The sequence below is a fragment of the Tachypleus tridentatus genome, chromosome 8 (assembly GCF_004210375.1).
Source record: "Tachypleus tridentatus isolate NWPU-2018 chromosome 8, ASM421037v1, whole genome shotgun sequence".
NCBI lineage: Eukaryota > Metazoa > Arthropoda > Merostomata > Xiphosura > Limulidae > Tachypleus > Tachypleus tridentatus.
The window spans coordinates 5,087,257-5,153,306 of NC_134832.1; the positions used below are offsets into that span (position 1 = coordinate 5,087,257).

Consider the following 66,050-nt stretch of genomic DNA (forward strand, 5'->3'; position numbering starts at 1 on the left):
TCAGTTGTAATAAATATACTTTCCGCACAGCTTTTATTAGCTAATTAACTGTACTGGTTCTACTCAATAATAAGAACAAAACGTTATAGACCTCGTACTCATCACATGACATATACCAAACGTTGGTATCTGTTATCTGGTAACTACACATGGTTCACAACATCAACATTCGATATTTTTTTTTCACACTGTATATTTTACTTATATTATTTTCAAATAACTTTTGGAGTACTATGCACACCAAAACATTACAATTTGAAATAGACATATTTTTTGTTGTAACAGGTTTTTAATTTCACATTATAAATAACATCTATTTCTTTCAAATAAGCGGCCTTCGTCTATAGATGCTGAATAATTCTGTATCCAAATGAAATTTAATCCAAGCCATGCACTTAAGTATCTATTTACATCCAGCAATATAACTTTTGAAGCCATATAATAAGGTATTTCTCTATACTCGATTTGAAAAACTGGTTTGAATTCTTTGTGTATTTTTGGCTATCTAACGCTCAGTCAAGTGATAAGCTTAGATATGTATGTATGTGTCAAAGTTTAAGTAATAATCCATTTATATCTCAAACATTGTTTTCCGGTTTATGGATTGATAACCGATTACATAGTGAAAGGTATAATAAAAGAAATTATCCTAAGGGGAGGGACTCACATGACACTGTAGGTATATAGAGAATCATAAGATTTGATATGGTGTTTGAAACCCGTTTTACATACTTAAATCACTTTATCGTAGGCTACTACTGCTTCTGTTTCTCTGTTCTATATTCTTCTCAGCAGTACCATATCTGTAGCTTACATAAAACACGTGCCAGAATGCAGATTATCACGAGAATGTATGAAGAACAGAAGATTTTGTTTGAAGTAGTTTTATTTTTGGATATTGATTGTTATCCTAATTAATCAAGCTCAAAAACTTGTGGAATACCATCTGTAGTAGTACACATGCACTATTTCTATATCTTCCTGTATAAAAGTTATGATTTTCGATACGATCCTGGTGAAATCGAGTTCCCCCTCTGGGAAGTCATTTTTCGAGATAAAATTATTTTAGACATTAAATATTTTAATATTTAATTTGTGTCTATCATTTACTTATTTTTCTGTTGTATTGCTGTTGTAATTAACTTTTTCTGATGTTTTTCGACTAAGTGTTTCCCTTAGCTGAAATGCTAATGCAATTTAGCGATGTTTAAAAATTAAAAGAGTATTGATTTCTAAAAAGTTCTTAATTTAATAATTCTCTAAAATTACGAAGCAGAAAAGAATTCGAGAATAAGTTAATACTTTTATCTGGTTAATACCTTGCAGACACCCTGGTCAAAGATGAAGAAACTTCAAGTAATATCAGCCATTCTGCTTAATGTTTACTTTCTATCATGTAAAAGGTATGCACCATTATCTAATATATTATGCCACGTACAAGAGTTTCGTTTTTTGTAACAGTACAAAGTGTTACTACAATAAATTTATTTCGATGTTTAGTAAACTTTATCAGAAAACTGTGTTAACGTTTAAAGTTTTGTTGTTTCAACCTAATCCAAAGTAATTATTACATGATAAAATGTATTATACAGGGTGTTCGAAAATGAATATACCAAAAATAAAATTTAATAACTTTATTGTCATTTGAGATGACAACAAAAATTGAATATAACTACAAGTGGTAGGATTCTAAATTTTACTTTTAGTAATTATTAGACCTCTAAATTTCTTATATAATTTGCTATAATTAATCTAATTCTGCGTAAACATTTTTTTCCAACAAAGCAATAGGGATGGATAACATATCATCACGAATCAGATGTTTCAGTTCTTTAAAGTCTTTTGGTTTTTTTATGGTAGACTTTTGTTTTCAAAATGCCCCACAGATTAACAGGCTGGTTAAAGCACTCGATTCGTAATCCGAGAGTGGCAGGTTCGAATCCCTGTTACACCATACGTGCTTGCCCTTTCAGCCATGGGGGTATTATAATGTGAAGTAAACAAACAGATTAACATCTAATGGAACATCTGGCAAACAAGAGAACCATTTGATACATCTTCTCCTATAACTTCAACTCTCTGGAAAAGTTTAGTTTAAAAACACTTTAACAATTGGAGTAAAGTGGAGTGGTGCTCTATCCTGTTGGGAGATAGCTCTTTGTAACAAGCCAGTAGTTTCTCGGAGTTGTGGAATAAAGAAATCTTATAGCATAAGATTTATCACAAAGAAACAAAAACAAACAAAATACAACAAAAGAGAATTCACAAGCTTACTACTTGTATTTATACATAGATCAGAATGTGTGCTGGTTGACCCAGTATTACAAACAACCAACATAGATCAGGATGTGTGCTGATTGGCCTTCGTAGCTTAGTTCTACATATAAATACAAAAGTTATCACAGTAATGTTTTTAATTATTAAAATGCAATAATTCGTCTGTTGGGTGTCATGCTATTAGCACTATTTTTTGCCGTAAACGAATTTACCTATTTAGTCCTGAATCATGCCCTATTCTGTCATTGTATTGGATAATTTTGCACGGATCGTGACGTGAAATATTTTGTTTTATGTTTATGAGTGAATGGTATGTTTTATTTTGACATGTTTGTTTTCACTTGATAAGAAAATAAAATCGGTATGAAATTTAAAGATGTGTAGTGAATCACATAAACACGTCTGACTAACATTTATCGTAACACATATTATGTTAAATAAGTTTCTTTTAGGAAGATTATTGTATAATATTATACAATAGTAAAGTCGATTTGAAACAAAAACGTTCAAATATATACAGTAAAACATGCACTGGGTATCCGAAAATGAATATACCAAAAAGAATTATGAATAACCAACCAGCACACATTCTGATCTATGTTAGCGCTTGTAATACAACACAGCAAGCCAGTACATATTCTGATATATGTTGGTAGCTTGTAATACAGAGCAAACTACTACGTATTCTGATTTATGTTGGTATCTTGTAATACAGAGCGAGCCAGTACATATTTTGACTTATGCTTGTAGCTTATAATACAAAGCGTGTGTTTTTCTTATAGGAGAGCTACATCGAGCTATCTGCTGAGCCCACCGAGGGTAATAGAACCTCTGATCTTAGCATTGTAAATTCGTAGACTTACCGCTGTACTACCGGGGGCCAATACAAAGCGAGCCAGTACATATTCTTACCTATGTTGGTAGCTTGTAATACAGAGCAAGCCAGTACATATTTTGACCTATGTTTTTAGCTTCCTCTAATCAAATGTTAATGATAGTGCAACAGATTAGCATGTGGTTTTTGACATGTTTGTGATAAACTACTTTATGTTTTTGTGCTCCTATTGACAACTAAGCTATCAATCCATGTCTTTTACTTGACACCAAACACAATTATAACTGCGTGACGATTCATACAAAAATAAGAAACACTAATAGAATTATGTTAAAGTTGTTGTATTTGTCATTTACACATCATACTGGTTTATGTTTAAGCTACATTCCAAAGAACTGACTTACAAAGAAATATTAAATGCCATAGGTGTGTACGTATTTTATGTACATCGATTTAGAACCATACCTATAACTAAAGCTTAGATACAGAACATTTCCACAGTACGAGAATATATTATTAACAATTCCAGTAGATCTATATTGTAAATATTTACGATACGTAACAAAGTGAAATCCGAGAGTAAATGTTATCTAACTGGTCCACCTGGTTTAGGGCTTTACTGATTACTGCCGTTTAGGGTGTATTGATATTTGGAGTTGCTACCATGAGAGGTAATATAATCCCATGATTTGAAATTTTAGAAATTTAAATAACGTAACAAACAAACCTTATTTCTTCAAAGCTTGGGATTGTTTTCAACATTTTGTGAAGGCTTATTTTACAGGAAAAGCTTTACCCTTTATGTTCAATTTATCTAGAAAAATTATATTCTCAGTTTTAAATAACTATTACCTTAAATTGTTATTTAGTTGCTTATATTTTAACCTCTAGTGTTATTTCATTAAGTTTTAAATTACAAAATTATCCACAAGGTATTAGAGATGAAATGCAAAAAAAGGTCATTTCAAGATTGTAATTTCTTATAATTATAGGAATTAAAAAATTATATCTATTCACATCTGTTTGACTACTTCTTTTCTACACACATGTTTATTATTATTAGTTTTGTCTATTTTATGCTTTCAGTGAAGAAAATTTAGATTTTGACGGTATCCTTCCCGAAAACCCTAAAGATTATGACCGGCTTCAACCGCCAAAAGAAAATGGTATGCTTTTAAAAATTTTGTGGATTGAGTAAGTTTACATGTTTGTTTTGTGTCATATAAAATCCTGAAATTGTGACGTGTGCGACATCATTATCCAATCATTAATTCTAACATTATAAGCACCTTTATCTTACTTCTGTGGTACCAGGTGGGTTGATGGAGAACGGTTTGTTGTGTGAAAATTCTAATAATTCTAAGTTTACAAATGTGCAAGACTGATTTGCTATAGGAAGTTTAGCTACGATATGATTGTATTAACTGTTTTCTGAATGTATCTGATACTTCTTCTTTCTTTCATAGCTTCTCGTATTTACTTACAACATTCTCCTTTTATGTCACACTTTACTGGATTTTAACTGTCACTGACCTTGACTAAAGAAAGTTTGTCATGTGAACGATCTTTTCTGTGGCCAAATTTATAAAAGACAAAAAAAGAAAATAACGTCAGATTTCTTTTCCCGTTTTCCTCAATAATTGAACTTCTTTAGCGTTGCGTTCAGTAAGGTAAATTGTGTCAGCTCAGAATATTTAATTTCACTTAATTTTACAAGTTATGATCATTCCAATTTTTAATTTTTTAGACATAAGCGTTTCCCTTTTAAACTGAAGCTGATCTTCTTATGTTATCGTCAACTGTTTATGATTGTATTTTTACTAGCATAGGCCTAAAAAATTATTTTCTCAACAGAAAAGAACATTGAAAACATTTTTGTAGCAATCCAGCAAATTAGTTTTGTATGAAAAAAATGTTTTTAGTTAAACGCAAAGCTACTCAACGTGATACCTGTGCTCTGTCTACTACCGCGGGTACCAGTTCTAGTGGTATAAGTCCGCACACATACCACTGTGCCAGTCGTGGGTTTATATGAAGAAAAAACAACAACAATTTATTAAAACCTATCAGCAAACGAAAGTTTTTATTAGCGAAATAACTGTTTGCTAGTGAAACCGTTACAGTTTCTTCTAATATATAAAAGCCAGTACACTGATTAGTTTAAAGTGGCTTATCTGAAGTGGTCTCCAAAATAAATAAATACTACATTTTATTTTATATTTGTGTTATATAATTATCCTTATTGATTTAACTGTAATCTAATATTTTCGTATTGGATGCATATAAGCACACTTTAAAGACTGTTCCCTGATTTTCAATCAATACACAAGCACCACTGCTCTTACACATTGGCCGCACGTGGGATCCGTCAAAGAATTAAGATTAAAACATTTTTATTTTGTTAACAGACTAACGCATTCAAGTGTACTCATTCTTATAATTTTAAATCAATCGTGTATTTCTACTAATAATATTGAGTTTCGTACAAATACACAACTGGCAAGCAAAATTGCTTGAGCTAAAAATCTGAAATTTAACAAATGAGATAACACAGCTTACTATCAAGTTATCAAAAAAATTCTTTAGAATCCATAATTCAGTAACACCTTTCAAAACGTAACTTGGATGTAAAATTAGGACTTAGAATGTCATATTTGGCATTTTCTAAAGGTAAACGATTTATTTCACCAAAACATTTCATGCCATAAACACTTGCAGAACTTTTACTTTGTAGAATCGATCAAAGTTACATATGTACAAAACTATGCAACCAAAAGAAAGTTATATTTTGCGGCTAATGTTTTGATGACACAATTTAAGATTGTTAAATTATCTAGCCGTAACTGCTTCTTCATACTTGAAACTTAACAATATTTTACAAACAAAATTCAAAGTCCTTTCAATAGAATGATTCAAGAGTTGGTTTCAGAATTTTGCGTAAAGCTACTCGAGGGTTAACAGCGCCGTCTTCTAATTATGAGCTAGTAGATTCTATGAAAGGCAGCAAATAAACAACATCCACCTCAAATTTTTGGACGACTCTTATCTCATCGAACAGTAAGTGTTTCGTCACACACGATATCGATGGGTGGAGCGTGCCCACAAACGTTAACATACATATTTTATTTTTAGACTTTTCCCTTGTTCTTACTTAAAAGGTATGATCGATTTCTGATCTTTAAAAACAAATGAGATTGTTATCAAATATATATATATATATATATATTAATAATGAAGTGGTGGAACAGATAGGAACATATCTAATACTTTATCTTCTGTGAATTAATATATTTCAACAAATGCTTAGAGAACTTAATAAAGTGTGTTAAACATGGGATACATAAACGATGTTCTACTTATAATAGTAGATAATAAATGTAAAATTCTTCAAAATATAAAATGCAGTTGTTAGTGACAAAGGTTTTATTGTCAGTGCGATTTTGCTTTAGTATATTTATAAAATCCAAAAGAAATGCTGCAGAAAACTGAAACTGAATTGTTAATAATGCTAGCAAAACAATATGCATTGTTTTAAAGATTAAATTGAAAATAATTTAATTTGGTATTTTGAAAATTAAATCACAAAATAAGTAAACTTGGCGTTGGCAATCAATACATGGTTTAATAAACAAAACAATGAGAAAAAACTCTCTGTGGGAGAAGAATAGCCAATATTAAACAAAACAATGAGAAGAAACTCTCTGTGGGAGAAGAATAGCCAACATTAAACAAAACAATGAGAAGAAACTCTCTGTGGGAGAAGAATAGCCAACATTAAACAAAACAATGAGAAGAAACTCTCTGTGGGAGAAGTATAGCCGACATTTCTATTTATTATGTAATTTTTACAAACCTTATTTTTTATTCAAATGATATTTTTATTTTTAAACAGCATTGTTTTTGGGTACTTTGAAGATGCTAATCTGTGAGGTTTAATCTTGTAAAAAAGATTATGTGTAAAGCTAAAGGATTAATAGCTAGGTTTAAAGTTTGTAATAATTCCCTACAATCTCTTACGATAACTATTAATTTTTTCCCAGGTACTCACCAGAATAAGAACTTTCTTTTTCTATATATTAAGAAATACGAAACGTTTCATAACTATATGCTGTTTTTTCTCATCTGCAGGAAAACCAACAGTGGTTCGGTTTCATGTGACTGTTCTGAGTCTGGATACGGTAGATGAAGGATCAATGGTATAACTTTAACTGTTTTCGATAATTCTAATCACACTAAAAAGAAGACAGTTTTAATTTCTCTTAATAATTATTATATATATTTTGAATTAATAATCGTTAAAGTACTTACAATATCTTGGAATGTTTAGGTTATTTATAGCTAATAATGTGGGTTAATGCTATGATACATAAAAAGTATGTGATAATAATGGTCAGTTGGGACAATACTGAAAGGCGCTCATCTATTATTATGTTCACAATATTCCTAAAAAGTGAGCAATAAGAAGATAAGTGAAAATCGTGTACGTTCACACCCGCACGCATAATTTCATTCTGTTAGTTTATCGACGTCTTCTATATATATATATGTGGTCGAGATATATTTATCTAATGCCAAACAAATAAATTGATTGGATTTTTCAAAGTACATTTTAAAAGCCTAAAATAATTTTATCTGCATTTCAGACATACGTAGCAGACATCTTTATGTCTCAGAGTTGGAAGGATTACCGACTTCGACTTCCAGAAAACATGACTAGCTATTACCGACTTCTCCCTGTGAGTTGGTTAAAACGGATGTGGCGACCGGACTGTTTCTTTAAGAATGCTAAGAAAGTCACCTTTCAAGAAATGACGATTCCAAATCATTACATCTGGTTATATTATGATAAAACTATTCTTTATATGGTCAAGTAAGATCTGTTTTCGTTGATATTGCTCTTAATAAATATCAGTGAATATTGTATACAAATTGTATCTTACACATATACATATATATATAGGTATATTATCGGGATTCCAGGTTAAGTAGATTTCATCAGCACGAATATAGCTAATTAAATGATAACAAAATATTTCCATTCTTTTAGGTTTTCAATGCATTTTACGTTGATAAGGCTCAAAAGAACATGATGCATTTGTAGAAAACTTGCAAGAAGAGGAAGCGATTGGTTTAAACTAACTGGCACCACTCTCGTAAATATAATGATATTGAGTGAAAACGTCCTGCATTTCGTATAAAATACCTAGTTACTAGTACCTATAAACTTATCTCCCTATTTAGAATCGAGGAAAGAAATGAAAATTACAAGTTGTTTGCTCTCATGCTCACCTTTAATATCTTTCTGTGTTTAATCTTTTAGAACATTTCTGTTGCATTAATCGCAAAATATCTTTTTGCTTTTGAAAGGAATACAGGAGAGCATTATTAGTTCGCTCTTTAGTAACGAAAAGGAACAAAAATTATGCTCAAGTCATTTTAGGCTATAAATTGTTCAGCCGATGTCTTAAAAACGTATATGTAATGATTGGTGGATTTTTATTTTAACTATAACCACTCCGTGTAAGTTGAGGTAGTGGCTGTAATTGTTTCTAGTAACATGGTGGGGTCCATATAATTAAGATACAGCAAATCAACAGTTCATTAGCAAGTGAGATACTTGATTAAAGCAGGTGTTCCATAAAGACGATCAGAAACATCTCATTAGCTCCAGTTATTTGGATAGGAAACAAAGATAAGATAATGATAATTAATTACAACACTAATGAGTATGTTTGATGAATTACAATCTTGATACTAGTAGCTTTAGTTATACATAGTTCCACGCCAAGAGTAATTTGTGTGACACGAATTTTTATTTTTCGTTATTGACACTTTAATACGGGAAAGACTTTATTGAAAAACAATGTTGAGAAATAAAGACTAATTTTTGTGTTTCAAAAGTAGTCTTAATCAAAATGTTTACATAATGTTCTATATTTATGTTATTCTCTAGATGCATGAAGTAGTTATTGAGTAAATACCTAAATAGTAACAGATAAGGTAGCATATGAACAAACATGTTCGAGTTGTTATTCTTATCTATATAAGTTGGTTTTGAGCATTTGTTTGTCAAAATCACACGTGCCCACCTGTTTTGTATAAAACATGTACCTTTGGTATCATCTTTTTTTCGAAACATATCAGGGTATTCAGAAAAATAATGAATAGGAGACTGATCAAACAAGGCTATTTTGCAACAATAGCGTGTGTGTTTTCATATAGCAAAGCCACATCAGGCTATCTGCTAAGTCCATCGAGGTTAATCGAACTCTGATTTTAGTGGGGGACACAACAATAGTTATCTGTAAACAACATTAACTAGAATTCGCCTTTGTCACCGTGTTACTTGGACAAGACTGTATGCTAATTACAGAATCTCATCTTTTCAAATGTCTCCCGCTTTCGTCTTTTTAAAATTGATAGTAAGATTCGTGTTTGCCGTTTATCTGGAGAACGGATGAGTGAAAATTGTTTTACTAACAGGAAACACATGGAATGCGGTGTAGTACATGTTTTGGCAGTTATTTACCATGGTAGAAAGGCTGCTATTTATATCCTCTAGGAAAACATCAATGGCGCCTACTACAGGCATCACATGGAAATGATATGCTAGGAAAAAAGTTCTGCAGTAAATTAGTGTTATAGGAGAAGAATGCTCACAGTGCACATATTGTATAAGATTATCTCGATCAGGAAGACACTACAAGATTGTCATGGTCAGCAATGTCTCCAGATTATAATCCCATTCAGAACTGTGGTGTAGAACTGAGCCGGATAATTACTAACCAACGACTCTAAACTAGCTAATATATTTGAGTTACAGCGTCTTCTAGTGATAAGCTGTGATGAAATTATGGTGGATTACATCAAAATTTACATTGCCTTGCGGAGGTTATTAGAGTACGAGAAGAATGAACCAGCCAAGTACTGAATTTCGAATGTGAACTAATATAATACAATGTTTTATATGTACTCACTATATACATTTTGAAAAGGATTTGTTGTGATAAGTGAAATACAGAATTACACATCTTTCTTCAGGTGTCTGATAAAATTGGTTGCTGTTCTAACAAATCGTTCATGATGTCCATAGAGCCTGTCTCATTTTACAAGTTACATACGTAAATGTTTAATATAACAGACATTTCTCAGTTTGACAGTGCTAAATGTGTTTGTCTTCCATCTTAAAAATAATGATCTTATTTGTTACAAATATATAACATTCTGGTCAAAACTGGGAAATAATAATAGTGTTCGATAGTAAGATTTCCTGTAAATATTTAAATGAGATAACTCTTTGACCATTCTCAAATTTTTATGTTTTTAACAGTATATTATAACACGATAATGTTTTAAATTCGAAATTAATAACATCTTTCAGTATTCTTGGCTCCTTAGTTCTTACTGTGTTATATTCCATTCCCTAAATATAACACTAATAGACGGTATGATTATGCCTGATTTTATTTCTACTAAATCCAAACTTTCAATTACCGATGATGTTTCAGAAGCAAATTATATTTTATAGAAACTGAAGTGACATTGAGCAGATGTGATATTGTCTTTCGTGTTGTCTTTAATTTAGCAAATGATATTCCATGTGACGAAAAACTTTGACCAAATATTAGTTCAGTGCCCTTTTGACTACAACGCACAAGCAGAATTATCTTATATGACACAATATATCACTTTTCACCTAATTTCTTCACAAGCGAGCAATGAATTATTACTATATACTTTTTAAAGCACAAAACAATTCTTTGCCCAGTTGTTACTTCTTACTGAGTACAAGAAAAACTGTTAAAACGCAATCTCAGCTTTAAAAATTTCATATATCTTTTCGAAATGTGTCTGTTCAGTTTTAACAGATATCTGAAAACTAAAACAATAATACGAGTGGTTTAGAATGTTACATATTTGCGATCTATAATTATATCTTGTGATTTAGAAATAATTATTAAAAATAACGATAGAATGAACAGATATCACTAAAGATGTATATTAGTTCGAATAATCTATACAAGTCCGATTAAGTTTTACTGTCAATTGTTAGAAAACATATATTCTTAGTGAAAGTTTAAGATTTAGATATGATATTAGTTAACTTTTTATGCCACTAACAAACATCGTCCACCCGGCATGACCAGGTGGTTAAGGCCCTCGACTCGTACTCTGAGGGTCAAAGGTTCGACACCAAACATTCTTGCCCTATTCGTTGGTAAAGGAGTAGCCCAAACGTTGGCGGTGGGTAGTTATGACTAGCTAGCAATCGTCCCTCTAATCTTACACTGCTAAATTAGGGATGGCTAACGTAGATAGCCCTTGTGTAGCTTTGCGCGAAATTAAGAAAAAAACAAACAAACAAATATCGTATCTTTGTGTTTGGGAATTTCGCACAAAGCTACTCGAGGGCTATCTGTGCTAGCTGTCCCTAATTTAGCAGTGTAAGACTAGAGAGAAGGCAGCTAGTCATCACCACCCACCGCCAACTCTTGGGCTACTCTTTTACCAACGAAAAGTGGGATTGACCGTCACATTATACACCCCCACGGCTGGGAGGGCGAGCATGTTTAGCGCGACGCGGGCGCGAACCCGCGACCCTCGGATTACGAGTCGCACGCCTTACGCGCTCGGCCATGCCAGGCCTTCGTATCTTTGTGACGCACCCGTTTCATCGGAGATTCAATAATCTATAACTCTTAGTATAAAACTACATGGATAGAGTCTTTGTTACGATAGCTACCTCTGACACTTTGATATTTTTAATCTATATGTAACACGACGATTAATGTTGTAGTTAAAACTGCGAGTCATTGTTATCGTCACAAGATGTCGAAAATTTCTATATTTTGGACACCAAGCTATTAGGATATTTGAGTATAAGTTGTTACATAAATCATACTTAAAGCAGTTGGGCTATAAGTTCTCTAAATTTTTGTGTGTTTTTACGAGTAAATCTGTGTCAAAAATCGATAACATAAAAGTCTTCTGCACAGAAATCTCTGAAAAAACGATAATTATTAAGAAAGGAAAAAAGTGTGATTTCAGACAATTTTTTCTGATAAATAAAGTATTTGAAATTGTCTATTGTCGATGTTTTGAGGTTATTTTGTTAAAGAAATACATTTTACTTCATTAAGTTTTATGCTATTAATATATGACTGCTGCAAAACTGAATAAACACGCAGTTTATTTGAATTTCAGCTGACTTACAAGTTGACTTGTATCTTTCCCAGAATATATTTCTTGAAAAACAAAGCTTTTTTCAGATGCTCGTAATATAAACATGTCTCTTAAAACAACAAATGAATATTTCCTTCCATTTTTTGTTCATCGCGGTTCCTAATACTGTTGCTTCTCTCGATTTATAGGTTGACTCTGTTGCTTTCTTGTGCTATGAAATTCGAATCTTATCCTCACGACACTCAAACTTGTTCATTAAAAATCGAAAGTTGTAAGTTTGCTTTATATTAACTTATATTTATAAAGAACTGAGCTTGTGACTTTATTTATGCAATTGTAGAAATGTATATTTTATTTTCCTTTTAAAAACGTCTTCAAAAATATATTTAGATTCATCTCTAATATATCTTCTAAGGATGTAAAATAAATTATTCACTAAAGCATTTACAGCAACATCATATCAGACAATAATTTAAGATTTTATAGCACATATGAAATACCGCTCTTTTTTAATTTTCAATGTTATAACATATACTCACAAGAGGACATAAATTTAATTTTATCTACGAAAGTTGTATACAAAAATCACTGAAGTAAAAAACTAGTCAACATTAAGGTTATAAATCAATGATTTATATTCAATATTCAAGAATTTGCCTACATTTACAAAAGCAACATAAACTTCCCATTTCAGTTAATATATTTTATGGTCAGTTACATTTTCTGGGTCCCTTAGCCTACCTTTTTATGAGGAAATGCAATATCTGACAGATTATGTACTGTGCCATTTTAAATAGTTCCTATATAATCTGAGAAAGAGCTGTGCGACTGTGATAAAAAAAACACTAAAAACGTGGAAAGTCGTAGCAGCTGTTTCATTTTTTGTCCCTCATTTTCCACTACTTCTATTTTTATATTAACAGTATTTTTGCAGGTGAAAATTTAAATAATTTGTTATTAACACATAACATTTTGAATCATATGATATCAAATTCAGCTATAGCAAGTTAATTTAATCAGCATTATATAAGTGTTACTAGAATATATTTGAAAAGAGCATTAGATTATAGATAAACAATATAAAAGTACGTGTATTTCTAATCCTACGAAAAGTTTTATATTCTACAACATATAATGAAGCTGAAAGCATAGTAAATAGACTAAAATATAACAAATGTACTGATATCGATAATAAGAGAATTGCAGTTTTGAAGAATATACAGATTATATTAATAGGTGATGCTAATCGATTGCATCTGTCTAGGATTTTCTTTACTAGTTGCTGTTGCGTCTCTTCTTCAAATTAAAATGAAAATCTAAGCAATCAGCTCGAAACACTTTGTAGTTAGATGTAATCCATTAATATCACCTTTTCAGTTTAATTTTCTCCATTAGGCTATTATAATACGCATATTTAAAATTTATCTCTGGAATCATAATTTCTTCTAGTGAGCTCAAGATAGCTAAAGTAATTCATATATATGAAAGTTGAGATGAAAATGATTTTGGAACTTAACGCCCAATGTCAGTATTACCTGTTTTTTAAAAAGAAAATGTTGAAAAAACTAGAATGCAAAGATCAAACTCATTTCTGGCGTAATTATAGCTTGATTATAAGAAACCTTTTGTGATGGACATGTTTTGTTAGATTTTATTCATAAATTTATTTATCATTAGATGAAAGTAAAGCAAAAATTATCATGATTCGTAATATTGACATAATGATATATTATGTGTTATTTAGAAAGTAAGAAAATAAAGAAATTAAAGGCTTGGCTTTAATGTGATTTATTTATAAAAAGAATAGAAGATGTATATGTAAAGATATATTAATTCACTACAAGTAAGTATTGTATCCCACAAGGATCTGTTCTAGGACCTACAGTATTTATATATGATTTTTTAAGGAAAAAACTACATGAAAACATCATATCTCTTGTTAGGGATATTGCTGTAACTCATAGTACAGATACATAAAAAGATATGATGATTTCAACTCAAAACTGGAAATAAAATTGTAAACTACTAAAAATACTAAACTATATATTTAAATACTTCGAAAGCAAAATATCAGGTCATCCATTAAGTAATGTCCAATTTTAGTTTCAGAAAACGAGAAAGAATTTCAAACATTTTTAATGTTAATTAATCAATAATATATGTTTCATTATTATTAATTACTTTCTTTCAACAATTCACAAGCTTCTAAATGCTACTTCTATAAAATTCTTGGGTTTGGAGGAAAAGTTTAACATCTTCGTGTGTTCCAAGCTCTTTTCCACCAAGATAGTTCTACAAACTTCGAATAGACGATAATCATATGGGGCAAAGTCTGGAGAATAAGGAGAATGTGGAAGTTTTCTCATTCTAGGTCTTCAAACTTTGCAGATGTGATCCTTGCTGTATAGGGCCGTACATTATCGTGGTGTAACACGACACCTTACGACTGATCAAAGCAGGCATCTTTTTCTTTCGGAGCAACATTCAACTGCTTTAACTGTTGACAATAGAAGTCTCATGTAATCATTACACTGAGTGGTAGCAACTAAGAGTGGATCACATCAACAATATCCCACCAAATGCTTAACAAGACTTTCCTAGAGTAAAGGTCCACTTTGAGCTGTGCTTTAGCCAGTTTTTCCTGCACTGAATCATTGTCGGTGGCGCTTAACATTTTTATAAAATATTCACTTTTCATCTGTAGTTACTAATCTGTGCGATAAAAGGTGAGTTACCTTCACGAGAATGCGGAGAAGTGTGAATGTCCACTCTTTCTCTAAGATTTGCTTCTATCAAATCATGGTAGACCCCATTTTGCAAGTTTTGACACCTTTCCAAGCTGTTACAGATGCTGATGGGCTGTTGACGGGTTGAATTAAGTTTCTGTGCTAGTTCTTCAACTGTTACAGCACATTCTTTATCAAATGCAGCCAGCAGCAAGTCATCACCAAATTCAACAGAACGACCTGAACGTGGTGCATCTCTAAAGCTGTAGTCACTTGATATGAACTTCTGAAACCACCTTCGACATTTTCTTTCATTGAGAGACTCCGCATTATAAACACCTTGAGTGTTTCGTGTAGTTTCTGTTGCACTATTGCCTTTCTAAAACTCATAAAGCATTATATGCTTAATGTGCTCCTCAGACACATCCATCTTCATAAGGATTTATTTGATTAATGATCTGAAAAAGTGGAATCGGGTTAGTTAATTTTTCTTGTCTGAATATTTTTATACTCGTCCTAATATCTATTTTAGTCATTACAGCCTTCTACAATGGCAGAAATGATGATGCACTTTCTGTATTAAATTTTCGGACATTACTTACGGGATGACTTGATACATACATTTCAAGATAATGTGTGAGAGACTGAAAATATCTAATTATTAAATGCCATGATAAAAAAATCTTATGATATGAATCCAAATTAACCGAAGAAATAAACAGTTATATTAAATATATTTGAGATAAAATATAAATACAAAATAAGACATATATATATACTATGTACATTTTATTACACTAGAATGTATTGATATGAAAATGTTAAAGACTATACAATATTATAGTGCTACGGAACAGTAATGTTTTGCAAAACAAGTATCCCCAGTAGCAAGCACAGTAGTATGTCTACCGATTTAGAAAGTTAGAAAATAGGTTTCGATATTCGTGTTGGGTTAGCTCAATATTTAGCTTTGTGGTTAACTGTAAAAAAGATAAACAAGTTTATAAATATAATTATACAACATAGAAATTACTTTAAAAGTGATATTTATAAATGTAGATTACTGAATACCATTCTAACATGGTTAAATCATATAATGAAGTAGAATACATTTATTAAAATAAAATAAACATAGTATAAAAATCACGGATTTAAATATTATTTTGTTGCGTAGAAAAATAAATTATTCATAACCATCATAATTATGTGTCTCCGAAATTTTTAATGATTTATCAAAACAAATAAGAAGTGGAGAAAATTTAAATAATTAACAAATACATAATTATTTAACATAGAACATTTTAAAAAGCTACAATTCTTAAGCAATATTATTTATAACTTTATATATAAGGATTACTGTACTACAGCGTTAGTTTAATATCCCGTATAAGGGCGCTTTCAATACATCAAAAATATGTATTTTATTTTTAATTTCTGTATAACAAGAATGAAGTATATTGCTACCTTAACATAAATATTATTTGCTATTTCGTTTGTTTTTCTTATCTAATTATTAAGTAACCAAGGCAAGATTTGCGAAAAATAATGCATAAGCAAATTTGGTGTTTGCCTCGTATATGAGAATATATATTCTCAATAGTATCGAGATAAGAAAAGAATCATTCATATCACAGATGAAATAAAAAAACAACAACAGGAGCTCTTGAGCAGACATCTGAGAAAATATGATTCATCAAGCGTGGTACTCTTTATCATTTCGAGGGTTTACTTAACTGCAGAACCAAAAATAAACTTAATAAATGGAATTAGTAGCAAATTAACCTATGAACTTCAAAGTATAAAAGCTGTAAGAGCTGAATTTTTTCACTGTCTGTTTTAATGTAAAATACTTTTTTCTTTCATATTACAAACATAAAGATGAACATTTCCCGCGTGTGGAAAAAAAAATCCATCTTGGTTGTTGATGCCTATACATTTGGTATCTTTATTTTATGTATTAATGTTATCATCTATTTATCATTTATTATAATTTATTTATTTATTTTATGGAAATAAATATATTATATATTGTACGTATTACATACTATATTGCTCTATGTTTGGTCTTCCTGGCTTAGTATCATACACTACGGATGATCTCGTATTCGACTGGGAAGAGCATATTCCTTTAGTGGTAGATGATTCAATCGAATTACCTCAGCATAATCTGGTTGAAACCAAGCTAGGAGACTGTACTCAGATTTATTCAACAGGTAGCGTATTATCAGTAGCATTTTGTGTCTAAGTAAAATATATAAGCTATTTGATATTGGTATAAAGTGTATCTGTATTGTCAGATATTTCAAATTTTATATAATAACTGGGATTGAAAATAGAAAAATAACGTACTGCAACAAACAGTTAGGTTAAAAATTTGCTTTTCATTGTTAGAAGTTGTCAAACTTTACTAATAAATTTAAACAAGTATAATACTAAATAGCGCTACATGCTGGGATGATTTTTTAGAACGAAAGAAACAATCTTTCTTACATTTAATTAATTATAAGAGAATATAATATTTTATAGAATTCAATTAAGTAATTGGATAATTATGTATCTAAGGGAAAGTTTGCTTTTTTAACAGTTAGGTTAAAAATTTGCTTTTCATTGTTAGAAGTTGTCAAACTTTACTAATAAATTTAAACAAGTATAATACTAAATAGCGCTACATGCTGAGATGATTTTTTAGAACGAAAGAAACAATCTTTCTTACATTTAATTAATTATAAGAGAATATAATATTTTATAGAATTCAATTAAGTAATTGGATAATTATGTATCTAAGGAAAAGTTTGCTTTTTTGAATTTCGCGCAAAGCTACTCGAGGGCTATCTGCGCTAGCCGTCCCTAATTTAGCAATGTAAGACTAGAGAGAAGGCAGCTAGTCATCACCACCCACCGCCAACTCTTGGACTACTCTTTTACCAACGAATAGTGGGGATTAAACATCATATTATAACGCTCCCACGGCTGAAAGGGCGAGCATGTTTGGTGCGACCGGGATTTTAGCCCGCGACCCTCGGACTACGAGTCGAACGCCTTAACGCGCTTGGCCATGCCGGACCCATCTTAGGAAAAACCTCTTTCTTTGTTAACGTGCAGATGACCTAAGAGGTCAAAACGTTGTTCTATGCTTTAAAATTAAAAGCATACCCATGTCAGGCGTTCTGAGAAACATTTTTACTTCAAGTGAATTTCTCGTCATCACGAATTGGATAATTAACCTTTTTAGATATGAAGGTGCAACAACATGATTTAGTGCAAAAACGTTTTTGTTTGGTTTCCAGCAATTTGCATTTTTTCTGGCATAGATTTAAAGCTTACTTTTTTATTTGTTGTCTATTCATATAAGCTACGTAATATTATATATTTAAAAACAGCTGGTATGTGTAGAGAAGGCGCTAATAGAGGAGCGAACAGCGTTTCGACCTTCTACGTCATCGTCAGGTTCTCTACCCATACCAGCCGTTTTTAAATATATAATTTTCTCTACAAGTGGGTTTTCTCGTCATCACGGATTACAAGCTACATAATATGTTCTAATCTTACAGCTATGTACATCTCTGGTCCATTCTCCTCCTTCTTTTTCCTTCATTTCGTTCTACGTAAAATGTGATCTTGCCGCTCTTTGTTTCAAATGTTCCTCCTTTAAGATATCATAGCATTTTCAAATAATTTTCATCAGTGTTAAGAAGTCTCCTTCTCATTCAAAAGGTATATTCAATTATTTACCTAAATAATAATACGGGATTAAGTCATCAGCTCCGTATATAACAGTTGATAAAATAAAACATATCTGTAACTTAATGTTACTTTACAGTTTGGGATAAAATATTGTTACCTTCAGAGACAGTTCCTTTAATTAAATTCTTAATATACTTTTTCAGGGAATTTCACTTGTATTAAGGTGATATTTACGTTAAAACGTCGTCTGGGTTACTACATGTTTCACACTTACATTCCTACCTGCTTGATCGTCATCATGTCCTGGATCTCTTTCTGGATCAGACCGGAAGCTGTCCCTGCTCGTGTCACACTCTGTGTTACAAGCCTGTTGACGTTGTCAACCCAGCATGCGCAGTCACAGAAATCACTTCCACCGGTGTCCTATATTAAAGCAATTGACATTTTCATGATTTCTTGCACAGTATTTGTGTTTGGCTCTCTAATGGAATACGCCTTAGTGAATATTTTAATAGGAGAGGCCGAAGAAGAAACAGTAGTGAAAATGGCATTAACTAACGTCGTACCACTCAACAGGGTTTCGGTACGTATAATTTTATGTACGTGTTTAAGAGAAGGTATTCGGTACTAAATGGTTAAATCGAACAACAATTCAATTTTTGCTTGTAAAGTTATCAGTAAAGTAAAATAATAAATACCTCTCGAACTGAACTAAAACTGTTTCCCAATATCATAAGCAAGGTTAATAAGGATCCTAAAGGTATAGGTGCCCCAAACAAAATACAAAAAATGTGTTATTATTATCAGTGAAAAGTATTCTGTATTTGGTCAGAGTGTGAATACTATTATTAACAGTAGTATTGTAGTAATAATTATTGATAGTAATATCAATGATAATAATTATTAATAGTAATATCAATGATAATAATTATTAATAGTAATATCAATGATAATAATTATTAATAGTGACGACCCACACGTCGACAAAATCCCCCTGGTGCGGGCAAATCAACGTCTGACTGTCAGGGAGCTTGCTGAAGAGTGTGGGATATCAGTTGGATCTTATTACGAGATTTTGACCGAAAAATTGAAGATGCACCGCGTTGCTGCGAAATTCAGCCCTCAGAACTCGTGAGTTTTTGGCCAAACACTCGATCACTGTTCTTCCCCACCTCACCTGACCTTGCTCCTTGCGATTTTTTCTTGTTCCCCAAACTCAAAAGACCCTTGAAAGGAAGATGATTTGAGACGATTCCCGAGATTAAGGCAAATGCGACGAAGGAGCTGGAGGACATTACAAAAGAAGCGTACCAGGACTGTTTCGACAAGTGGAAACACCGTTGGGATAAATGTGTGCGTTGGGGAGGAGAGTACTTTGAAGGGGTCCCAAACCTGTAACTTCTAAATAAAGTACATTTTGTTTTATGACGTCAGTCCGCGTATTTTTTGAACAGACCTCGTATCTTGATTAAGTACATTAATTTTAAAATCCATTATTTATTCGCGCTCTTACTTTAAAAATAAAATAAGAGGAATAAATGTGAAATTATCAGAAAAAACAGAAAGGAAAGAATGTTAACGTCATTATGTATTTTAAGTGTTGCACATAATTATAAAATACTGACACGATTAGTTACTACTGCTCAGTTTTGATGCCCTGACTACTATATTTTCTGTGTTATACGTGCTGAATACGACCGATCTTTCTTGAAGTTGTTTTTTAGTCTAACACTAAGATATACAAATTTCATACAGTGGCTGTGTAAACACTGCAAACATGCTATGTAAAGTTAAATAATTAAAACCACTGGGAATAACATCAGCGGGATGTAAGTTTAAGATGGTCTTCGTACGTTAGTGTAATACATTAGTAACAGTAGTGAAAATGGCATTAACTAACGTCGTACCAATCAACAGGGTTTCGGTACGTATAATTTTATGTACGTGTTTAAGAGAAGGTATTCGGTACTAAATGGTTAAATCGAACAACAATTCAATTTTTGCTTGTAAAGTTATCAGTAAAGTAAAATAATAAATACCTCTCGAACTGAACTAAAACTGTTTTCCAATATCATAAGCAAGGTTAATAAGGATCCTAAAGGTATAGGTGCCCCAAACAAAATACAAAAAATGTGTTATTATTATCAGTGAAAAGTATTCTGTATTTGGTCAGAGTGTGAATACTATTATTAACAGTAGTATTGTAGTAATAATTATTGATAGTAATATCAATGATAATAATTATTAATAGTAATATCAATAATAATAATTATTGATAGTAATATTAATTATAATAATTATTAATAGTGATATCAATGATAATAATTATTAATAGTGATATCAATGATAATAATTATTAATAGTGATATCAATGATAATAATTATTATCATTATTGATAGTAATATTAATGATAATAATTATTAATAGTGATATCAATGATAATAATTATTAATAGTGATATCAATGATAATAATTATTGATAGTAATATCAATAATAATAATTATTAATTGTAAACAACATGTTATTTATGTATAAAAATAACAAGAGAAAAAGTATTGTGAAGGAAACTGAGCACGAGTAGATGTCCTATATGTCTTTAAAGACGTTGTAGCTGTACTAAAAGTATTTCACTGAGTGCTGTTAAATTTGACGTTACCCAGTTAGAAGGGTGAAGTAACTCAGCCATGACACTGTCAACAGAACACAACTTATGGTCAAATCTGGAGTACTTTCACTGTTGTTTCAAATGTCGGATGTTATAATTATTATGTTTTCGAATAGATTTAAAGACATCATATGAAAAACAGTAGCGTCTTCTCTGTCTTCTCTGTCTTCTCTGTAGCGTCTATTTATTAAAATAAATAAGCTATTAATAGCTAGTAACGATAATTCCGAGCTACAATTTAATAACGTAGAAAATATATTAATATTTTTATAACTATGGTTTTGATAATTTTAATATTTAATTGCTTTTTAAAGCCACTAGGTTAAAAATAATGACCTGTGGATAGGTAAAAACCTGAAATAAGTGAAGGGCATAGTAGCCTCAAGTGCTGTATTTGTTTCAGAGATCATTTTTGACAGGTCGGGTTTGAAATACACACTTCTTAAGATTTAATTTTTAATTAAGTGAATATTATATACCGTATTAGAATATATTATATGCATTATATAATAAAATAAGAGGGAATCCTTAATAGCCGCGTTTTAGAACTTATGCCGAGCTTTATTCATTTAGATATATCAAAATAACCCTAATTCGCCTATCTCCGCTCCCTGTTAACCATTACAGACTCAGTAATAAAAGATGCTGGTATGGCTACTGTGGCAGTTATTTAAAATGACAGTCTATCCTGTTATTCGGTTCAAGGTAGGTGTTAAAGTAGGTATTGCTGACTAATTACTCTTTGGTTACTGGTTAGGTCTGAGCCCTAGGGGGTTCTACATTTTTGGGTATTTTATGTACCTAAAGAAGTCGTTCATTTCAATTCCTGTTGCACTTAAGATATTTTGGTTCTTTCTAAGGCTTGTCAAGGTGATTTCATTATCTACTGAATTATCTAGTGTTAGTCTTAAATGTAACCAATAATAAAAAGGTTTAATGCTTTTTTACTAAATAGTTTATTCGTTAACAGCTATTTTAGCTAATTTCTAAATTAACGTCATTTATATATGCACATTTTTGTCAATACAGGAAGATGAACCGCTTCCAAATGGGACTGAAAGAAGAGTGAACTCTTCCACCGTACGACGTACGAGAGAACAGGCACTAATGATTGATAAAGTATCTCGAGTTGCTTTTCCTCTGCTCTTTCTAATATTGAACGCCATCTTTTGGTCAGTTTTTCTCATTCCTTCGCTAGAGTAGGTGCTTCTTATAATCAATAATTGTTACCAAGCCAAAAACAATTTTCTTTCACCGAAAAAAATGCTTTGACAACAGTTCTTCGGGAGATAAAGTTGGTTGGATAAAGGATAAAAATGAAGTTTCCCTAATTTTAGCTCTAGCAGTAAAGATTCTTTCTAGAAGTTGTATCTTCAGATGTTCCATGTATCTTTGTAAGAAGAAGTGAGACATGAAATCTTTATCTTTATATCTTACAAATTCTATATATTAATGTACTATTTTGAAAGCTCAATGTTTATTAGTAACACCTAACATGTTTCCACATTTCAATGGTTTTTAATAATAAACATTTTATACGTCAAAAGGATGAATTTTAATGCTTTGCTTATTACTTAAAATCAATGCAGATATTCAAGTTGAACACTATATCTTTTGGGAAAAAAAAACAGAACTTCGAGACGAATAATCTTGTAACCACATCTTCTATTTGGATTATGTTGGTTTACGTAACACGCTATGAATATTTTATTTTCAAACATTTGTAATAATACGGAGGCACTGCGATAGTCACTATCATAATTTAAATAAAGGCAAACAAAGCGTTTGTAAAAGTTGGTGAAAAAATAAATGGAAAGTGATGCACAAGTATTGAGAAAATGTAGCGTCATTTTCACACTTCTGTTGAAGGTGATGCACTGGTCTTGAGAAAATGTAGCGTCATTTTTACACTTCTATTGAAGGTGATGCACTAGTCTTGAGAAAATGTGGCGTCATTTTTAAACTTCTATTGAAGGTGATGCACTAGTATTGAGAAAATGTAGCGTCATTTTTACACTTCTATTGAAGGTGATGCACTAGTCTTAAGAAATTGTAGGAACATTTTAACACTTCTAATTCAGATAATATTGGAACACTCAACTAAATCTTAACTTGTTGGACGATAGATTTAAAGGTCTTTTGGTATTATCAGGTATTGCTGATTCCTTTATGTGCGTCATTAGAATTGTATACATCGTGATAATGTGCTTCCTACTATGAAAGATGTTCGTTGAAACATACAGGAAGGTTTCTGTATGGATATTATCTTGCTAAAAACGAACCTAGTTATTAAGTAAGAAGTATTGGTTCTGCGACCTATATCTGAAATTTAATTTTGTAGAACATTGTTGTAAATCTTTTAGTCTCCATATGATACGGGTGTGTTGTGGTGTTCACAGCACAAGTGACCATATGCGTATCTTTAATGCTTATACACAAGTAAAGAAGTCATACGTTATGGTTAATAAAATAAAATAAATTACTTACTTCAATGAGACCAAACATTGTTGGATGCTAATGATATACACAGTGCTGTTTGAATTAACAATATCTTTCTATGTTTGTTTTTTGAATTTCGCGGAAAGCTACTCGAGGGCTATCTGCGCATTTTTCTATATTTTACTCTTCTGGATTAGTGAAACACCTATAAATTTAGCCCCAGATATCATCAAGCAATTAACAGATCTTATACGAAATTGTACATTTTTTAAAGATGTCGGTGAATTTATGACTTTATAAAAAAGAGACTTAATTAACACTTTGTTTCTTATCAAGCTCAATGTTGCACAATGAAATATTCATGCATAGCCTACTACGAGTATTGAAACCCGATTATTAGGATTATAAGCTCCAAGACTTGCAGCTGAACCACCGGGAGAACTTAGTTTACCATTGCTACGAAATGTTTGGTCTGGTTTTGTTTGCTTTGAATTTCGTGCAAAGCTACACGAGGGTTATCTGCGCCACTGCGAAATGTAATCTAATCTATGAATTATTTTGTAGATCTTGTTAGATAAGACTCTATAATCACCAAACGTTATTACTACACTGCTTTTTTCTAATTATCATTTGTTACACATTCCTTTTTTCGCTTATTTACCTAAACAATAAAATAATAAAACCTAAGAGCATCTATCAGTTTCGTACAACAATTTAATTTGAATAGCGAGATACGATTTAATCGCTGTCAGATTAAGATTAATAATTTCGTTTAAAATTTTCTGTCACCACCTGAGGCAATAGGGCGCCCGTTTAGGACATAGCACATTAATGGAATCAGAGTGTGAACTGTGATATTTGTTTCATAGGTTCTATGATCCGAAAGCTTATGGTGCTATAAAGAGCGGTTTTATGCCATTATGGAAACCGAAACTTCAGAAGAAATTATACTTGTAATAACACTAGTTTGTCTTCATATTAATTTATTGTTTTTTTATGAACATTAATTTCCTGTCTAATTAAATATATACGGCAGAATATTTGTGCCGTTATCATGTAGTATAAACAGATTTGCCAGCAATGACTGCAATAATTTAGTGTTACTAGTGACTTAGATGATCATATAGGTTACTAACCCTAAAAACAACGAAGATTTCTTCTAGATTTTCAGAAAAATATTATAACACATGTTAAGTAGCTTTAAAAACTGTGCATAACTTATTTAATTAGTAACTTACATTTACAAAACAAGAGATAGTGCTGAATTCTGTTGATTTATTTTAGGCTTCTATTTAAGAGTTATCAAACTCTCCCGATCTAGGCATTATTCCCATCATCAGATAACACACTACACTAGAGTTCTCACTTGTAAGATGTCTGTTAATTTTTATGATATTATAAGGAACTAGTTGAGCATTATTTGCTATTTTAGATGCTTACATTTGTTACCAAACAATCATTCATACTTCTTAACAATATTGTACACGGTGCCTTACAACACACTACATGAATATTAATAACCTCTTATAGTATGGTACACTGCTCATATGACACACTACATGAACTTTAATAACACTTTATATTATCATACACTGCCTTATGACATCCTACATGAGTGTTAATAACCTATTTTTGTATTGTATCCAGGTCTTATGATACACTAAATGAATGTTAATAATCTTTTGCAGTATTGTACTCCTGTCTTATGATACACTACATAAGTGTTAATAACATCTTACATTTTAAGCAATAATCTCTTCATATTCCTAAGTCACTACTTCCAATCAAACAATGATGTCATAACTAAACAGTTAGTTATGAGCGATAACAGATGTTAAACTTAATCATGTAGCATGTCTTTCATGTTGATTTGTTGTTTTCAGACAAATAGTCAGGGTATTGTAAACACGTTGCATTCACGAATCTCAATGTATAAATACTTAACTAGAGGAATATAAAGGAGTAATGAGAGTAGGGTGGCTAGGTGTCCATGTAACATCATACAGACTATACCATGTACTTTACAAGTTATTAATAAGTTGTCTGTATGAATGTATAATGTAGAATTATAAAATACTGGTCTCACTGCTCAATACATTTATGTTATTTGTACAGTTTACCTGCATTGTGCCTTGTATCATGTATCATGTAAATAAGCAGTTCCTAGAAGCCCAGAGTTTTTTACTCGGTTACCCCAGTGTACTGTGTCCATAGAAATCGTCACGGTATGTCAAACAGTACTTCACTGGTCCTAAATCTTGTTCTTTTTTATTTCGTTCTAGTCACAAGAAAGTAACCAACAGGACATCAAATAGTTATGTCGTTTTGTTTCGGTCTGTAGAACTAATAATTTTGGATTATTTTAAGTGACTTAAAAATAGTCAGGTGAAATAATGAAATTAATGATTAGTCAGGAAATGATAGATGAAACTGAAGAAATAAGTAGTGAAATTAAAAGTGGAAGTGTGAAATAATAGGAAGAAAGGTAATAATGGTAATGTTCTTTGGTGCGACTGGAAAGACGACTTCGCAAAGTTAATCTGAGAGCAGGACGTTCAAGAATCATTAAAAGTATCACAATGTGTAGAAGATACTGATGAGCAAAGGATCTATAAGTATAGATTAGAAAGTGTAGGAAGTTTTGGCAACAAGTTGAAAATGGCTTAAAGGTTACTTCTGCCAATAGACAGAATAACTTCAATCATGAGCTGAGATACAATATAAGGATAGTCAACGATACTATCTCAGTGGCTTTTAGGACGTGTATGAAATGAATGTTGCAGAGGAGGACAATGAACATACTCTGACATTAAACTGTCGTAATTCTGAAGACGTGCGGCTGTGAATGTTGACATCAGTTATAATATGGTGGTAGTTTTTAAATGTTTTATCAGTAAAAGTGAAGAAGGCAAAAGTCACTTTTTCTGTTGGACTAACAAATATGGTAGACGTGTAAAAGGAAAATAAAGGTTGTCAATGACGTATTATGTAAAACTGTGGTATAAACTGTGGATTCGAACTGGTAACAAGGTTTTATAACCACTCGTTACTCCTCCCTTTCCTATTTCTCAGGTAGATTTTTATTCTAGCGACAGATCTAAACGTTCCTCGGGGGAACAGCGGTAAGTCTTTGGATTGACAATGCTAAAATCTGGGTTTAAATTCTCATCGGTGGGCCCAGCAGATATCCCGATATGGCTTTACTATAACAAACTGATAGACATAAAAATACATTTATTTCAACTTGTGGATAAACTTTGTTTGATATTAAAACTAGCCTATTTTTTCTATGTGCATAAAATGCTGTCCTAAATATGGTAACACTATTAATAACATACTCACACACACACATATATAATTGGAAATTATAAATTGAAATTCATGTTTGACATCTATAGATACTGCTTCAGGTTTCGATGTTAATTATAAGTGTTTATATTTGAAACTATTGGTTTTAGAGCAGTGTTCTGTTTTTAAATTTCGTAAACCACACATTATTCTTACATTGGAGATGACTGGTCTTATTTATTTATAATTACTCTCAGTAATAATTTTGGCCGTTACTAAATACATTTAGAGTTTTGTTTATCTTGCAGACATTGTGTGTTTATTCAACCTCATGAAACATTTAATGTATTTTTAATATACTGTTGTATTTTTTAAATAATCTACCTACAATACGATCTGGCTTCATCAGTTATATTTACAAGTTTAACCAGAGTTTGATATTCTTCTTGAGAAATAATGTAAGGCTCCTTTCCATAGATGATGTTAGTAAAAGACGAAACAACACTGCTAACGTAAGTTCTCATTGTAGAAGACACCTCTTGCAGTGTTTTAGACATTCTAACGAAAGATGTCAAGTAATTAGCCAACTGATATGCTTTTATGAACAGGTGTAAAGGGCACTTCATGTATTAGTGCTCTTTTTCCACCTCATTAAGTTCATTATTAGAGGAAAAAAATCAAAATTTGCGATGTTAGCATCCGGTTTATTAATAAATAATTTCTAAATGTTATCTCATGACTTAATTGCAATAACTGGGTAATTCTAGTTTAAATTAACAAAGTATTACATTTATTTTCCAATTAAATTTCTTAAACAGAAATGCTTTATTTTATAAACAGACTTAACCAATGTTTCTTTCTATTCATATCTCTCAAATCCTAAAAATGTGCTTTAGAAACAAATTTAGGTCCCAAATGGCCAGGTGGTTAGGGCGCTTGATTGCAGTCTGAGGGTTGCGGCTTCGAATCCCCGTCACACCACACATGCTCACCCTTTCGGCCTTCGGGGTGTTACAGCATGACTGTCAATCTCACTATTCATTAATAAGAGTAGCCCAAGAGTTGATTGTGGGTGGTGATGACTAGTTGCTTAGTTCTAAATTTGGGTTAGCGCAGATAGCCCTCGTTTAGCTTCGCACAAAATTCTAAACAATACAAACAAACTTAACATGTATTTATCACTATTTTAATGTTTCAAAACCTGAAACTGGTCTTTTCCATACGATCTTGGTTTAAGAACCTTATGTGATGAGAAATTAAAGTTTCAAAACAAATAATAATTTGGAAAACTCAAAATTGTTTCTAACATTCTAAATGAATAATTAATGCTGTTTATGAGAACGCAGGAAAACTAAATGAATGTCGATAAAACATTCCACTAACCCTCAAAATATAAATAGTATGATGTTACTAAATATCTCTCCAAACATTAAAAATAGCCTAACTTATGTAAGTAGGCAGGCCACGAAAAATTAGATCAGTGTTTCGTTTAAAAGTATTTTTAGCACTTTGTCATAAATTTGAATATGTAAGCTTAATTAGTTTAGCCATTACTAACACAAGGTTTGAAAATGTTAATTAAGGTTTGGTTGTTTTTTAATTGTCGTTTTACTTAATCAGGTTTCATGCTATTGTTTAAGTGAATGTATTATTTTCTTTTACTATTAATATTATGAATCTTATTTCAGCTACAAAAGTTATGATGGTTAACCAGAGTAAATATCATAAATAATATATATATCATATTTTAAGAATATCTCTTGCAGTAAATTCTCGACTAAAATATGTACCTATATTCTACTTACTAATATCACTAACCCGCTGGTACAGCGGTAAATCTATGGAATTTATATCCTTAAAATCTGGAGTTTGATTCCCCTCGGTGGACTCAACACATAGCCTGATGTGGCTTTGATGTAAGAAAACACACACACTTACTAATTTAAACCTTTTCTTTTCTGCTACATTCGCCATCTAGTGAATACGTAATGTAGAATTTCTCCATAGTATCGATTAAACACATTAATCGAAAATGAAAAAAATGTATTGAGTTAACCCTAGAAAGATTGTTATTTTTACTTTGTTAAAAAACAAGGGGATTTTCATGGCAAGTGAAATATTTTGATTGTGTTATCTCGTCACACCAACTACTCTAATCATACATGCTAAAGTATAACGTAAGAGATAAATTTCCATTTGCTGCAAGAAAATAATATTTATCTTTTCAGATTCTTTGAATGCTCTTTTACTTATTATCAAACCAAAGAATTTAAGGTAAAATAATATAATTTTGAATATAAAATTAAGAAATAAAATTGAAAAATACTTTAATAGTTAATTTGAATTAGTTAATTTCAACGATTAATCTATGATTTCCGAACATAAAATGATTTGAATCTACATTCGAGTTGGTTACTAAAAACAAATAGGTTATTATGAGTTAATTACTACCTAGAAAGCACTCTTACAACAGCATTAAAAGCCTTGCCATCAAATTTCTTTAGAGCTGTATGCACGATTTGTCCTCGAGTCTCTTGAGTGATATTTTTTATTCTATCCAAACTTCTTATATCTTAAGATATAGATTTAAGACTGAATTTTAAATGGTTCATGCTTAACAGGTGATGAATAAAAGTGCACTTGATTTTTTTTTGCATGATTTATAAAAATTAAAATGTTGAAGTTCAGAGATTGCATAGATTATTTGGTCAACTTTATTGGCTAAATGTTCTAAAGTATTCTCTTACAGGTCTTATACAACTTGCGTAGTGATTATGAAACTGTAGAAAAAATAATTATCAAACAAAATAAGAATGCCACTTTTTCAGTGAACTTGTATTAAAGAGATATTAAGCTAGTAAAGTTAAATTCTGGAGGCATAGGTCATGAGTTTATTTACGTTCTTATAAGTGTGTGTTTGTGTTTTCTTATAGCAAAACCACATCGGGCTATCTGCTGAGCTCACCAAGGGGAATCGAAACCCTAATTTTAGCATTGTAAATCCGTAGACATACCGCTGTACTAGCGGTGAGTTTGTTCTTAGAAATGTTTCATAATAAACTCCAGCTTGCATTAAACAAATTTAAAAGTAATGAAAATAAGAAAGCTTATAAGAAAGCAGAAATATTTCTATTGAACTGAAATATTAATTTAAGACGATGTTTTTCTTAATAATTAAATAGCTTATATGGAAGCTTTCTAAAGTACTCCGTGATTAAGAGATAATAATAAGTAAAGAAGACACCTGTTTTCTTGTTTTTGTGATTTTTTACATCGATATCTAACATTTCAAACTTAAAAAAAAACTGCTAGATTATAACTAGGTGGCGCTTAAACACAAAACTATGAAACTGGAAAAGGTATTTTCATATAACCTATATCAAATTATTGGATCACTTATTTTTTAACTTGTTGACGTATGCTTTACATAATATTTACAATATATTTATCTTAAAACTCATTTGATGTTCGATCAAATGTTTAATTTCAGATAATTTTATTAATAAAGAGCGGAATGTGCAATTAAAACAGAATATATATACAAATAACACATAACAAACTATTATCTGCAAAATATACAATGGTTTGTTAGGGTTTTTTTCACTTGAAAACAATGCAACATACACTAAAAGTGGAAAGGATGATTAAGACCCTAGTAATACCGACTAAAGTATATAAACAGGAATACGGTTTAGATTTTAAAATAGTGAAACAAACAAAAGTGAGAGTTTAAGTTATCTCTTTTTGTGTTTAATTATCTCAAACACGATGATTTAAGCAGAGTTTGTAGTAATACATTACTAATAAGAAATATGTTATAAAATGGCAACAAGTTAAAATGGAGTTTCTTCTTCTACTGGCATTAATAAGAAGATATTCAGCATTTGATAGTTGGTTGTGAATATATTTACGTTCTTCTGTATACAATATAAAGCTAATATTAAAATAGTGCATTCGGATTTCAAAAGTTAAAAATTATAAGTGTTATTAGAAAGACTCAAGGTATGATTGTACACAATGCTAACTTATAATATAGTAATATAATATACAGATATAATACAATAATATAATATGTATATATATTAGTAAGTAGAATATATTATATAATAATAATATAACATAATGCTGCCCATAACATTAAATTGGCTTACGATATTAAAACATAAAATTACATAAATAACTATGCTTTAAATATTTTAAACAAAAGTTACGAATTTGCAAACTTTGATTTTTTAAAAAGTAGAGTAACTTATTACAGACTTCAATTTTATTTTTGAATGCTTTAAAGGTGGCGATAGTATTTTGTGCTTAAAATTTAAGTTATCACAAACACTAAAACTTTATATTTACAATACTAAAAATATTTTTTGAGAAGCAACAAGAAAAAGCTGTATAAATAGGAAACAGCATTAGCCGGCTTCTATTTTTCTTTTAAATTCTGTATTTTTAAAGATTCTTTATTACATCAGTAAGAAAAAATGCTGTTAAGTTTTAGTTAATGCCACAGCAACATAATTTATTACAATATTCAGACATTTAGTTATAAAGTTATGCAATGAACTAGCCCCACAGGGGCACAGCAGCATGTCTGGGGACTTACAACACTAGAAACCGGGTTTCGATACCCGTGGTTGGCAAAGGACAAATAGCCCTTTGTGTTTAATTCGATAACAATAAACAATTGGTGGTGAAAACAGCCCATTGATTGGCTTTGTACTAAAAACAACAAATTTAGATTAAAAGAACTATGTAAGGTGAATTAATACCATTAGGCCTATACACAGATAAAGTCATTATTTAATAGTAAACAATAAATGTTTAAAATGATTTTACTTGATATTTTGCACAGTAATATTATTAAATAAAACAATTTTTATTGTATTTTGGGACTAGGGACAATCTCATTTTAATATTTATTCTGTATTATTAAATGTTGGCTTTATTTATTTAATAAATTTGTATGAAAAGTTGCACAAGTGTCATCCTAATTTTAATATCGCTTAGACCATATTATAACATTAACAATGTATCTCAAAGATCTGAAATAACTGACGCCATTATTTACTATGTCAAAAAATCGAAAGAACTGATGCAGTGTCATTCATAAAATTAATACAGTATGTTAAACTGGTTTTTGCCTTAAAAGTGAAAAGAATAAAGAAGTTATCTGCTAAGCCTACATGAATGAATCAATATATATTATGTCTGTCTTAACTTAACCAGCTTATTCAGTCTTGTATTGGGTGAAAGGTCTTGTCAACACTGGATATAACATGTGTAGCGTGGTTGACATATTACATTCTTTACTTCCACTCATAGGTTCTTATAATACTCGTTTTAGTAAAAATTTGTTTCATTAAACAAAAAGCATTTTTTTTAAATACGTATATTTAGTTTTGCTGATAGCTTTAGTTTTGTTGTTTTTACGACACAGTTTTTAGTTGAGAAGATTAACATATTCGATAACTTTGTAGCCGAGAACATACATATAACATCTTAGACTAAACAAAATCAATTGAAATTAGATGAAATGGTAAATAATAATTCTAATTCAAGTTGTAAAAATGTCGCTGTAGAAAGAGACGTCAATTTAACGCTTCATACGTCAACGAGTTACGAGAGATTTGTTTTTCAATGGAACTCGATAAGATCTAGCATAAAATTAGAGCTACCCTGCAATAGATGTGTTTACGTACCGATAACGGTGAATGTTCATCATACCAAAGTGTTTATTTTAGGACTAAGTTTATTTTTTTAGAAGTTTCATTTTCGATAAGAATATGAAGCAAACAGAATCAAGTAAAGTCCGCCGGAGAACACCGTTGTTATCCAGCTCTAAAATTTTTGTATTTCATCTTTACACCGTAAAATTGATACAAAATATCACTAATAACATGATATACGTTATTTTGTAGTTTTCTGGGATTACATTGTGGTGTTGAAGAATTATACTACCTGTTATGAATTATAATTTGAAAGGTCCTGAAACCTTAATTTAGAAGTTGAATGCCTATATGTATCAAATTTATTGCATTTACGAATAGTAGTGACAAATACAATTTTTTTCCTTAACACAAATATATTTTAATGTACAAACAACAATACAATTTATAATAGCAATTATTACAAATAATAATTTGTATACAGAAAAATTTACAAAATTAAAAACAATAATGAGTCTTCTATCTGGTCTGGAAGTGAATATTTTATCGACGGTTCACGACGAGCGAAATAATCTATGCTGATGCACAGGCACAACACCCTGGACGGCTAGCTAGTTAGCTTCTTCGCACGCGAGTTTTTCTTGGCGAAATTATCTAATGTCCTCGTAGAAATACGAAATAGTTAATTAACTGAAGTTGAACTATTTGTAATGCTCGAAATGTATAAGCGTTTCTGGTCAAATATCTGTAATTTTCCGATTAATAAGTATTTATCACAGTTTAAGTTTCCGAGATTTATAGTATACTAACTGTAACAAACCAAAAATATTATTCTGTCTTTTGACCTGCCAATTTATAAACGTTTAGCAAGAGGTTTTCGAAAGTTCAGTTTGCAACAATATTCTAAGATACACTAGTGCTTTTGTAAAACATATATTGTTGATTCTTACACTCGAGAGTATTCTACAAATTTAGAGTATAGGCAGAACTTTTACAACACACTTTTAACATTACAAGTTACATGTGTTTCTAAACATATATCAAACTGAAACAAACACAGGTTTTAAAATAAATATATAATAGTAAATCCGTTACATACCAGATAATTCTTGTTTCATAATTTATTTCACGAAACAGTGATACAAATGTGTATCTGTTTAAATTTTTAAAACTTGAAACATACATCTTAAGACTACATATTCGACTAATATGGTTCTAATTGTTTTAAAACTTAAGTATTTCGCTGGCAAGTTCTGAACATTTTGGAAAACCTCTTACACAAGTTGGTTTCAAATATGAATACGAGGGCTGTTCAAAAAATACGCGGACTGTTTGAATTGCGCGGCTCCAGTTGATTCCAGGGAAATCCGCTTGGTGTCGCTAGGTTCGCACAGATCAGCTGATTACGACGCCATTTTCCGATTGCAGATATCTTCATTTGTGTATTAGCTACGCGGTTTTAAGTGAAGTGCAATTTTTTCGTTTGGCGGATTTCAGAATGAATGACTTGAAGGAGCAACGACTTGCTGTAAAATTTTGTGTTAAACTTGGAAAATCTGCGACTGAAACTTTTGGTTTATTACAAATTTACGGCTTACGGTGATGTTGCTATGAAGCGTACGGCATGTTTCAAGTGGCATGAACGTTTTAAGGATGATGGACAGTCCATTGAAGATGATGAGCGTCCTGGACGTCTTTCCACGTCAACTGACGACCCACACGTCGACAAAATCCCCCTGGTGCAGGCAAATCAACGTTTGACTGTCAGGGAGCTTGCTGAAGAGTGTGGGATATCAGTTGGATTTTATTACGAGATTTTGACCGCAAAATTGAAGATGCACCGCGTTGCTGCGAAATTCAGCCCTCAAAACTCGTGAGTTTTTGGCCAAACACTCGATCACTGTTCTTCCCCACCTCACCTGACCTTGCTCCTTGCGATATTTTCTTGTTCCCCAAACTCAAAAGACCCTTGAAAGGAAGATGATTTGAGACGATTCCCGAGATTAAGGCAAATGCGACGAAGGAGCTGGAGGACATTACAAAAGAAGCGTACCAGGACTGTTTCGACAAGTGGAAACACGGTTGGGATAAATGTGTGCGTTGGGGAGGAGAGTACTTTGAAGGGGTCCCAAACCTGTAAATTCTAAATAAAGTACATTTTGTTTTATGACGTCAGTCCGCGTATTTTTTGAACAGACCTCGTATCTTAATTAAGTACATTAATTTTAAAATCCATTATTTATTCGCGCTCTTACTTTAAAAATAAAATAAGAGGAATAAATGTGAAATTATCAGGAAAAACAGAAAGGAAAGAATGTTAACGTCATTATGTATTTTAAGTGTTGCACATAATTATAAAATACTGACACGATTAGTTACTACTGCTCAGTTTTGATGCCCTGACTACTATATTTTCTGTGTTATACGTGCTGAATACGACCGATCTTTCTTGAAGTTGTTTTCTAGTCTAACACTAAGATATACAAATTTCATACAGTGACTGTGTAAACACTGCAAACATGCTATGTAAAGTTAAATAATTAAAACCACTGGGAATAACATCAGCGGGATGTAAGTTTAAGATGGTCTTCGTACGTTAGTGTAATACATTAGTAACGTTCTGTGTATTTGCAAAGCGAATGTAGCTCCTTTAGTCAAATGTTTATTTATTGAACTCTGAACACCTGTTTGTTACATTGCTATTATGCTATAGTGAAACATTAATAAAATTATCGTGATAGCATCTACTAACATCTAAAGCGTATGATATTGTAGCTGCTATTTTTCATACATCATTTACATACTTATATAGGAAATCTTGTAAAAAATCAGAGTTTACTTTGCTCATGTGGCCTAATATTAACTTTCCCGACCACTAACTTGAAGCTCTTTCTTTTCTTCTTGTTACTACTTCATGTTTAACATTTTAGGGCCATGAACGTGACTTATAAGAGTGATGTTCAAATTCAGTTAGAGTAATTCAGGGTTAAAGGTGGGCGCTGTTGACAAGCTACCTTCCTTGTAGTCTATCAGTTAAAAATTAGGAACAAATAACACAGGTATCAGTTGTAATGCTGCGTCACTACGCTTACGTATCAGCTATTGTTATGTAGAATCACAGTCACAAGGGACGGATTTTTAAATTAAAATACATAAAATAACATTTAAAACAAAACAGATGAGTCGTAACAAATACTTTATATGCCTTGTAGTAGCTGTTGTATACTAAAACCTGGACTAAAATATGTTTCTGAAATGTTCTTTCGTGTTAAAGAAAAACTCTAATGGTATTACATGATTTAATTATACAATGATAAAAACAGAGTTTTTCTCATGATCTGAGCAGAATGGAATGTTGCAAGTTTTTCGATACACGAAAAGAAACCAGAGCAACTTTCTTTCATGACTTTACAGTCCAAAACCTTTTCACGAAAGCATATTTAATACAACTTTTAAGAAACAAGCTGCTCTTAATAGTTTTTAAAGATCATTTTCGAATATCAACTTTTTCACCTGCTGTATCAAGGGTTTGTAGACTCATAAAATACGATAGAAACTTGATAGAAATAATGGAGAGTTGAGCGTCTAAATGGTTCTTATTTCAATGTGACATAAATTTCACTTTCGCCTATTTACGTACTTCAAATAGATCCTTCCCCTAACAAAAGTGAGAAAATTTATTGTGAATAACAACGTTTCCTTTCTGTGTACATAATACTACATTATATTGAATTTACTTTATAAGTCGTTTGGGACCATGACTGGTGAACTAAATTCTTTATTTGTTAAATTTCAGTTAAATATATCATCAACAAGTGTTGTAAATGATCAATAATAAAACACTATCGAAAGAAAATCTTGATGAGGATTCAATTTCTGAACGAAGATTTAACAGTTTTATCATTTGCTGTAATATTAGTCAGTTTAATTACAAACTTTTATACATTCATATTGACGAGAAACCCACTTGAAGTAAATATATACATATAATAAAGACGGCTGATATAGTTATTAAAAAAATTATTTTAAAGAAAAGCAAGTAACACCGTTACGTCCTTTATAGGTCATCATCAGGTTGAAATCATAATTTTAACCCGATGAAGATATACGGAGGCCGAAACGGTGTCATTTGTTTGTAGAAGTCGTTTCTATTACATACAAGGTTATTAGAATTTTAATCTAAAACGTGGAATAGGAATCGTAAATAAAGCAACAACAATACAGAAACATGACAACTAATTTAATGTAAAAATGTAGTTGCAAAAAAAGTATACAAACAAACTTAAGATAGAGTCCAAGCGGGGCTTTCTAGTTTTGTAGTTTGGTGAATAACATCTACGGTATTTCCAACCTTGCATGGTTATCTTGTAGGGTTTTTAATTCCCATTCTTCAACTTATATTGTGTCTCAAACCTAAGTTTGTTTGTTTACTTTTTTTGCAATTGCATTTTCACTTTAAGATAGCTGTCTTGTTTCTGTATTTTTTATTATCCATACTCCCCTTTTTAAATTAATAATTTTCGATACTATTGTTTCATTATTTTTATGTCCACCATGAACACAAGGGTTTATAATAGCGATACAGTCTTATATAAAAGAGTTTATTTTAAAGAAATACGTAGCTGGTGTATGATAACACAATGTAACACATATTTTGTTCCTGGATAGCATGTGTTATTTCTTAATTGCTTATTTTGTAAAAGTACAGAAAATAGCAATTATTCCCTTCAAACTTTGCTTTTGTGACCTGGATAATGAAATTTAGAAATTAACCTATTTTCTATTTGCACATTTTCATTTAAATAAGGTCTTAATAAAACAACACATGAATCAATATTTACCTGTATTTATACTAAAGTTATACAAAAATGAGCAAAAATATTTAGAAGTGAGCAATACTTCGAGATTTGGGACTCTAATGTATATCACTTTCACGTATCAGCCCCCAAATACAGTCTCCCATCACGTTTTCGTTATAGTTTCTCAGGTCACAAAAGCAAAGTTTGAAGAGAAAAATAGGACTTTTCCATTTACTTTAGGTATAAACAACTGGGAAAAACACTTTCTGCGCAAGAACAAGAAAATGTAAAAATTTTGTTACATAGTGTAATTGGCCTGGAAACCATGACAAACCTATAGATTGGTTTCATATAAATTTGGTAGCTATTGCTCCTCATATCATTGATAACGGTACTGCATGTATGATTAACGCGATGCATGGGGATCAACATATCGCATGTTATTTATATACTTGTAAAATCAAGACACACGGCAATGTGTTGTGCGGCCAAAACAACCTGCAAAACACACTGTGTGTTATTAACAGGTGTAATAGTTTAGTTACATTCTACCTTCTCTATTTCGGACTGTGGTAACCCAAACTATCACATATTCAGTGGGTATGCTCTACTGGATTCTTACTTCACATACCAGATTTCAACACAATCCATTAGGAAATACCTGAGTTATAACACTGAGTGAGTTTCTTCCCATTTTCTCTTTACACCAAAAATATGGAAATTTTATTTGATAGAAAAACGCATGTAACGTTTATACAAATTGTTCATCTTTAATGCGCAGAGTACAAGGCTATTCAACAAAACAACTCACATCTGAAGAAAAGTTTTGCGCACGCCAAAATAAAGGTCACACGAGCTATGGGTCTAACATTTTGTTATAGCTTTCAAGTCAGAGCAAAAGCAAACCGTTTGCAGTTTTGTTGTCGTTCAGATGCATATTCTAACTGAGGAAAAAGTTAGGACACTCCCACATTTATTCCCACTTAAAATGGTACAACTCACACATACGTGTACCACACCAGGTGCACATGATTAGAAGATTGTTACTTAGCATTTTGAATGAGGCTTGCCCTATTTAAACCTCAGGCATTTAGTTTGGTGTGCCCCTGACTGTTTAAGTGAGAGTGAGAACCATGATGAGAGCAAAAGAGCTGTCTGGGGCCTTCAGAAACAAAATTGTAGCAGCTTATGAGCTTATGAGTCTGGTAAGGGATTTAAAACGATTCCAAAAGATTTTGAAGCCTGTCCGGAAAATAGTCAACAAGTGGAGGGCTTTCAAAACAACTGCCAACATGCCCAGGTCTGGTCGTCCAAGCAAGTTCACCCCGAGAGCAGACCGCAAGATGCTACAAGAGGTCTCCAAACACCCTAACATGTCATCACGGGACCTACAGCAGGCTCTGGCTACTGTTGACGTGAAAGTGCATACCTCTACAATCAGAAAGAGACTGCACAAGTTTCACTTGCATGGGAGGTGTGCAAGGAGAAAACCTTTGCTTTCTGAGAGAAACATCAAGGCCGGACTGAAGTTTGCCAGAGATAATGTAGACAAAGGCTAGGACTTCTGGAATAATGTTCTTTGGACAGATGAGTCCAAAATTGAATTATTTGGACACCAAAACAGAGAACATGTTTGACGTAAACCAAATACAGCATTCCAGGAAAAGAATCTCATACCAATTGTGGAGCATGGAGGTGAAAGTGTCATGGTTTGAGGCTGCTTTGCTGCAGCAGGACCTGTACAGCTCACAATAATAGAATTCACCATGAATTCTACTCTGTACCAGAAGGTGCTTGAGAAACATGTGAGTCCACCTGTAAGAAAATTAAAGCTGAAGCAGAACTGGACCCTGAAACACGACAATGACCCAAAACATACCAGTAAATCCACAAAGAACTGGCTGAAAACTAAGAAATGGAGAGTTTTGGAATGGCCGAGTCAAAGCCAAGATCTTAATCCCATTGAGATGCTGTGGGGTGACTTGAAACGGGCTGTACATGCAACAAACCTCTCAAACATCTCACAGCTGACAGAATTCTGCATTGAGGAGTGGGACAAACTTTCTTCAGACTGATGCCAAAGACTGGTAGATGGCTACAAGAAGCGTCTCACTGCAGTTATTTCAATCAAAGGGGGTAATACTAGCTATTAGGGGGTAGGGTGTCCTAACTTTTTCCTCAGTTAGAATATGCATTTTTGTAGAATTACATTTACAGAAGATCTTGAAAAGTCTTTTCTTCAGTTTTAATTGTTTAGTTATATTCCTATAATCTCTCAGTATTGTTAAAATTGAGATTAAATATCTATATATCCAAAAAATGTTACAAAAATACACAGGCTTTCATAGGGTGTCCTAACTTTTTCACATGACTGTGTATACGTCCAATTCATTATGTGAATTGAGGAAACTGTTTTTTAGCGTACGTAAGAGTAAATTTAACTGACATTTTTGGGACTAGTTGTTACAAGTAGTATCAACGTATGTCTATTAAAGTCAAGAAAAGTACAAAGACTTTTTAGAAAGAAATAGTATCCTGCTACATTTTAACAGACATATCTGAAGAACATAGGCTTACTGCAGATAAGACTGCTCAGAAGAATCACTGTAATAAATATAAAAATCAATCTATCACTTAGTTTCCAATTTTTAGTGACTTATATCAGTTTCGGAGAATTCCATCCTAAGCCAATAATCCCAAATAAAGGCAAATAAAAAACTTGTTTTTAAATATTATTTCATTCAAGTCCCTGAAAAGAACTGATGACTCAGCAACCAACAAAAATTCGACTCTTCTTCGGCCAAGAAAATAAACATCTAACAAAAGAGAAGTGTGTATAAAATGTTAGTTAAGAAATTATTGGTAGAAACTGTAATCTAGTTGTTTTACCTTGCAGTTCTTTTGAAAGTAGCAATGTATTCTACTAGGTATGCCTCTTTAATGAATACTTTGCGATAACTGAATTGGTGTTAATCGTGATTGCTCCACAGTTTTGCTAATGCTACACAGTAATTAAACAAAGGGAATGTTTTTTCATTGTTTGATATTAGTATTGGCCTTATGGGTCGCCATATGCTAGTGTGAAAAAGTATCTTTAGAATGAAATTGAAACGTCGTTGTTGTCCTGGATCACAGATGGAGCTAATTTTAGACTAAAATAACCAAATAATAAGTTACAGTCAGACAAGATATCTACCAGCGTCTTGCCTAACCGAATCTAAGATGTTGTTGAGAAAAATATTTTCCAGCGTCTTGCCATATCGAATCTAAGATGTTGTTGTGAAAGATATTTTCCAGCGTCTTGCCATACCGAATCTAAGATACTGTTGTGAAAAGTGGTTCAACTCAATGTGAATTAACCAACTTAATGAAGTAGGCAAATCAGTATGGCTTAATTTGATTTGAAACCATAAAAATGGAAACAACGTTAAAATCGTTATTAATAGCTGCGTTTATTTCGTGCAATACAACGTTACTCTACGTTATTATATTTCATTTAGACAAGTATTAAAATAATATTAAAGACCGATTTTTAAATCCAGTGAGAACTGTTTAGGAAATCACAAGTAAAGGAAAGGTCTTCATCACGTTATCAACATTATTCGCATTTCATAAACCTCTATTATTAACTGATATACTTCATCAGAATATATTCGAGAATGGGTAGTACAGATTCAGCTTATAAAGTAATTACGGTTTATCTTCCTAGTTTAAGTATAGGTTGGTTAGTTAGGTCGAATCTTTATGTGCAACTCACTATTAAGTCAAAATCAAAACTGACTTTTAATTTTCAAAAACAAATAAAAACGAGTGTCTCTCTAATATAAAATAAGTACAATATCTTACAGATAACATCAAATACATTATTCCAATCTTCATGTAATTATTAATATATATAATTCCTTACACTCAAAAGAAACATTACTTATGATATCAACATAGAATATTTCTTTATCTTGAACAGCTATGGATTTTGTGAATGTATAACGACTTAAAGACGTATTTCCCAGCTCCCTCCATGTACCACAGCGGTATGTCTTCGGACTTACAACGCTACAGACTGGATTTCGATACCCGAGTTGGGCAAAGCACAAATAATTCATTTTGTATTTTTGTGCTTAACTTCAAACAAACGTAATTTCTATAGTTGTAGTTGTGTTTTTCAAATAACTGAATCAATATTTGTTAAAAAAGAATTCATATGTTACTGTCTTTTTATTGATTATTTTATAAATTTCCCTTCCTTTCACTGAAGGTTAAATTGAAAATATAGTCTGTGACGTAGAGGTCTAAGGTATTATTTGATTCTCTTATGGACTGAAGTTTCACCTATTCGAGGCTTAACAACACAGTTTTGGTCAGCAAACTAAGCAACACAAAAATACCTCTTATAAGAGTGGTGTGTATATAATACTTATGTGATTTTTGAGATTTTTTAAATTCATCAGTCCACAGCAGAAAACGAAACAAATCAAATCATTTAGTCTCTACGTCACTTATTAAATTTTCTATTTTGACTTTTTTTAAATAAAAAGAAATCTGTAATACAGTCATAAAACAGCTGGTCAACTATATAATATTGAATAATAAATTAGGCGCAATGCCATGATTTTATTCACACAACTATATTAGTTTAGGTGAATTAACAAGTACTAAGAAAACCCATAAAAACATGTTATATTTTTTCTTAAAATACCCTTTGTAATTACCGATAGGACAAATCTTCCACACGTTTAATAATAATGTAATGAATAACATAAAAGTTTGTCTATATTATCGTGGATTTTACTGCAGTTCATGAGGGATGTTCTTCTGTCTGACACTTGATGTGCCATTAATTTAATACTAATCTCAACAGCCGAGTATTTGTTTACTTTAGCGCAAAACTACATATTAAATTATCCTCGGGAATATAAACCATGATTTTTTTAGCGTAATAATACCGTAAACTTACCGATTACTCAACAGTGATTTAGAAATAGCTTATTTTTGAATAAGTTTAACAGATGTAATATTGTGTATTTATTTTAATATCTGTGTTTGTTTCATTTTAATATATATTTAGAAATGCATGTAACTTATATTGTTAAATGTGTAATTTGAAAGTCCTGCGTATTCTCTAAACGTGTAGAAGATTCTCGAGTGTAAAAACCAACAATATATGTTTTAGGAAAGCACTAGTGTATCTTTGAATATTGATGCCAACTGAACTTTCGAGAATCTCACCCCAAAACCGTGTAAATCGACGCGTCAAAAAACAAAATGATATTTTTGGTTTGCTACAGTTGGTATACTATAAACCTCGGAAGCTATGACTGTGATTAACGTTAAACAATCAACAAACTACAGATATTTGTCCAGGAACGTTCATAAACATTACAAACCATTCAGCTTCAGTGAATTAACTTCGGACGTTAGTATTTCTATGAGGACACTAGATCTTTTCGTCTTGTGAAGAAGGTAGCCACCTTCATGTAAATTGAAGGGCACCTGTGTATGAACGCAGAATTAATTTGCTCATCGTGAACCGTCAATAAAATTTCAGGTTCCAGACCAGATATAAGATTTAGTATTGTTCGCAAATTTGTAAAACTTTTTAATATAATTTTTGCCTTCCAGTGGCACAACGCTATGTCTGCACACTCCCACCGTTCAAAACCGTGTTTTGATACCCGTGGAGGGCAGAGCACAGATTGTCCATTGTGTAGCTTTGTGCTTAATTCGAAACAAACCAAAACCAATATAATTTATTATTTGTAATAATCGTTATTATAAATCATATTGCCCTTTATATATTAAAATATATTTGTGTTAAGAAAGAAAATATGTGTGTATCAATCTTCTTGGCAAATATTATAAATTTAATGCACATTGTGACGGATTTACCATTATACATTTATTTTAGTGCCTGAGCTTTTTACTGAATAGTTTGTTGTTTTTACATGTGAAGTATGTTCTTGACTGTATGCCTAAGGATCAAGAATGTTCTAGGTGTGTATCTAATACTAGTAATTGACATAACGTTTGCAAGCGATCTATAGCAAAGGTTCTAAAGACTCGCGAGATTCCTATAAAAAGCGCCTAGCCAAGAGAGAGGGTTTGTTTATTTGTTTGTTTGTTTTGTGAATTTCGCACAAAGCTACTCGAGGGCTATCTGTGCTAGCCGTCCCTAATTTAGCAGTGTAAGAGGGAAGGCAGCTAGTCATCACCACCCACCGCCAACTCTTGGGCTACTCTTTTACCAACGAATAATGGGATTGACCGTGACATTATAACGCCCCCACGGCTGAAAGGGCGAGCATGTTTGGCGCGACGGGGATGCGAACCCGCGACCCTCAGATTACAAGTCGCACGCCTTAACACGCTTGGCCATGCCGGGCTAAAAGGGTAAGCATGTTTGGTGTGACGAGGATTCGAACCCGTGACTCGCAAGTTACGAGTCGAACGCATTAACTAACCTGACCATGCCGGGCCTAAACTACGCCGCGAGAGAGAGGGAAGAATTATTCTTGGTCAGCTACAGTCAGTGTGCTATAGGCCTATGAAGCTGTAATTGTGTTTAATATCTATCAATCGGAAAATTATAAAATTTGACCAAGAATATTAAATATTTTGAACATTACAAATTGTTCAACTGCAATGAATTACTTCGGATGCTTTTATTTGTACGAGAACATTAAATATCTTTGTTGGAAGAAGCCAGCTTGTACCCAGTGTGAGGTCAGCCAAGAAAAAGACAGTGTGAGCTTAGGCGAGCCGTAACAATATCAACTCAGAATTAATTTTGTCGTCGTTGACTTGGATGGTTGATAAAATATTTAGTTCTAGACCGGATATAAGACTCTGTATTATGTGTAAGTTTGTAAAACTATTGCGTATAAACCATCATTTGTAATAACTATTAGTTATAACCGTTATTGTAAATTGTATTGTTTTTATATTTGTATATTAAAACATATTTGTGCTAAGAAAAAAATAGGAAATTCTGCATATCAGTCTTCTTAGCGAACAACATAAATTTAATACATATTAAAATTTAATTAACTACTAAGCTCAAATTAAAATTCCTGTTAATTGAAATAGTAATACGTAAGGTACGTAATATAATAAATCGGAGACTCATCCGAAATAAATTATAATACGTAACAACATCAAAGTTCAATTAATTTATAAATTAAAATTTCAGGTTGTATGACATCATAAAATGTTATATAATAAACCGAAAACTCATCCGAGATAAATTATAATACGTAACAAAGCACTACGCTGCGCAGTGGCCTATCTGATCTGTGGCTACTACAGGTATGTAACCCAGAATTTTGGCATTATAAACTATAAAATGCACAGCTGAGTCAATGAGTGATGGACAGATAAATAGAACTTACTTTGCCTATTATGCTTTCAGAGTTTCCCGTTCTATTTCGAAAAGTCAAAGAGAATTATCATGAGCTTTTCACATTAATCTGAGAAAAACTTTTTCTTTCATTCGAATAAATCAATTGGAAAATTTAACTTTTAGCTATTTCATGCATCCATTTCAGACATACATTGATTTGATACCAATAATTTGAGAAAAATATGATAAATTTAAGAATTTTTCATCTGCTCATTAGTCTTCAGAAATCCATATTTCCTGATCTACATATGTGTGTGTGTGTGTGTGTCAGCAGCGGACAGAAACTTTCACAGACATTCAAAGTAGAAGATGTGATGAATTAGATTAGAGCTAATTCGATATACAAATTTAATTTTACTTAGAATTAATCAAGCGAGTATGTTTATTCTATCTGTAACGATTCTTGAGCTTAAGAGAAGAATATATCGATAAAATTTTAGACTTTGTAGCTTACTTTTGTGTCGTGATCACTTTTCTATAAAACTGTGGACTTGGTTCAAGTTAATGTATACAAACACAAAAACAGAAATCGCGAACCGTACCTAGTGTTATTTTATTTTTTAACGAAAGACTGCAATATCATTTATTTATGTGATCAAAAAATTAAAAATAAAAGTAATTCACTTTCAGTTGTAAATAAATGTTTATATTTTATTGCTATATATTTTGCCTTTATTAACAATCGGAACTGATAAGAATAGTACTATTGAAATAAAGATACAGTTGAAATGAAGAGCGCCAGCGAAATCTAATCAACGTCCAAAATAAAAGTACTGTGTTAGTTTGAGTTAAACTTGAGAAACAAAATACCAAAGGCTATTATCTGAAACTGGAAAGAATATTAACAGCGAAACCTACTCAAAACTCAAGATCTATGTCAGAACGTTTTGTACAAAGCAACACAAAGGTCTTCTACGCAGAGCAATTCCTAATTCTGAGCTGAGAAACTAGAGGACAGATAATTAGTTAACAGCTTTCATCACCAACTCTTCGGTTTCTCTTGTTCATCTAAATAATGGAACTTTACCGCTACTTTTATAAAGAACTCACGGTCTAAACGTAATGAGCGCATTTTAATGGTGAGGGAAAGCGATCATTGAACCTTCGGATTTACAGTTCGGGCACAGTAACTACAAGGGTACACCTAGACCAAGTTACAATATTTAGTTACGTCTGATATAAGTGTTAAAGAATGACATTTGAAATCATGTGAAAGTGAACAGTGCTATTGAAAACTAAAAATAAGAATGTTAAAAAGTTAGGGGAACTTTAAAAGAAGAATGTTTGTAAAACACAGGTACAATTGAAAGGTAGAAAATGACTGAGGACTACTATTTGTAAAAGAAAAAATTACAATATTAAGACCGAGTAGCAAGCTGAAAAAAAAGAAGTACTAGTAAGAAATGTAATGATAACACAGGTCAACAATTTTTTTTCGAAATCTCAGTTGCACAAGATTTTTTTACTCATTCTTACCCATTGTGACCTGCTAAATTCAAATATGAAAACGGTTCAGCTCTACATGCTCTAGTTTTAATGCAATTTTAAGTTTTTCATTCTAGCCGTTTGTGGTCAAATTAACATGTTTCCTGCGATGCCTATATTGGCAAACCGGCAACTGCTGCGGTGGGTGGTGATGACTTCTGCCTTCCCTGCTCGAGTAGCTTTGCGCGAAATTCATAACAAACATTTGCTAATATTATTTATTATATTACTTCCAGACTCACATTATCATTTTCGTCGACCTGCTAAATTCTCTAGTTCACGAAATCTGCTTCATCAGCCTGAACATCTTTTCGATCTGTGTGAAAGTGATCCGGAACATGCTGAAAACCTATGAGAAACCTTTTTTTTCTCATATCTCATTTACCTACATAAATGATTGAAATACAATTTGTACCTTTGACAAGCTTCATTTCATACAGTTCAGTTTTCGTTTCGGAATCAGTGTAAAGTTGCACATAATGATCAATTACCCACATTCACTATTCTCTGAAGTTTAACGTCATGGCCAACAAGCTGGCCCGTTTGTCTTATGGGCTGGAATGAACTGATGGAGGAATAAAGTTATTTTGTCTCTCAACACCAAGCCCAAATAATGTGTTCTGTTACTGAACGAAAAGTCTCTTGGACAGAGACGAAATAGCATGCATCTAGTTTTGAATTTGCAATGGACTAATTAAGAGAAATGTTGTGAAAAACATTTTATTTAACGCGTTGGTTATCATGAATATTAAGTCTGCTTAAATAGGGATTTTAGCAGGGAAAAAAGCGACATTTAAACTTTTATTTTTTAACCTGAGGTTTTATGATATTCCAAACCCACGATATAGCGAAAAATATAGTCTGTGAGCACATGACGGAGAACATTGCTATTCGCCTAAACGTCCAGCAATCCAATTTGGTTTCCGAAATTGTGTTTTTTACTTTTATTATTTTTTACACAGCCATTTGTTTTTGCGAGGAAACAAGATGTCTGCACAAAATCCAGCTCGGACTATTAAAGAGACAATAACTATTACAGTAATTGGGATATGAATACTTATTTATATGTTTCAGATAAAATGAATAATAAGTGATGCGTTTCCATCATAGAAATTTAAACTTCGAATTAATTTCATGTTGTAGAAGAACGATAAATTATTTTTTCTGTACATTTTTAATTCAAGGTAAACATTGTGCTGTGCCTAACCTGAAATGGTTTTATGATGGATTTTTTTTTAAATTCTTTAATGTTTATGCCTAAAAATAAATTGGTGTGTTGTCTTTTCTCTAACAAAACGTTCCTCTATCTTTTTATCGAATATTTGTTCAATAATACCGATATATCTAAAAATAAAATTTCGTTACCTTTTTACCACGAATTTACCCCAAATGTTACAGTATTGCCATATTATCTAAAATCATACCGGGGAGATTTAAAGATTATTGTAACAAGCCACATACGTATTTCAAGGGCTATGCTTGTCGGTTACATGGGTGCAAAATGTATGCACTCAAGAATCTTAAACCTATTAACTTGGCATAAAAACAATTTTGTTAAGCCTAAGTAAGTAATTCGGAATTTATGCTCATCGTGACTCGTTCTAATAATTTTCGTAATGTTAAATAATTTTAGGGAAAGGAAAATACTTTACAGAAAAATTTAATTATATATATGCATCTATATAGTTCTTTACAAACCGAAGTGATTGTTAAATGTGGCAATGCTATAACTAGTTTGAGGTCCGTTTTCTTTATTTTACTTCATACTCAGTAAAGATTACTTTCACAACCTACAATCTCGAGACAATTCATATGGAGAAAACAAACCTATATCACCCAGGGGGTTTGAAGTGGCAAGACAACTTTTCCATTCCTTGAGTTGTAATCAGAGAAATGCTGACGTTCTGTTTGTTCTTTGTTTTTGCGAGTAGAAAGGTAACTTTTTGTTCCGTAACAGAAACAAAGTGATTAATCTTATTTATTGACTGAAGAAAATTGTGATACGTAACACCCACGATCGCTCGTAACTTCTGAAAGTACATACATGCTCAGTGCATGGTGTTTGGTTTTTTTCCTGCCTTCATTGTACAATTTTCATAAACCACACACCCTTACAGCTTTTCTATCAGTCACATACTTGTAATCAATTTTCATAATCTTATCGGTTACCTTTCAGAATTTCGATGGCGCCAAATTTTGCAAAAGTACAAGTATGCATGCGCATAAACAACGGCGTAACTAATCACTTCAGCAAGTTGGCAACAAAAATATCAGGTTATAAAACAGTATTTGTTGGTGAAAAATAGTTATTTTCCTCATCGAAATGGGGGAAATATTATTCAAAAATTTTGATAAGTATTTGTTTAACAAAAACCAGGTTTTTTTTTATCCACTCTAGACTCTACAAAGGGTCCTTCCCTTTCAAGAAAAATGGTTTTGAAAAGTATCCGTTTAAAACTTGTAGGTCATAAATCAAACTAATATCAGGCCCGGCATGACCAAGTGGCTTAAGACGTTCGACTGGTAATCCGAGAATCGCGGGTTTGAATCACCGTCACACCAAGCATGCTCGCCCTTTCAGCTAGGGGGTGTTAAAATGTTACTATCAATCCCACTGTGACGGTCAATCCCACTGTTCGTTGGTAAAAGAGTAGCCCAAGAGTTGACTGCGAGTGGTGATGACTAGCTGCCTTCCCTCTAGTCTTACACGGCTAAATTAGAGACGGCTAGCGTATTTAGCCCTCGTGTAGCTTTGCGCCAAATTAAAAAAAACAAACAAATTAATACTTTTACATTTAAATATGTATATGTTAACGTACAATATCATAAAATTGAATTGATATTTCTGAATCAAAAATGCTTACGAAAACTTTCTTTTCGTAAACCAACCCGCTATAGGCATATTGACTCAGTCACCATAGTTACTACTGTGTGTACTATTTACTCGTACAGTAATTGGTATTTTGCACTTAGACATCACCATAGCGACACAGAGTTGAAATGGCCATTTCGGAAAAATTCACGTTCAGGCATACTCTAGGGCCCGGCATGGCCTAGCGCGTTAAGGCGTGCACTTCGTAATCTGAGGGTCGCGGGTTCGCGCCCGAGTCGCGCCAAACATGCTCGCCCTCCCAGCTGTGGGGGCGTTATGATGTGACGGTTAATCCCACTATTCGTTGGTAAAAGAGTAGCCCAAGAGTTGGCGGTGGGTGGTGATGACTAGCTGCCTTCCCTCTAGTCTTACACTACTAAATTAGGGACGGCTAGCACAGATAGCCCTTGAGTAGCTTTGTGCGAAATTTTAAAACAAACAATCAGGCATACCCGTTCTTTGTTTTGGACTTGTGACCTGTAAAAGCACACCCAATCGGTAACAGTCATTACCTACATAACTACTTTTAAACAAACAGAGGGACTGATTAACTATCAATTTTATATCGTTCTAGAATAACTAAAATCAAACATATCGCGGAATCAAACCTTGGACCTTTCCGTGCAAATCTCACCACGTTAACCATTATAGCACACTGACCTGTACTCATATTTATATATATTAAGATACTTTGTAATGTATGCTATTAATTGACGATGATGGTTATTTCCGAGTGAATAGTATTTTATGCTGTTTGTTATGATCCCATAGTACGTGGCCAACAAACAGTTTAGTAAAATGTAATTACGCATTTGTAAGAAACTCTGAGAAAGAAAACATTATAGTTCTATTACTCAATGCAAATATACACCTTAGAACATTAATGAAAGCCTGATAGTCTTCCAGTAATAGCTTTCACGAAACAATCGTTGGGAATCAGGTGTGTTATGTGCTTAACGTAATTTTCTCAAACTCGTGTTGAAAAATATCGTTTTCGTATGATGGCGACATTTTATTTTTGTACGTCTGAACAGTGAATATCCAATTTTTGTCATTAGAAATATACATGGCTTGGTGGATAGGGCACTCGACTAGCAATCTGAAAACGTGATAATCCTTTTAGCCATGGGGATGTTTTATTGTTTAATCAATAAATTAGTAAAAGAGTACTTGAAGAGTAGACAGTAATGGTGTTGACTAATTGCCCTTCTTGGTATCACTGTTAAATTAGGAACAACCAGCGTGTAGCTTTATATAAAACAGAAAACTAACCAAACAAGTTTATAATATAATAAGACATTGTGTGTGGATTTACACTTAAATATGAACATAAGTTTTAATTTATAATAATTCCGATCAGAGCAAGCTGCCTATTTAAAGCTAAAAGTCAACGTGTTAATGAGCATAGCTAATTAAATATATATTTTTTGCATTTTCTTTCAAAGGTTAGAAGGCATTAGTATTAACAGTTTGGCACCCTCGATGTTAACGATTTTAGACTGTAGATTTCTTCAATTCTGTTAATGATATTTTTCGAATACTTGCATTTTGAAGAATATATATAAACTGCCGGCCAAAATTTTAAGGCCAATGAACATAAAGATAAAAATATGCATTTTGTGTTGTTAGACTCAACCACCTATTTGAGTAGAGCTTCGAAAGATGACAAAAAGAAAAGGGAAAATAAAAATAAAATAAGTAGTTGAGTCTAACAACAATTTTTTTCTTTATGTTCATTGGCCTTAAGATTTCGGCCAGCAGTGTATATATTATCGAATATGCATTTTAATGAACATGGAAAAGGTGTTTGTACCTTAACTAATTAACCCAGTTTAGAGAACTTTTCTAACGGGAACTAATTTTACAAATATTTTATATTTTTAACTGACATATTATTTGATTAAGTTAAACAAAATTCTGTTTCAAGAAATATATATATTTAATTATGATAACCTCTCTCGTCACTAGATGGCAATACAATAAAAGGGAAAATTCCCTGTGACAACAAAAATCATTGAACTATTTCTTAAATTATTTGTCTTCACTACATTTAAAATATCAGAGCATTATTTAGTATTGTGCTAACGTTACATATTACATGAATATGCAATTTGCTTAGGCAGCAAACTACTACACAATTTAAAAACACAAGTGCAATGATATACATATATATATGTGTGTGTGTGTTCTACCATTTTAATAACACAAGGTTCTATTTTAAAGCACAAGTCTGATAATGGATTTATATATATATTCCACCAGTTAAATGACACAATGTTATCCTCTTGACCCTTAAACAGCTGGAATGTTGTAGGTACAGCATTAATTGATGATTACCACCGTTTAAGAGTTAAAGCACAAGTCAAATTGATGTATATATGTTAGACCAACTTAACAATACATTGTTTTTTTTCCTACTTATTGGTTGAAGTTACTTTTAATTTCTTTTTTACTTTCTATATACATATAACTATTCTGATATTCCGATATTTTAAACCAGGTGTAATTATTATTTTGTGAACTGATAAAGATAAATTTTCTTTTACTGGACGTCTTATCCTTGATGAATGTCTCTAGGAAAGGTATCTTATTTTGTGAGAAACAATTAAAATATATAATCATCACGCTTCATTATTAAGAAACATTGTTTCAACACTCCTATAACATTTAAGTTACACCTGATTTTCACACTGCCTGTCTTTTAATCTTCCGCGTCGGAAATAATAGCTTACTTTTTTTTTTAATCGAAATCTGTCATAAACTAGGAATAATAATTATAAGAGTGTACGGCACGCAATGCGAACTAATCAGCCATAATATTTACTTTGTCTTATAGTGTGAACTGGGCCAAGTTTATGCTACAGTGGTTAATCTATCGCGTCTGTGAATCAAAGGGAAGAAATAACAAACTTGTAAAAGTTACATTTGTAAAGCAAGGCTTAATCAAAATAGTTTGGTGAATGTTTTAAAATATTAATAGTAATTAATAGACTCAGGTTTGAACGTTAGTCTGCGAAAAAGTATTTTCTGTGGCTATGTTTGTTTTATCTTACAATAAATAAATAATGCACAACGCTAAAATCGATACACAATTAAAAACATTTTTCAAATTTGTGCTCTACGTGCTTTGATGTTCACTCTCAGAGATAACGTGGTAGATGTCGAAACATGTATAATTCACATTTGAAAAATGTTTTTAATTGTGTAACGATTTTAGTGTCAAGAAGAAATAGTTTGTTTCATCATATGTTGTTTTCTGATTATTATTGATAGAATTTTCGAATAATCTTGAATCGAATAATCATTTCAGAGAAAATGTACTCATGCTTTATAGATGTGTGTGTGTTTTTCTTACAGCAAAACCACATCGTGCTATCTGCTGAGCCCGCCGCGAGGAATCGCATCCCTGATTTTAGGGTTGTATTGTTTTGTTTGTTTGTTTTGGAATTTCGCACAAAGCTACTCGAGGGCTATCTGTGCTAGCCGTCCCTAATTTAGCAGTGTAAGACTAGAGGGAAGGCAGCTAGTCATCACCACCCACCGACAACTCTTGGGCTACTCTTTTACCAACGAATAGTGGGATTGACCGTCACATTATACGCCCACACGGCTAGGAGGGCGAGCATGTTTAGGGCGACTCGGGCGCGAACCCGCGACCCAGGGATTACGAGTCGCACGCCTCACGCGCTTGGCCATGCAAGGCCTATTAGGGTTGTAAGTTTGGAGACTTAGCGTTGTACAAGCGGGAGGCGCGCTTTTCACCAGTTCTACAGCTACAAAACAACACTTTTAATGGGAGAATTAAAATGGTTAAAAACACACATTTCTGTGACGTAACAACAATAATCTTGTACAGCTGATGGTCGTGTAGAAGACGAACGAGTTTGTTATCCAAAGTCAAATAAAAGTATAAAAGCCATGTTATAGATGAAAGAAATATTCATTTAGTGACAGGAAAACGAGATGTCGTTTCTTTATCAAAGTGAAAGCTATTATTATACAAATTTACCTTAAAGTGAAAAAAAAGTCGTTAAATATGTGAAGCTTTCTGGAATTGCTGCAAGTTCTGCATTTGGTTGATAACACGAATAAATTAGTCACCTTGTTTCAAGCATATCTTACATTCTTAGCCTACGAGTTTAACGTAATAGTCTTCTTTTTTAAATATACAGGAAACAATCAAGAAGCTGAGACGACAGTTTATTATGATGCCACTGCTGGTATTTCATATTACAAACTTACCAGGTTATTTCTTTCATTGGCAAATAACTGCTAGAAAATAAAAAGTTTAACTGCTAACAAACTGGAAACTCTCTCACATTGATTACCGTAAACATACACACTCTTATTTAGATGGATAATTTTTAATAACATTATTAACCTATGCTAGGGACAGTTTAGAGGTTTGTAAGTAGTATATCTAAAATAATTGAGGTTTAATAAAAATAATATATTTCGCAGTAGATAAAGACAACATTGTGGCAATACAAAACTCTTTACAGTACTTGCAGAGTTTATTTACCAATGAAAGATAATATAATATAATATAATATAATATAATATAATATAATATAATATAATATAATATAATATAATATAATATAATATAATATAATATAATATAATATACAAGAAAATTTTTATTAATGTCTGTAACAACTAACAATTGAAATAAAGCTCTAATCTGTCGAGCATGATATTAACAATATATAACTGTTTAATTTGGAGATTCAGTAAATAATGTTGGAAACTTATCTAAACGATTTAGAATTCTGTTATTTAACAAAAAAACCTCTATTAGACAGGAAAACAGAGAATGATTTAGAATTTAAGTAAAACTGCATGAATACTTTTATTTTAGAGTTTTAATTAAAAAAATATTATTTTTCAAGTGAATTCTTCTTTCATAGATATTTTGAACCAATATAATAAATTTTAAAAACATAAGTGAGATTAAGCACACTGATAGTTTGACAACTAAACACAATAATTGTTAAAAAAAATACTGATTGCACCTCGATGACGGCGGCAGTTTGACGTCACATCTATTACATATGTGATGATAGATATATGGCATTCATTGGCATCATTCTTTTATTGAGATGGAAGACATTTAGAACAAAGAGGATAAAAGATATCCAAGTTGATTGAAATTCGAAGACCATAATGGTCTGGGAAGGAGTGTGAAGTCTGTGTAATTTTCTAAAAGAATTTTCGCTGCATGAACTTGACGGATGATGGAATTATTTTTGTGAAATACACCAACTTTGTTTGGATACATGGGTAGCTGTATTGGGCTCACCTGTTCAAACAAGACCCCTAGATAATCTTTGGATATCACTCGATTCTTAAAGAGAACGAGAGATTCTGTGTCATATCAACTGAATAATCTCTAGACCACAACACCATTTTTAGCTGCCTGAGTGGTTGGCATGATGTTTTGGTAACCATATCCAAGCCATCTCCTATACAAAAAAGCGTAAAATGGAACTCATTGGGCCATATGGCATTCATCAATTGTTTCAGAGTTTTGTTTGGTACGGTACCATTCAAGTCAGACTTTCTTGTTCTCTTTCCAGATTAGAAACTTGTGAACATGTATTCAACTATCAATCCCAATGCTATTTAATTACCGGCACATTGTTCTCGTGAATATAACGTGACCCATGTGCAGTGTAGATCATTCTTCTGACTTGTGTAACTATCTTGCAAGAACAAATCTTATTTGTCGATGATCCCTTTAGTGATGCTTTGTAACTGCTGTTTCTCTTGTGAAGTCATCGAAATCTTTACATTTATCCACTTAAACAGTTAATGGTGTTCCCCATTGCTGTTTCTCTTGTGAAGTCATCGAAATATTTACATTTATCCATTTTATACATTGGATGGTATTCCCCACTACTATACTTTTTGTGAAGTTATACAGTGAATGGTACACACTGTTACAGCTACTATTTATTTATATTTATTTGATTGTTAAATTTTGTCTGCCAATTATGTTCTTTCGTCTGGTTTTAAAATCCGGCTCATTTCCCTTTATTACGAAATCGCGTGCCGCATTTAAGGGCGGTAGGTGTATCATAAGAGTAACAGTCAGATATCAATATTAGATAAAAATAACCGAAGAATTAGTGGTGGGTTCATTTAATTAGCTAGACTTTATTCTTGTCTATCGGTTCAAAATTAGGAATGTTAACGCAGATATTCCTTAAGTTAATTTTTTACGAATTCCATACCGTTATCTCATTCGTAAACTATAGCAATATTTGAACATTTAGAACTTCGACAGTTTAATTTTGCTTATAAACATTATTTTGAAAACTACTCTAAAAATGTTAATTTCTATTGTACCCACAAACAAACCAAAGTACGGTTAAATGACCTTAGAAAGTGAGAAAGCCAGATAAATATAATTTATTTATAGGAGTTTTAGAAACAAAAGAAATTTTATTTTCTGTAGCCGAAGGTAATAAGTTATAATCAGCACTCAAATTATAAAAAAAAAAATTAACAGGGTAAGTCCTTAAATTGACTTCCGGATTCATATTCTCACTACCAGGCTTTTAAAAATCTGTTTCATATTTATTTTCTCTTAACTGGGAACGGAGTCTACCAATTGTTTGTTTTTTCGAATTTTGTACAAAGTTACAAGAGGGCGATGTGCGCGAGTCGTCCCTAACTTAACATTGTAAGACAAGAGGAAAAGCAGCTAGTCATCTCTATTGACCGCCACTTCTGGGGATACTCTTTTACCAACGAATAGTGAGATTGACTGTCACATTTTAACGCCCCAACAGCTGAAAGAGCAAGCATGTTTAGTGTGACAGGGATTCGATTCCGCGACTCTAAGATTACGAGACGAGTGCCTTAACCAAATGGTCATGCCGGAGCCGGTTAAATATCTACATATTCTTTCACTGTATGAAATACTCTTTCAGATATAAGTAGTTACACGAATATTTAATACACATCTTCTGAAACATTGCATTACAATGAGTGAACAGTGCCATTCTGTCACACATAGAATACTTTTAAAATCTCTGTTATAGGCTCCTTTGTTTTATTGTCTTCAGAACAAACTATGCATTCAAAATGTATCTCAGAACGGCTGGTATGGGTATTAACACTTTTACTAATAGAGTGGAGAACAACTTTTCGACCTACCTAGGTCATCTTCAGGTTAACATCAAGAAGAGAAACTATGGAGTCATACCATATTCTGGCCACTCACTCCTGTGACTCCGTCTGGCTTCCTCTATGGTAGTGGAATTCATATTATGTACTATGATTATTCAGTTCTTAATATAATGTGTTGATTTATTCAGTATTACTTGTAGCCAACGCATACATCAACAGATGTTTAATTGACTGCAGAAAAATGTATGCTAGATATTTTAAGCAAACACCTTATTACCATATCACACACAACATTACATATATGTATGTGTGTGTGCGTGTGTGGAAAGCATTTTACTTAAGGTTTACTGAAGTTAAATGGCTTTAGCAGCTTTACAACGAGCTTTCCAAAAACCACAACATGCAATAAATTACATTTTCTGTCGTGTCTTAAAATGTTGGCGTGCTTTCAACTGCAAAACAAAATCGCATAAAATAATAGTAAAAAAAAGATGTTATAGGTACTCTAAGTTATTTTATGACGGCTAACTCTCAATAAAACATTTTTATTCGGATGTTTTACACATTGAACAATCTTACAATTGTAATAATCGCAGTCATCACGGCTTATCACATAACTCCATTCTAAATTAGTTTTATCGCAAAAGTTTTCTTAATGTACGTTTTACACTTACTGAAGTACCGAAACAACACATTCAAGTAACACGTGTATTTGAAGTGACAATATAAGCGTTTTCTTTAAATAATGTAGGTTGTGTGGGGGGAATGTTTTCTGCATCTCGTTATTGAGAAAGCGATTTAAACTGATGTCTTATCAAAACTATCTGCGTAATGCATTACAAAAAATGCGTTACATATCCTACTTTATTATTTAATATTTCGTCTTCTTTAAGCTATTTCAATAATAATAAAGAAACACCTTTATAACAGGTTTTAATTTCAACTGAAAATTTAGAAGTGAGTTTTTGACTTAACAAATAGAAAAGAAATAGACGAAGGAAGTAAAACATGAAGTTACCTCAAAAAAGAAAATGTCCATAATTTTCAAGACTCTTAAAAACTAGTAGAATACAAAATGATATGAAACTAGCACTAATATATTATCATAAACTAAAACAATTATCAAGTTATAATGACATTCAGGTTAGTTAAAACCAACACAAGCCCTTAAGTTATACAATGAGTCTTATGGTATATTTTGGTATTAACTACAGATGTTAAATAAAATTACCAAAAACTCTAAACAGACTGGCCAGTTTATCACGAATTTCCTTAATGTCCAACACGTCCTTATGGCCATCTCACTTGGAGATTTGTTTTGTCTACAGGGCTGTGTTGTCGTCAAGCTCACCTAAAGTGCTATGATAGTCTAGCCAAACTAAAGCACTATGAACGTCCAGACAAACTGAAGTATTTTACTGTCTAACCAAATTAAATTGCTAGATAGGGTTCCCTAAATAAATTTCTATGACAATTTAATCAAACTAAAGTACTGTGACTGTCAAATTAAAAACTAAAGTATTTCGGGGTCAACTGAAATTAAAGCACGAAATGTAGGTTTCAATAAAAAGTATGAAAAGACAAAAATCAATGATTAAATCAAATACAAATCAAACGAAAGCTTATACAGCTTTTTATTATAGTGTTACTAAAACATTAATGACTAATACCAGTAGTTTTGAGTAAATGTTTATTTTGATTCACTTTGATAGTGCGCATCTGTAAGTGATGGAGAAAAGTGAAAGTGGATGTAATTTTAGAATTCAGTATACCGAAAGTATACTTTAGCGTAGGTAAAAAAAATCAAGACTATAAGATTTAACATTGAAAATTACGTTTCTAATACTGAGATATATTAGGTAAAGACTTCAGAACCTTTTATATATACAAAGCATATCTACAATGAAACAACAACAGCAAAATACTTTATCAAAACAGTTCTTTAATCTACTAACCTAATCTGTCCCCAGGTATTCGAATCTACTAACCTAATCTGTCCCTAGGTATAAGTAAGCTAAACCTTAAGTATCCCCTAGGTATAATTCTTCTCAAACTTTCCTTTTCTTTTTTTCTGCGTAGAAATTATATGATAAGAAAATATACATAAAGATGAGTATAAATAAATAATATAATTATGAATAAGAGGACAGTAGAAGTAGTGTTTGTCTTACAAGGAAGTTACAGATGACCGAAAAGAAGAAGTGAAATCACAGCGGAAGATCTAAAACAAATTTCTTCTTATCTTTATATCAATAAAATATTTATACATGTGTCTGTACAAATATCATATCTATATTTATCTATAATATACTTATATATGTATCTATACAAATATATCTATATATCATATCTATATTTATCTATCTATCTATACAAATATATCTATATATCATATCTATATTTATATATCTATCTATACAAATATATCTATATATATACATAATATCTATATTTATATATATCTATACATCATATCTATATTTATATATATATATATATATATATATATACATCATATCTATATTTAGATATCTATCCATGCAAATATATCTACATATATTATCTATATGTATCTATTTATACAAATATATCTATATTGTATATCTATATTCATCTTCATATTCGATTCCTTAAGTATAGAAATCGGTTTCATTTCATAATATTTTTTCAATTTTAATATGTTGTTCCTTGTGTTTTTTGAATCATAATATAATTCTGTTGAATCATCCCCTTTCATAAAACAAGACTCTTAGGTTTCCTAGAGGGAATGTTGCTTAATACTTATGCTAACGTTATTCACGTTTTTACTTCTTCAAAACTATCTACTTAAATTTTACTCTGAATTCCTTGTTGTAAATCAAAGTTATCTAAACCTTGGCATATTATTTTTAGGTAAATTCAAAGATCGCTATCACTAATGACGTTCGATAAAAATTAAAGTAATGAGGCGTAATTTCAGACAAAGTGAATAACGGCACAAGCCAGAATAAATGCATAATAAATTGTTCACTAATAATGATTTTTTTTGTGATAGACGTATAGTAAAACACACATACGAAATCTGCACTGATCGTACATTAATGGAGTCATCAGTATTCAGTGGTGAATTTACGAAAACAAATTCAGCGAAGTCACATCTAACTTAGTTTTCTTACTTAATGCCAGTTGTACGAATAGGAAGATTTCTTATTTTTTCATTAGTTTCTGGTTTATTTAATACTTAAAATTTTTAATTAATACTGTCTTATCCAGCTCGTAGCAAGTGTATAACACAGCACCGCCATAGTTTAAAACTAAGAGAGATATTGCTGACAAAATTAATTTGCGTAAGCTTATTTGTTATATTTCATGTTTTGAAAGGTCAAATAAGATAATAAACGACTCATAGAAGCATGCATATATATATTGTGGAGCACGTGCTCAGAAATAAAATAAATTAATGATTTAATGTGAACGATCAATGCATTTCTAAGCAACGGCTGGCTCAATAGTTGTCTTGCGTCAGGAGAAGCACACGGAGCATGGATATACACGTGCTTGTCATTTAACATTTTCTTTATTTACGAATTGAGAAAACAATGTTTTAAGTCATTAAACTACATACTTATTCTGCTATCTTTTTAACTTAAAACCTGAGAGTTATCTTTATTGTACTTAGCTACTGTAAAATTCATGTAGTTAGGTACCAGTGTCACATTTCCAAAACATAAGACTATATGAATACAAAAGCTATCTGTATGCGCATTCCAAGGTTATTGAAGTCATTTTCTTTTAACCACTCTTTATTTCTTTGAGATATTTATTAGATGGGTTATTCCTTAAAGTTTATCTGGTTTAAATTTGAAGATTTATGTTTAAAATAATAATTTCTAAAGGAATAATTTTTCTGCTCCGACAAATCCATTTAAAAATTTACCGAGTTTATAAAATAATAAAGTAATAGCAAAATGTCTGTAGGTTTTAAAAATAATTTCCCCTTTCATATCACACTATTTGTTCACCCACTCACACATATATATATATATATATAATTGAATAATATATTAGTACGTGAAATCCAATAAGAAATAATAATTAAATGTATCATTATGCTATTGATATCAAAACATCGTACCAGTTAACAGAATATGAATCCCTCATGTAGATAAAATTATTTAACCATTAATCTGCACGTTGCGTGTCCTCTATACTTTTTTATAACACTAAGTGTTGCGAATGGATAGAAATGGTTGTCCCACATTAAGAATTCAACTAATCATGATTGTTTAACGCTGAAGTACATTTTGCAAAGCATCGCAATTTTTTATAATAATTAAAAAAACTTTTACGATTTAAAAACAATATAAAAACGTCTGGTTGACTAAATAAGAAATTACATATACACACACACACAAATATATATATTTGCACACCAGATAATTGTGTTAAAAGTAAAAAGTCTGCCTGTTACACACTAGCAAAAGATTTTGTTAGAAATATTTTGAAGACTGAACCCATGTCTTTGTTGAAAATATGTTAGAATAATTTACAATATCCATTGTTTTTTGTAAATAAAAGCTATAACTCAAACAGACGAAAGCAGTGGACCACTTAACATGAAAAATAAAAAGAGAACAGTCAGAATACCATAGACATTATGGAGTAGGAGGTTATAATTTATAATAGTAAGATTCAGACACGAATGTTCTATTTAACAAAATAGTTGCAGACTAAAGAAAGGAATGGGAGGGTTTGGTTTGAATTTCGCGCAAAGCTATACGAGGGCTATCTGCGCTAGCCGTCCCTAGTTTAGCTGTGTAATACTAGAGAAAAGGCAGCTACTCATCATCACCAACAGTCAACTCCTGGGTTACTCATTTACCAAAGAATAGTAGGATCGACCGTAACGTTACAACACGCCACCTGCTGAAAGGTCGAGCATATTTGGTGCGATGGGGATTCGAACCCACGACCTTCAGATTACGAGTCGAGCGTCCTAACCACCTGGCCATGTCGGCCCAAAATGGGATTGGAGTGGCCTAGTTGTTAATATGTACAGCTATTTTGAATGATCTTGGGTTCGAGCTCGCGATATGTTGCTGAATACGCTTTACACTTTCAATTGTGGTTTTGTTATAAAAATGATGGAAACCTTGGTATTCGTTTAAAACTATCCATGTGGACAGTGTAACTACTGAATGGCTGCTGTCTCTCTAGCCAGTACTTCTAAATTGATTTCTGTCAGATCTCAACTTTGCGGAAAAGAGGGGAAGGTAACTAAATCGTTTAGCTCGTATGTCGCAGGATATTACGTACAGATTGCTAACAGTTTGAACGACGTGAATGGCACACAGTCGAGGAAAACTATAAGGACGGTATATGGTATAGAAATTGAAGGAGCTCAGTTATTAGACATATACGAATACTATTGCTGCCGTCATTTAATATGTTACATTTTGTTTTAATATCTATATTTAATAACGTAAATAGTATCTTAGCGACTGTTGTGTTTGAATGTGTCCCAACTGGCCTGATGAGCTCTCGTATTACTCGTCAGTTATTACTAGTTTTATTTTTTATTTTCATTTATAATTTCTTATAAATACCAAATATTCAGATATTTAATAACTAAAAATTGTCTCTCTCATAATAAATAGAAAACAAACTTAGATTCTTCTTGCTCTTCTGCAACTTGTTGCCTTTTGGAAAATTACGTTCCCTTCAGTGAAAACGCTAAAAAGCTTTTATGTATAAGGGTACTAACTTTTCTTCACAGAATTATACTTACTTTCATTCTTGTTCAGCGATCTGAATAAAGTTGCTCTGAACCTGAGAGTTGGGTATAAAACCCAGCCTTTTAGGTTAGGGCTTAATTAATTAGTTCATAAGAACTTTTCAAATATCAAAGAGATATACATGGAAGAAATAGTAGTCTAATGTTTATTAGCTTTTGTGTCTTCTTTAACATGAGGCCATCTGTTGGGTCCACCAAGGGGAATCAAACACCTAATTTTAAGCTTTGTAAATCCTTAGGCTTATTACTGTCCCATCAGTGTAGTAGTTTCAGTAATTTCTAGTTTAGTACTGTGGAATAGGTTTTTTTGTTTGTTTGTTTGTTTTTTATCTGTCGGCATTTACAAGATTACATAAAGGTAAAACGAAGAAAATAATTACCCGTTATCTTACTCATTTAAGTCAATCTACTTAAGAGCGTGATTAGTGTAACGGGGATTCGAACTCGCGACCTTCAGATTACGAGTTGAACGCCTTAACCCACCTGGCCATGCCAGGCCGTATGAACAATAAGCTCCATTAATCAGCTTAATTAAAAAATATATTTGGTGATGGAACTGGCAGTTCAAATTGATTAGAACATTATGCGACTCATGGGTTGAAAGGCCAGGCTAGCGTTCCAGAAAAGTCGTCATTAATTTACAAAAGTTAACCAGAAAGAGAGGACAAACAGTCACAAACCTTTTCGACTATTCTTCACTAAATGATGAATTCTAACCGTTCAAGTTTGAGCTTTTCCGTAGATGAAATTACGAAAAGTATTCAGTGACGGATGATCAGAATAGCCTTGGATTTTCTGATCCATAGCTCAGATTGCTAACCATTATGGACCTCTTGATCCAGAAAGAGAGAGGCTGGAGCAAGTATCACGTTACGAAATTTTAAGGAAGTTACCTTTTTATCCTAATTTTGATTATTAGTTAGTTTTATAATTATGCAGTATAAACTGACTTTAGCCTCCCAGTGGCTCAGCGGTATGTCTGCGGACTTACAACGCTAAAAACCGGGTTCCGATACCCGTGGTGGGCAGAGCACAGATAGCCCATTGTGTAGCTTTGTGCTTAATTCAAAAACAACAGCATAAATTGACTTTAATAATATCAGCCTCTTCAGGAATGATTGTCTTCTTTTGTTTGGTTGTTTGTAAGCATAAAGCTACACAATAGGTTATCTGTGCGCTGTTCACGATGGACATCAAAACCCGATTTTTTCTTCAAGTGCTTTGTACATATATTCCATGAGAAGAGACTTTTTTCATTAAAAAAATAAATAAAAATGAATTCGCAGGTTACCAGAGTGTTTCCAAATGTATTAAATACATTAAATAATCACGAAAATAATTTCTTAGTCACGACATTTCTTCAGTATCACGAAGTTTTAATTACTGAAGAGAACAGAGATATTGCCGTAACTGTTTTACAAGAAGTTCATGTCGTTGTACTTAGTGAATAAAAATCTCTCAACACAAAAGATTTTTTTGTCTTATAACTATATTATCTCATGAAAAAAAGCGTACAACTAAAAATAATCTGTTTAAGTAATTAAAACAAAATCAAACATGTATTACAAGTAAATATATATTTTGTGATTTATTATGATGTCAAAATAACTGAATGTGTATAAAAAGTAAAATATTTCTGAAATACAGAAGGAAAAATAATTTCACCATTATTGTTTCAAACCTTATCTCTCTATTCTTTCAGTAATGATCTCTTTGTTGGAAAATAGATTTTCAAGGTTATCCTTTTCTCTTATTTCATTTCCTTGAAAGTCATATTTTAAAAGTCAAACTGTTGCAAGTACAACCTTAGATGTCAATAGATCACACTTAGTTTGAAAACAATGCAAATGTAACGTATACAAATACTTGTTTTTAGTCCAGAGTGCTTAAGCAAAGCCATGTCAGATTTTGGTTGTGGTAGCTTTCATTTTCACATAGGAAACTCACATCTTAGTCACCGACTACTATGATAGAATTTCTTTGTTCAATACAAAAGCCTCGAGTCGGATGTATGGAACCAAAGCTTCACCTTTAAAGACTAGATTTTAGTTAGAACCCAAATCAAGACAACCTACATAGTCCACTTTTTTTATTATCTGGCTGATGCAGCTACAAACTATCATGTAGCGCATAAGCAATCACGTACTCGCACGTGATATAAGAGAGGATTGTTACTTAGCAGCTCATAGAGCCTGTTTGTAATAATAGAATATGGCTACTTAATATTGTTAGCTCATTAATAGAGTTGCAAAATGATTACTGTTAGTAGTTGTCATTACCAAGGTTTTAAGTAAAACTAAGAAAAAACGCTTTAAGCCAAGTTAGCATAATTTAATAATATAAAGTTAGATTTGCATAACGTGAAAATAGTTGACAAATCAGATTGTAAGATTGACAAATTTGTGATTTTGTGAAATATTTGTTTTTACTCTACAGATTTTTCCAAGTATTTTGGTGGCTTGTCACTTTGCAGTTAGTTTTCTTACTACTTGACAGTGTATATAAAGTGCTTGTAAAGTTTTCTTTACATGCTGTTTGCAGTGCATTCGAGGTTTTAATTTATATTGCACATCTGACTCATTCTTATTTTAAGTACTACCATATTTATGATACAAGTTTGCCACATAAAACGTTATCATCATCTATGACATAAAGTTAAAGAATTACACTATGTAACAAAATATTTACTTTTTCTTGCTTTTGGGCAGAAAGTGTTATTTCCCAATTGCTTATGCCTAAAGTAAACGGAAAAGACCTATTTTTTTCTTCGAACTTTGCTTTTGTAACCAGGGTAATGAAATTTTACAATTTACCCATTTTCAGAATATTCCAGGTAAATTTAGTGCTGAATAACTAACAGAAAATTTTCTCGAACTGACAAGAATTTTCAAGAACATTGTAGAACTTACGAGAATTTTCTAGAACTTTCCATGTAAAAACGGCTCGTTTGGGTTGAGAAAATATTTCACGTATTTTACCTATTTTTCTCAACCCAAACGAGCCGCTTTTACATATATATTTCTCTACAAGTGGGTTTTCTCGACATCACTGATTAGAACTTTCCATAGTAATATGTATACAAAGGTTCATCACTCATCACTTCAGCTTAGTTCTATCTGCCTAAGTGAATACATAGACCTATCTGATTTTATAAGAGACTGCATTAAGAAGCTGCAAGCATTCTCCTGACGTATTCTGCTATGTATGTGGCCAATTTATCAAGACAAGAGCGAAAAAATACTCTATGACAGCATCTGCTAAAATATTTAAAGTCTACAAGGCATATTTCGGCATGCCTAAGGGAATCAAGAAAAACCCTCAGCACCTCATTTTACCTCCAAGCAATGGAAGGTAAGACAGGCAATTTTTGCTTGCTTGAATAGTAAGATTTTATATTATACAAATTGTAGACCTTTTAAAATTTAAATATTTTTCAGGGCACCTCAAAGAGGAATACAACAGCGTCAAGACCTTGCTAAAAGCCTTGAAGTATGATGAGTATGACTGGGAGGTTATCGAAGACTTCAAGTGGCATTTCTGATGGGTCTCTAAGGAGGTTTTACCAAGTTTCCCTGTTATCTTCCACTTTGGAACAGCAGGGACACCGCAGAGCACTACAACAGAAGCACTGATCACAACGGATCGAGTTCTCTGTGAGCAGGCACAATGTCAAGTGTGAGCCACTAGTGGACCTCCAGAAAGTGTTATTCCCACCATTGCACATAAAATTTGGTCTTATGAAACAATTTGTCACAGCTCTTGATAAGAAGTCTGCAACCTTCAAGTACCTTCGAGACTTCTTTCCTAAGGTTAAAGCTGGTGTCTT

The 66,050-nt window shown here is 32.0% G+C and overlaps 1 protein-coding gene across 1 annotated transcript; it reads left to right on the top strand.

The window, feature by feature from the left end:
• Window positions 1-1,330: 1,330 nt before the first annotated feature.
• LOC143224086 (glycine receptor subunit alpha-2-like) lies at window positions 1,331-22,601 on the top strand. The gene is made up of 8 exons (XM_076452546.1): window positions 1,331-1,403; window positions 4,199-4,278; window positions 7,241-7,308; window positions 7,756-7,982; window positions 12,484-12,566; window positions 17,100-17,234; window positions 18,909-19,288; window positions 22,402-22,601. The coding sequence occupies exons 1-8, from the start codon at window positions 1,342-1,344 to the stop codon at window positions 22,573-22,575; spliced, it is 1,209 nt and encodes a 402-aa protein (XP_076308661.1). The 5' UTR covers window positions 1,331-1,341; the 3' UTR covers window positions 22,576-22,601.
• The last annotated feature ends 43,449 nt before the right edge of the window (window positions 22,602-66,050 follow it).

What these genes read in the sequence shown, in the direction of transcription:
- LOC143224086 (XM_076452546.1), top strand. Translation starts at nt 1,342, where the DNA reads ATGAAGAAACTTCAAGTAATATCAGCCATTCTGCTTAATGTTTACTTT. An exon ending in TCAACCGCCAAAAGAAAATG is followed by an intron (nt 4,279 to 7,240) that starts GTATGCTTTTAA and finishes TCTCATCTGCAG; the next exon opens with GAAAACCAACAGTGGTTCGG. An exon ending in ACTATTCTTTATATGGTCAA is followed by an intron (nt 7,983 to 12,483) that starts GTAAGATCTGTT and finishes CTCGATTTATAG; the next exon opens with GTTGACTCTGTTGCTTTCTT.